This window comes from Pseudopodoces humilis, chromosome 4 (genome assembly GCF_049639895.1).
Source record: "Pseudopodoces humilis isolate 2021_Gansu_Grassland_sample_001 chromosome 4, ASM4963989v1, whole genome shotgun sequence".
In the NCBI taxonomy this organism is placed as follows: Eukaryota; Metazoa; Chordata; class Aves; order Passeriformes; family Paridae; genus Pseudopodoces; species Pseudopodoces humilis.
Window position 1 is genome coordinate 33,945,144 of NC_142203.1, and position 51,120 is coordinate 33,996,263.

At 35.1% G+C, this 51,120-nt stretch overlaps 1 protein-coding gene across 2 annotated transcripts; it reads left to right on the forward strand.

Annotated features, from left to right (window-relative positions):
- The first annotated feature begins 3,747 nt into the window (after positions 1-3,747).
- SLC27A6 (solute carrier family 27 member 6) lies at positions 3,748-40,889 on the forward strand. Of its 2 annotated transcripts, XM_088054543.1 has the most exons (11): positions 3,748-4,622; positions 12,466-12,672; positions 14,785-14,943; positions 15,898-16,022; positions 26,089-26,283; positions 32,947-33,037; positions 34,834-35,032; positions 35,625-35,722; positions 37,522-37,652; positions 39,784-39,841; positions 40,377-40,889. In XM_088054543.1, exons 1-11 carry the CDS (start codon positions 4,109-4,111, stop codon positions 40,409-40,411), a joined length of 1,812 nt encoding a protein of 603 aa, XP_087910669.1. In that variant the 5' UTR covers positions 3,748-4,108; the 3' UTR covers positions 40,412-40,889. The 2 variants fall into 2 exon arrangements, with proteins under 2 accessions (XP_087910669.1, XP_005530096.1); XM_005530039.3 differs by having other exon boundaries at positions 3,750-4,622; positions 39,784-40,889.
- The last annotated feature ends 10,231 nt before the right edge of the window (positions 40,890-51,120 follow it).

The following is a 51,120-nucleotide window of genomic DNA, read 5'->3' on the forward strand; positions in this document are numbered from 1 at the left end:
GCTGTAGTGAATGACTTGATACAAGGCACTTTAGGTAATGTAAGTAATTCAAATAAATGTCCTCACACAACCACAGAATAAACAAGCATTCCAAAATATTAACAAAAATGAATTTTCATTTCTTATGGATTTCAATCCTAAATGCTTTTGTACAATGAAAAACTTCCATAATGTTTGGTCTGTACCATGACAACAATTTAAGACTTTACCTCCTCAGGTCTCTGTAATAATTGTAGTATGACTACACCATTCATTCCCCAAATTCCCATGGGACATTAGTAGTCAAGAGTTAGTTTTGTGTGGCTGTTTCAGCATTATGATTTGCTTACTGGCCACTCACACATCCAGTTCTGGTTTGCTTATTACTTGTTTAATTTTCAATTTAATATTTGGACTTTGCTAGACATATATTTCACAGCTAGTCTGTGGAAATTAATAGACATAATTAGATGGATATTATTGTTGGAATTGAAGAGTAAGATGTGAAGATCTGGAAATTACATTTTCAAGGTGTCTTTATTTTTTATTTAATCTTCTGGATTATATTTTAAAATACAGTATATATTTTAAAATATTATTATATTTTAAAATATATTTAATTTGAAATCTAAAAAAATGAAGAATTCATTAGTGGTAGACAATCTGCAAGACAATATTCTAAATATGAGGCTATTTTTTTTCCTCTTCCATATGACAGCATTCTGACACTCTGAAAAGCCAGGATTCTATCTTTAAGTCATGGACTTCTTTTCATGTAGGAATTTCTATTTAATCTCTTTCGGTTGTAAATTTCAGAACTTCTGTTTCAGATGAAAATAAGTCACTACCTTAAAATTACTTTAATAAGAAATTAGGAAATAGCTGACACTTAGAATTTATGCTATTATTTCCCCTGAGGGGACCAAAAAACTTCAGACATAAAAAAAAATAAATCTTATTTAAAATAGCTTCCCCCCCTCACCCCAGATTGATACTTAGGTCACTAAGATAGCCCAAGCAAATTCCTATGGGCATATTACCCATGTTCAGAGTTAACAAAATGTATGTATAGCACCATATTGTGTTATCTGGATATTAAAAGGCACAATGTATCAAAATGGCAACATCAAAACTACAGGTTTTGTTACGCTACAGAAGGGTTTCTGTAATCAGTGAATATTTTCTTGCAATACTGAGATTTTAGTACAGGGAAATGCTTTATCTAACCGCATTAAAAAAAGAAAACAACCACTTCTCACATATGAGCTCCACCAGTAGAAAATAAAACTCCTTTATATTTCACTGTTGGATCATAGTATACTCTCAGTTATCAAAATGTTTTCTGTTGAAGCAACATTGAGCAGAATAAATACAGCATCCTAAATAATTCAGGGCTCAGTGATTTCTCTGTGGTACGAGTTGATGCGTCCTACATAATGTCAAAAGTAAATTAGATTCCAGCTCATGACATTTAACAAGAACCTGATGAACAGGTAATTTCTTGCTACATTTTTGTGGGTTTATTTACTTTAAAAATAATATCACTACATTTAAAATATGGGAACTCTCTACAGGTTTGTTTTAGTTAACCTTTGGAATAGTTTTAATTAAGGTTTCTTCACAATATGGATATACTACTTGCAAGTATGTGCTATGTTAGTAATTTTATTCTCATAATATGATACATTTTTTTCCTAGACTATTATTTTTTCCAACAACTTAATCAATGCATATAGCAACTCATGTTCTCTTAACTGTTCATATGTAACACTCAAGAAACAATGCATGCAGGTAATCACATCTTCACTGCTGATATTAACTAGCTAACAAGAAAAAAAATAATTTGAGCCGTTCAAATTCTATGCTGTTTGCTTTAAAAAAAAATTAACAAATGTGCATGTATTTCCATTGGATTAAGAACCAAAACTATAAAGAGCAAAAATATTGAATTATACCTAACCCACCTCCTAACTTTAGGTGCTGGACCAGCTGCCATCTAACTTAGCATAGAATAGAAACTGTAGATCTTCGTGTCTTAATCTATACTTGCTTGTGTGACCATCAAACCAAGAGGGCCTTAAGGTGTAAGGTTAGACAAGTGTCTTGACTAAATAACACAGTTTGGGGCTGTTGTAAGAGATTAATCCAATACCCCAAAGAAATTCTGGGATGGGCAGGGTTTGAATCCAATTCCAGCAGGGCTTCACCTAAGTTATGTGACTTTTCCATTTCCTATTGATAATTCTTGGCTTGTCTGAGCCATTTTTATAACAGGCTGTGAAATAACGCGTGCATTAGAGAATTGTCCTGTCTTCCTTCAGGAGGATATAAGAAGTAAATTATTGCTCATGTTTACAAGAAACTTGAGTACTGGGCAGAGAGGATCAATATAATTTCTATGTAGAATTAACAGGAAAAGGGACAATTCAGAGATCACAGAGCCACAATTTTGCTTTGAAACTCTGTATTTCAGAATACCAGAGCTGATATGATAAGGTCTTGCTCATAATTTCAGTTCTTGGGGATTAGCAGCATTGATAACATTTAAGCTACAAAATTCTTCCTCTGTGTTCTTGTGACATGTGGCAACATACTAATCATTAGTCACTTTAGTAAATGCAATGTTGCCTGGTTGAATTTTAGCTCACAGCACAGCATATTTAAAATACATCTCTCTTATCCACAGCCCATTCTGTATTTATTTTACATTTGTGCTCTCTCAATTACCTATTGCTTTTCCTCTCACTCTTACCCATATGCCCAGAGCTTTTCACTAACCTGACCTGCTGTGCCTTCTGCTTTCTTTCTGCCTTCTTCTAAGCGATGTTTGCAAACAAGAGTATCTGTCAACCTCTATCTTCCTTCAAATCAACAGATAAGTATGCGTTTTCCTTACCAGTCGTGGCCTTTCCCTTTATTCATTATTTATGCACATTTCTGTAGCAGTTAACAACAGCCAAACTCCAGTCAGCCAAACAACTACAGTGAGTTCTTGTATGTTAAGCACAGGCTAATGCAGCATTTAATCTACCTATTAGTTACTTTTAAGACATTTTAAATACTGGCCTCTTAAGTTATCTCCACCTAAGAAAACTGTATTCTCACAGAATGTCTTTGTGGAAGAAGTGATTCTCACCAGCTGAAAACCTAATTTCTTTCTTCCTGTAAATGTACACCTAGCTAGGACAGAACATACACATCCACTGCACTTTGCAAGTAAGGAAAACTACAGTATCAATAAAATGCTGTCAGCCTACTGACGGTATTACCTTTAAAGAGACATGGAATATGTTCATAATCTAGTTTTGCACTATTTAATTCGCTTGAGTTGTTTGAAATGTTTTCAGTGCATCAGAATGCAGTCAGCGTTCATATACCAGACCTGTGTCCGTACATTCGTAATTTAATCAGGCATCGATCTTAGTGGAAAAAAGGGAAAAGAACAGTATTAGAGAGAGTTGGGAATACACCCCAAGTCTTGGAGTTGAGCTCTCCTCCGCTGCTCTGCGGCCAGTCCTGAGGGCGGGGCCGAGCTCCGCGGACCAGCGGCTCCCCGGCTCGGCGGGGCGGGGCGGGCCCGGCCGGCGGGAGCCACCTGCCCCCAGCGCCTCCCACCGCCCTCCCCGGGACCGCGCCCGGAGCCCGGCCGGGGGCGAGGCTTCCTGCGCTCGGCCGCCGCCGCCTTCCCCGGGAGCCAACCCCGGGCTGCGGCCGCCGGGCGGGGGTGAGCGGGAGATCGCGCCTTATGCAACCGGCTCAGGGAGCGACGCCCGGCGCCTCGCCGGCAGCAGCAGCAGCAGCAGCCCGGCGCTGTCCGTGAGTCCCGGGGCCGAGGGGGGAGAAGGTGTCCGGCCTCAGCCGTGCGCGGGCAGCGCAGGCACTCCCGCCCCGCTCCCGCCGGGCCGTCCCGCAGGTGCGGCGGGGCTGAGGCGGGCGGGGGCTCCGGCCGTGCCGAGCCGGGACTGAGGTGGGCGCCGTCGGAACTCCCTGTCTCCCTTGCTCCCGAGCGGTGTTGGCCCGGGCGTCCCGCTGTGGAGGAGGAGGAGAGGGCGGGAAGAGCCTCAGCCCGTGCCGGCCTTCGCCCCCGCGCCCCGCCCGGCCGTGTGCTCGGCGGCCCGGCTGCGGGGAGATGCGTGGCTGGGACGACCTTTACCCGCTCCCAGTGCCGCCCTCCTGGGCACCGGGGGCTGCTGTCGGGATTCTTTCCTTGCACTTCGTCCAGAAGCTCCTCTTCCCCTACTTCTGGGCCGACCTGAGATACCTGCTCAAAGTGTTGACCTATGGGCTGAGGATGGAGATGTACCGGCTGCAAGGGAGGGTTGTCACCGTCCTGGACAAGTTTATGAAGCTGGCGGAGAAGCAGCCCCACAAGCCGTTCCTCATCTACGAAGGGACCGTTCACACCTATAGGGATGTGGACCGGAGGAGTAACAGGATAGCACAGGTGTTTCTGCAGCACGAGGCTCTGAAGAAGGGAGACACGGTGGCCTTGCTGATGGGGAACGAGCCAGACTTCATCCACGTGTGGTTCGGACTGGCCAAGTTGGGCTGTGTGGTGGCGTTCCTCAATTTCAATGTCCGCCTCAGATCTCTCCTGCACTGTGTCAGTAGCTGTGAGCCCAAGATACTGGTTGTGGGAGCAGGTAGGGTGTACCTCTCATTCCTAAATCCAAAGCTTTTATTGTCACATCTCCCACATATCTTGCACTTCAGATCATTTATTGGAAACCTGATTTACAGGTGTTCACAGAATGGAGGAAACACAGGGCTGGAGGGGGCTTCAAGACATTATAATGTTTTAACCTCTCATGAAGAATCAGTTATATCCATGCTTTGTGAACATCCATTTAAACTTTTCTTTAAAAATGTGTATTGCAGGAGAGTTTTCAACATCTAAGTACAGCCTGTTCCAAGTGTTTAACTGCTTCAGTAGGAGCTTAAAGTGTTTCTGAAAGCATTATGATTATCTATTAAGAATAATTTTCCATTACTTCTCAAATAGTCAAGTGTAATCTTATTTAAGTCATGTACTTAATTCTCTTGTACTGTCTCCCCATCCTTCTACTGATCAAACACACTGCAAAACTGGAAGGTCTAAGCTTGTACTGTATGTCCTCTGCTGTTCAACTGTTTGCAGAGGTACTACAGTTTTCCAAGAATAAAATTTCAGGAGTAGAGTACATGGGAGGTTGATTCATAATAACAAACTTACTGTTGTTGTTGGACTATAGAAGAAATTGCTGTGTTTGAATAGGGATGGTAGTGTGTGTGGTGCAACTTTCTGAACTATTACCTTTTTATTAGGTGCTTCAAAAGATTTTAAAATCTTGTTGTAGGTGTTCTGGGCATTGTATATTCAAACTGGGCTTAATTAGATAGACGTATAAACTGAAGACAGATCCAAAACATAAACTTGCTATAGCATTTATGATCAAGTGAAAGTGAACCTGCAAGGCTCAAAGACCGCAGAGAAGTTTGACACCTGACTGGAAGAAAATATATCAAAATATTACATATTAATGTTGTCCCACCTCTCTAAAAATATTGTTTCAAGTCTCCTTTGCCTGTTTTCTGTTGCACACCTTCTTGGTTTACTCCTGTTACACAAGCTTTGGGGTTTTACACCCGTGACACCTAAATGATAGAATTTTCTTCCATCTGTTCTCTGCTGCAACAAAATTGTGTTTTCAAAAATACATTTAAGATTTTTCCCTGGCACAATTTAAAATTATAGATCTTGTCATTCTGATTCTATATGGTTTGCTGGTTTAAGATGTTTGGTAATTAAAACAAGCTAGTGAAACAAAAGCCAATTTAAATATAATCCAAATACATGATAACAAGGCTTCTGAACTGACAACTTTTTATTTTGCCTTCTTACTTAATTTAAAAAAACAATCTTGTTTAGCTCCTTATGAATATGTATACTTTTGAGTGTATGAATTGAGAAAGGGAATTAAAGTTCAGGAACTTACTGCTCATTGACTGTGATGAGAGAGAAACTCTGGATCAAAGCTTGTGTCTGAGAGAAGTTTTTATTTAAATTAGAAGTGACTAATGGATGAAAAGGCATTTGCAGAGCAGGGCCAGGAACTGTGTTTCTCCACTCTTAATTTGCTACCAGCATCTGATAGTAACAGCAACTGAGTTCTTCTGGGAGTCTGCCTCTGGTCTTGGGGAAGGAGCTGTGTGCAGACAGCTGGTAAAACAGAAATACCTACAAATTAATCTCTCAGCTGGTATTTTATATTTTGGGCTTCTTACTTTATTAATGGCTTTTAGTCTTTGCTGTAAGTCTGTCAGTCCCAGGAGCCTTCTCAGTATTTTTCTTCAGGACTTAGAGGCTCTTTTTTCCTTTAATCTGTGAAAGAACTTAAAAGATGCTAGGTCCTCAGGTATTGACCACACCATACCGGAGCCTCTCCAATGGAGTCCAGATTTAGCAACTGGAAGTTTATGTACAGGCCAGTGACTGTGAGGCCTAAATCATACCACTCTTGTAAGAAACACATTGTACCAAATTATTATAAATAATAGTATCCCCCTAATGTTTATAAAAATTGTAGAGCAATATTTAACACTGGGGTTACATAATCCTTAGAGGTCTATTAAACATATTTTCATCCAGTGTTGGTGTGAGTATCAAGGGATTCTTCCTCATCAGTAGACATGAGTTGTTAATTTTCCTCTTGTGGCACCATTTTCACAAAAGTGTGAATAGTTTGAACATGTTGTTTTTTTTTTTCCAAAATATTTACACTGAAACAAATCAACTTATGGTCTAGTATCTATCATTGCCGTAGAGAGGCATCGTGTCTGGCAATTAAGACTGTTTTTTTTTAATCAGAGAGTAGTATGTAATGGCAGTATTTCTGGGTAGTGAAATTATTTTAAAAATATGTAGGTTTTTCACCCTCCACAAAGAAATGCATATTTACAAGAAATAGAATAATTTCTAAGTTACAGTAACAAGCTGTATCTTCAGTGTTTTGGATGAACTTTGGTCTTATTCATAGACTGCAGCACAGCAGAAATTACCCCCTTAACAATTTGAATGCCGGTGCTCAGCAAGACCAAATTTGCTCTTGAAATTCTTGTCTGTAATAGCACATTAGAACAGGAACCTGTGTACAGGTTCTACTGTTATCTTACTGTATATCTAGTTAATATTAAGGTTTCATTTATGCTGAAATGAACCTTCCACCTTCATGTGCTATATGAAACGATTCCCACCAATGATTATGGCTAAATCTTCCCTGCTTAGAATGGTGATGTAGCTTCCCTAATGTGTGAGATTATTGCATCTTGAAGCTTTTTAGTATCTCATTTCCAAAATGCTTTTTTTTTTATTTTATTTTTAAAATTTTTTTAAATGTGATGCCTCCATACAATTAGGCTTGGTGCATTTTATGGTTGCATTTTCTTACATACCTTGTTCCATTTTTCATAGTGCCTCTTGTAAAGTTACTCTCCTGTGCCATTTTTTACTCCTCATTTTTGTTGTGTACCTGCATATTTTTCTGGCATTGTGCTTTGGTAATCCCATGCAATTAGTTCTTTGCTTCAGCACTTGGAATAAGACTTTCTTCTGAGCTGACAATTCTCTCATGCTTGGATTGCTTTTTTGAACTTTAGTTCAGAGTGTTACAGTAGTATTTAAGTTTTGTAAGGTTTGATTTTGTCTTAATGTGTTCTATGAAGTCAGCAACTGAATGTTTTATTCTTAAGCCCCAGAAATCTTAGAAAACCTTCAAGGTTTCTCCCTCTTGTTGGTCTCTAATATGAAATTGCTATCTCTAAAAGTCTGTTGTTTTTTTTTTCTACGACACTGATACTCTTTTAATTCATTAGTGCAATCAAGTAAATTTTTTCATCTTCTCATCCAGGCTCTGGTTAAAAGGCAAATGTAGATTCTATTATTTGCCAATATTTAGCCTTTTTGTTCCTTTCCAGTAATTCCATTTGCCTTTTTGTCAGACAGTGAGTTTTTTTACTTTAATGACTCTCATTTGTCTGCTGTGTTCCCGGAGTATTTAGCTCTTGCTTTAATTTGTTACTTAATCTTCTCACACTTCCATTCCCAGAAACATTTTACATTTTCTCCCACCACTCCCATTTTGGGGAATGTTTCTTGGAAGAGAATCAAAAGCTAGAGTTTCAAATTGCGTTTTTAATAAACCAGTAGTTAACTAACATGTAAGTTAATGAGGAACTTCTAAAAGAAAGAAACTGTATTCTTTTCTCTTTCAAAGGATGTTCATTCTTACCCCATTTGTTACTAGACTGTGCTACCCTTAGTTGTTTAAAAGCTGCTTGTTAAACAGAGTAAGTAAGGCACTGCTTCAAATGAAGATATCTTTAAAGGCACTGTGTCCTTTTTGGGGAATGTTTCTACCCATCAGAGTCTTACTTGAAGAAGGGATTGCATTGCATTCAATGATTCAACGATCTGTTGAATCATTTTATCTATAACAGTGTAACAGCGATAGTACTAAACAATACATACAGTTTAGTGACCCACCAGAAATGCACAAATGGAGTTTATTTGCCAGGGCATCTTTAGTCTGTTCTTCCTGGGAAGAGTTCAGCCCAAACATCCCAGATTGCCATCATGACTTCTGATGAAAGGATTCAGCTGTTAAGGGATTGCTTTCTAAACTCCATGACATTGATTTACATCAGTCCTGATAACAAAGGCTATTACGGGAGCATACATGCTGCATGGACACGTGTGGCAGCCTGCTCTATGTGGTTCTGCTTGAGCAGGGAGATCGGACCGAGGTGACCTTCAGGGGCCCCTTCTATTCACAGCCATTGTGTGATTTTGCAGTTCTGTACAGAGGTATGTCTCCCAGCTGTATTGCATTTTTCTGGCCAGGATTCTTCACTCTTGAGGCACTAGCAGTGCTTTCTGCTGCTGAGTGTATTCTGAGCTAGACAGAAGCATGTCTAAATCCTGGAGAAAGAGAGTAAGCAAAGTATTTTTTGGTATTTGTAAATTAAAGTCACTTGATGTTACATACGAGTAGAAGTCTCATCTGTCATGTTAGTCACTGAATGAAAAAAAGAGCGGATTTGATTGAAACAACCATTTCTCATCCATTTGGAATAAAAAGTTATTTTGACCAAAACAGTCAGTACAAGGGAACCTGTGGACAACACCTGCTCTATTAGTCACCGTATCTCTTTGATCACTTGCTCTTACTCTAGTCTGTGTCTTGTCCCAAATGGTCTTTGAGAGGAAAAATAGAGCCAACTGTGATTTGCAAGGTGGTTTATATTTTATTGCCTTTACTGCCTTCAGTGGTGCTTGAGGATACCAGCGCTGATCCTGAGCCACAGCTGACTTTTCTACTATTATTACTTTGTGAGAAGTCATGCTGAGTCACTTGGGGGATCAAGTACAAGTAACAATTATTTTCTGAGGCCAGACAGTGTGGGGAAGAGTTTGGACTTGATATAACTTCCTGAGCATATCAGCCAGGGTACACATCAAAGTTATGCAAGAACCATTTCATGGAGTTTTCTTTCTGAGTAACTTTCTGTTCAGTACAATCTGATCTCATAATCTAATGTATTCCTTTCATCAGCGTGGGATTGTGTACTTGCCAACAGCCTGCATGGTCTCTCTGGTAGAAAATAACATAAAAAACCTTTGTGCAACCAGAAGCCTAGGACAGTAGTTCAAAACATATTTTCCTTGCTTTCTCTAAAGATGTAACTGAGTTATGTACTCATGTGAATATAAAGTAACAGTTTCACAAACTTTTGTTGAATAATGCATTAAAAGTAAGGGGAAAAGAAAAGTGAACAAAAATGGAAAAATGTATCCATCCTGATCAATTACAGATAATTTTTCCCAATAGGAGCTAAATAATTAGCAAATGGCAAACACTTGTATACAAGCAATGTAAACGACACCGATGGAACTTACCAGATTTTGTATGAGGAGAGATTTCTCCCAAAACAAGTAACCCAGAATCTGAACTTACTTTCATAGTGTAAAAAGTAAGTAAGTACTTGAGTGAAATTCCAGGTTTAAATAGCAGAGTTGCTATAGTTTTTTATAGCTTTTGTGTATGAAGTGCACATACAAGGTACCTCTAGAAATATAAAAATTATAGCTCATCAAGAGGGCTGTGTCTTCCTGACAGTTGGAAAAGATGATATGTAAAGACTAGACAGCCATACACAATGTGTGGCACAGAAGTTTTCTGTTTGGGGAACAAAATATTAGTTGACCATCATTAGAATTGTTATTTGGATAACTGAGAGTCATCTCCAAACACACTATCTCATGTGTGTTCCAGAAGCAGCTTTCAGTTTCTGGCACTTTGAATACAGCTGTTTTAACTTAACTTTTTTATTCAGGAAATAATTTATTGTTTCTGCTGCTCTCTGCTATCTACTGAGAAGTGTCTTTCACAATAACTTTTAATTATATACTGTTCACATATTGTTCCAAGTACTAGATTTCTGAGCACAGAAGAAAAATTGTCCGGTGTAATCATTTAATTGTTCAGTAGTAGTAAAAAGCTCCAGAGCCACTGCTTTTAAAAGTGAATGTTTAGAGAAAAAATAAAGAGTATGTTTAATATGATGATTAATCTTAAAATTTTCGGTAAATATGTTTCAGTCTACTAAAAGGGAACTGTGTCCTCATGTCATTCTTGAATCTTACATGAGTATGTCTGCAGAGTTGAAATTAATAGTTGCCATTTTTCTTCCTTTGATGCATGAAAAGGGGAAAAAAGAAAAAGAGGCAAGTCCTGTTCTTTTTGACAGACTTGCATTGTAGATGGTGCCAGTGCATTAATAAAGAATGGCAGAGAATGCTATATTCTCTTACTACTTTTGAAAGCAGAAATAGAACTCTCCAGCTACTTTCAACACCTGTTTCTTTCGCTAGGTTCTCAGTCTTACACCTACACAAGCTATCCTTAGTGTATTTGAGAGACATATATATGTAATAGGAAGACACAAATCAGTATAAGAAGGTAATATCTACATAGTTATTCCATCACACTTGGTTTATTAATATGTGTTAGAAATAATACAGTTGTATTTTTCAATTTATTGCTCAAAAATATACCATAATTACATAATATGACAGCAAGACAGAATTGATATGTTACTGAACCTTGACATTCGTGGCCTCAGGTTTCCTGCAGTTAATACTACTGTTCTTAACGTTATTTTTATTCAGATTTTTTCACTCTGTTGCTCTCTATAATGGGACTGTACTCCAGTGATTCAAACAGGATGCTATCTATCTTTCGGATTTATAAAATTGAGTGATTCCTTCCTGAAATCACTCTGCAGTACTAAGAAGTACTAAGAAGTACTGCAGACACAAAATTTTTCATGTTAGACTATGTCAGATCTATTTGCTAAATGTTCATAAAATATATAAAACTAGTACTCTGTAGTCTTTAGGTTTGTAAAACATGTTTAGTTGAAGATAGTGGGCTGTATATCTGTAACAGCAGTATGGATTTGTATGTTATTAATTAAAATAACTACATCAATCTGTCATTAGGAAAGCAGCTCTCAGAAAGATTAAAAATCTTCAGTTGTTTTGGCATAAGATTTATTCATATGTTATCCATATTTAATATTTGTGAAGTAAGTTTGGAGCTGACATCAGGATTTCAAATGCTGGCTCTGGCAATGCCTTGTGAGGTTCTGGGTGAATCATGTCAGTTTGGTTTATTCATTTATAAAAACTGAGATAATAAAATAAATGTATACCCACAGGAATATTTGCAAGATTAATTACTTAGACTGAGATGTATCAAAGCACTTGTGTGTAAATGAATTCTATTGAAAGCAGTATTGTTCCTATTCTTGATATGTTTCCTGGATTAGTGCTTAATGACTGGGCAATCTTCTGAGAGAGTGACATTGTAAAAATGTTTCAAAATATAAATACCAAATGGATTATTTCAGGATTAGCCTAATTAAACTAATTTATTCCTAACAGAATAAACCTTAGTTAAACTGCTGTTTCTTTTTAAATTAGTCACTTCTGTGCTTTTGAAAAACAATTGTTCTCAATGGGAGATTGCTGTTGAGGGCATCCGAGGAAACCTGTACTGAAATTACCAGTTATGTATATATGTGCCTTGCATGGTTTTCTTCAAGATTTATTTGAAACTGAAACTTAGCCACACTTCATTGTGTCTTAACAATGACTAAGGGTTACCTAAAATCACGTGGACATTAGCAGCTAGTAATCAAGACTCACAAGTTTGCCTTGAGAGCTATTTGATCTTTCAGTTATGTGGGATCAGTAATATTTTTAGCCTATTTTATCCTGTTTTCAGTAGATTTTCATGCTGGTTCATTCTTTTGAATCTGTATCCATGGAGGTGACCTGCATTTCTCTTTCTATTAAAAAAAGTAAAACTGTAATAAGAAAAATAATTTATTCTCTAGTTTTGAGAAGACATATTGGAAGTAACATTATTCATGTTAATTTTTAAGATTTGCTTGGGACACTGGAAGAAATTCTTCCTAAACTTCAAAAAGATGTCAGTGTTTGGATAATGGCCAAGGACTCCACATTTCCAAGTGTGCATACCTTATTAGACAAAATAGAAGCCGCATCTGATGACCCTGTTCCAGTTAATCGATGCTCTGCCAACAACCTCAAGTCAGCTGTTTTATACATATTTACTTCGGGAACAACAGGTACAGATCTGCTAAAGAATGTTTTCTTTCAGCTTTCAGCTAGCAATTTGATTTTTCTGAGACTCTAATATCTCAAGCAAAATGTCATGTTTCTCATCTAGAAGCATTATGATAGAAAAGCACCCATATTTCTTGTGTTTCTATTTGGTGGTTTATGGGTTTCTCTTTATTTTTTCCTGCCACATTGTAAAATTCTGTGAGAGGCTTTGCTTCTTATTACTTCACAGCTAAGGTGTTTATAAACATTGCTTTTTTGGTCAGTTTATAATCATAATAGATAGTATTTTGTGACCATGTAACTGCCTAGTGAAAATTATTAAGATTTTACCTAGAACTTTAAAAAAGAATCTTGAAACACACAGACATTTGTTTTCCTTTCATTAACTCATGTTTTATGCAGGTCACTGTAGAGAAAGAAAATAGGATTAAGTTACTAGCCTTTTAGTTTAGAAACAGATGTCTGAATTGTGGTCTAGCAGCTAAGAGGCTAAGACTTAAAAAAACCTGATCACTCACATGAAAGTCAGCATTATGTTTTTAAGATGAGGGAATTGGCATTCTCATTCAGTTGAACACAACAGTTTAACCACATGAAGACTGAGAATGCATGTGTGGTTTGAGGCTTTGCTCCTCCATACAAATAATACAATTTGCTTGCTTCAGGTTCTCAGGAAAAAATAAGGAAATAAGAACATCAGTCTCCAGTAAAAAAGTTAGGAAGTTATAAATATTGTCAAGAGATGAGGTTTTATTTTTAGTACTACTAATGGAAATTTGGTTAAGCTTGCTTGTTAAGAGTTGGGAGTTAAAATTAGCTAAGAATTATTACAGAATTATCCATGTGGGATGATTTTGTTCTTACAATTAGAATCAGAATACCTGTGTGAAGTCTCAAGTTTCAGTTATGTGGAATTTAAAATATTTTTGAAACTTTGTATGTAATACATTCATTTACATTGAATTTTATTATGTTCTATGTAACTAAAACCATAAAGTTTGTTTAGTCTGAAAAGTATGAAATAGTTCATTTTGAGTAACTGAGAATTTTCAAGTTTTGATACACTGATGACTGATAATCTTGGTTAAAAGAAAGGAGTATTTTGCACAGTCTGTAGTAGTCTTTCTGTAAAGGCAGAAGTGAAAACTCAAGACTGTAGAAAACTTCTTGCTATAAGTAATTTATTGGCAACCTAGGCATATTCCCTTTTCTCTTTAGTGTAGAAAAGTTGAGTAGCCTTGAGGTGTAACTAGACTCTCCACAGATTATAGTTCCAGCTAAGTGTTCAAATGAGCAATAGTTTTGCTAGAATAGGTGAGAAAACTTTATGAACAACTACATTTTTTTAAGAATTGAACATGTCTCCCTGTTCATCATCAGCCTGACTCAGACTGAAATTTGTGTGTTTGAGAACAAATATATTATGCAAGATCACATCCCTACTCAGATTAATAGGTACCAGAGTAGTAGCCCAAGAAGTCCTTGCCTGTGAACCTGCATGTTGATGAAGAGAGATGCTGTGCTGAACTTGAAGAAAATTATTTAGAAGGACTGAACTGGTGTGGTCTTTTCACTGAAATTTTATATATATATATTTTTTTTTTTTTAATTAGTCATAGACTTCGTAGAGTTCTAAAGCAAATAGAAAGATGTATAATTCTTAGTTAAGCACCTGCTGTGCGATCTACTCCATGCAGATCTCATACCTTTCTTACAGTCCTTACCTTACCATCTCTATGACTCTTGCCTTAAGAAGATCTGGTGTGATGCCTCTTTATGCTAAAAGTCCGTATCTGGAGTAAATTTTTTGTCCCTTCTTGCTATATAGAATTTACTAGCAGGAAAACTAGTGAGTTTCTCTTCATGTTTCCACTTACTTGAATGGATGTGACATCAAACTAAGTAGCAAGGAGATGAGGTTACAAACTGGCTAATCTTTGTGTACAGAAACATGTAATATTGTATTAAACAGCCAATTGTCTATTTATGGCCATCTGAAAAGATGGTTTACAATTTGGTTACAGAAGAAAGAATTGACTCTTATGATTTTAGAGACTTTATACACGTATTCTCTATGAGAAATGGTTTAATGCATTATTTTGGTGTTATTACAGGTCTTCCAAAGGCTGCAGTGATTAGTCATTTACAGATTCTTAAAGGAGCTGCTGGACTGTGGGCTTTTGGTGCTACTTCAGAAGACATAATTTATATCACTCTGCCTCTTTATCACAGTGCAGCTTCTCTTCTTGGCATTGGTGGATGCATTGAATTGGGTAGGGCTTGTTTGCTTTTGTTGTTAATAGAGAATTAATTATTATAAAAATGTATAAAACATGCTTAGGTTCACTACCCCTAGGGAAACTAATGCTTTGCTCAAATTCAATGAGTAGTCTTCTTTGGAGTAGCTGTGTGATTCTGGTGGAGGAAATGTTTTCTACTAACAGTTAAGGACATATGCATTATTTTGGCAGTGTGTATGGTGCATTAGTATGCGTACAGACTAAGCATTGTACAGTAGAAGAGAACTCAAATGTATTTGGTGAACTTTAAATATTGACAAATACACTGACTACTACAGATTGTATAAACACTCAGCTTTTTAATGTATTTTAAAATTCTATATAACTTTATCCATTTAATTTGTGTACTATTTTGACACTGGCAATAAATCCCATGTATTACTGAGACAATGTAGGTGTCCTCAAGGATTCTTTTATAAAAGATTTATTTGGAACTCCATGGCAAATATTTTCTGTTTCCTTATGGATCAAGTACAAGTCAGAGCAAAGGAAAGATCATTGTCTTATGGGTTGATTCTGTCTCAATCTGCATTGATGAATACTTTCTTGAGAAATAAGGCTTCAGTGATACCCAAATGATTTACTAATCAGCGTGTATCTTCTGGATATTTTCAGAATATCCATATATATATATATATGGATATATGTTGTAATATAAGATATTACAACACCAACAGTGTTGTAAGAAGAGAAGCTGACTTCTTGTTTTTAAGCTCTGATCTACTGCATTACTGTCTCAGCCAGGAGGCTGATTTCCTCTCCCTTCTTTGTCTACCAAGTTTGAACACTTGTCTTCAAATAAAACAGCTTAAATAACACGTAGTTGTCTGTGCAAGGCTGTCTTAGTTCCTGAGATACTGCGTTTTACAGCTAAGCTGCCACGCAGAGCAATTGCTTAATTTAATTTTCCTTACTGTTTCCATAAAGGTGCAACCTGTGTATTAAAAAAGAAGTTCTCGGCTAGTCAGTTTTGGAGTGACTGCAGAAGGTACAATGTGACTGTCATCCAGTACATTGGAGAACTTTGCCGTTACCTTTGCAATCAGCCAGTGGTAAGTGGAATCAAAGTGATGTCTGTCTGTCAGTACATTTATTGTTCTTCATGTGGGTATGCTAAAAGGGAAATTAAACTCTATTGGGCATGTCCTTCTGCCCTTCCTTTTATGTGAGGTTCTGCAAATATTTGGTGATGTGCAGGTGCTTAACAAAAATAATGGCTTGAATCATGAAGATATACTAAAAGTATTAAAAGGAATGATTTTGAGACTAAAAACTGGATCAGTATCATTTGGTGAAAAAGTACTATTTCACAGAATTTCACAAGGTAAGTTGAAAAAACCAGGATTACTGTTCACTCCCTTTTCTGAATTCTTAGAACTTTGTTTCTTGGCATCTGAGTGTGTCAGAGGTCTCATGTTTCGTATGCTATGTTTTAGCACTGTTTTGTTCTGAGGAATGTGCATATTCTGAGACCATCTAAATCATATTTTTAAACTTGGAAGGGACTTGATTTTTGTTCAAGGTGAAACATTTTTTTTTCAATGATAAAACTATCCTAGACAACAAATATTTAGGGGAACAGAAATAATTTTGTGAAAATGTACTGAAACTGTTATATCTATGAAAAGCTTCCCTTTGCCACTGTCATAATTTTGTTATTTCAAAACAATAATCAGTGGTTTATTTCCTTTTCAGTGAATTTTTTTTAAACGTACTCATCACTTAGGAAAAGGTACCAGTAACTCAAAGTTTTTAGTCTGAAAATTATTAACATCATCCTTAAGCAGTGTTCTAAAATAAGAGAATGCAAATCAGTCTTGTTTTCCAACAGAATAATAATTCGCATTAATATCTCAAGTTGCTGACCAAAGAATGGAAAAGGTCATTGGATTGCTTTTCCCTTAGAAAAATTTTCAAAAGTATGTTTAAGTAATGTATTTGTGGGTCATGGATCCTACTGCAATACCCATGTGTGCATCAGTAAAGTAGTTCTTGAATTAAAGGGAGCATGGATGATGGCCCAGTGAGGACCACTGGCACTGATGAGAAACCAGAATAGTGATACCTTTTCTGATTTTTCTTTTTTTTTTTTTTTTTTTTGTGTGTTTTGGGATGTTGGGGTTTTTTAATTTTTATTTGTTTGCAGGGGGGGTTAACTTTATAGTCAAATTTACTGGATAAGAAAAAATCAAGTTATAGAGCATAAGAAAAATCAAGGCATCAGGGAGACATAATTTTTATAAATTATGGTTTTTTTCTGTCTTTATAGGCTAACTTGATTTCCACAGAGTCATTTCTCTTCTCTCCAAAACTTCACAACTTTTGCTGTGTTTACAGTCCGAGATATTAATTGTTCCTTTTTTCTGTCCTCTTACTGTACAGGGAGAGCATGGCTTCTTTTCTCACCCCTTTCTAGCTTAAGCACAAATTATACATTAATATATTTAATTTCTGAAACAAACTCTTCTATTTTTAAATCCTTACCAAGCCACCATGAAGTTAAAGCAATTTTAAACTATGCAAATAAAGTAAATTATACCATCCTTAACTATTTATATACTGCATTCAATGGTTATACAATCATTACCTCTTCATTAACTGTATAACTATTCTATTTCTTAATTTGTGTGCTTACTTTCCAGGAGCTGGCATATCTAAACTCTTCTGTGAGGCTGCAGGAGGTTTTTTTGTTTTGTTTCTTGTGGGGTTTTTTTTTTTTGCTTGCTAAGCCTTCTCAAGAAAAATTAAAATTATAAAACAAATCAGTTTGACAGCTAGGTACTTGAAGAAAAATATTAAGTATGTGTCATGTTAAAACTCGAAGAGAAACATGTTCACACAAATAAGTGAAAGGTTTTAAAATATCTTATGCAATTTACTCTTAGTTTTCAAGTAAGTAAAATAATTTCCCAAGTTGGATCCTCTATTTAAGTTTCATTAATGTAGAAGTAGTACATATGCTAGCAATATGAGAAAGATATGGCAAGTTTTAAAGTTCTGTCAGGATATTATGTGGGCAGTGTTTGTGAGATTAGAGTGCTACAAAGCCCTTCTAATCAACCCAGATTAAATCCATAGCAATTACCTTATTTTCTTAATTTGCTTCTTTAAGACTAAACTTGAAATAAGTGTTTACATTTACATTATATTTGTTTACACTGTGGCCTCATATTTCATAAATTCTGAATTGAACTTTGGACAAGTCTCTGTGGTAGCATATAGGCTCATGACTGAGCTTTCCTTACTGGTTTTGTCTTGTTTGATCATTCTGCCTCCCACTCACATCTGCAATAGCTCTTGAAGACTCTTGCAGCAGATTTTTTTCTCATGTTACTCTGCATCCAGTTTGGTTTAGTAATCTGCTGTCTGGAAAGGATATTTGTTCAAAAAGGAAGCTGTCTTTTTTACTTAGGTACAAGTACAAAAAAATCTGTCATTATGTGACATTCATAGATTTTTCTGGGTTTCCAAGTGAGCAATCCTCATGCCTGCCCCCTTCCAAACACTTTTTCTGCAGCATTTTGATTGTAGTGAACTGGCATTGATGGCTAGTAGCCATCAGTAGTTACAAAATGGATCTCTCTCTAAGATACTAGCATGACTACTTCAGTGAAGAAGAATATTCAGAAAATCAATGGATTTGTTTTGCTGGCTGACATTGCTCAAGGTCTCTATTAACAGTGATCTGAAAAACTACAAGAGTATGGCATAGCAGAGCTCCCTGTATTGCCTCTTAGCAAAAGCCTTGGAAATATTTCTCTACTAATCTGCAGATATATTTTCCTTACAGGCATGCAACTAATTTGAATTTTAACATTTGAATTGTAGACTAAACATTCCAAAGACAGTTGCAGATTTATTTCAAATTTGATGTAATAATCTGTTTAATAATGCATTGCATCCAGAAGCTTTTGGAAAGATGGGAATTGCAGCATGTGTTTCCTGCTTTTCTTTGAAGAAGATCTGAATCCTGAAATGTGTTACAAACAGAGGGTAGAAATCAGTGTCCTCAATCATTATGTCCTGTTTTCTGCTTTTGTGAACTGTGATGCAGTATGACAGTATTTGTATGATTTATTATAACTTAGGTGAAACAGGTAGGCTCTCTGTTAAAACCAGAGTTCACTTTTACTTCTATTCAAAGTCTGTGTCAGAAATAATTGTATCATTGTTTACAATTTCCCGTTTAATATGTGTCCTGTTTTTGTGCACACTTGGTATTGAGACAGTGTTATCCTCTGGCGCAGGTAACGTTGCTTATTTCCTCAGGGTTACCTAACTGTGTAAGACCATGCTTATCAGCTTTCAGATTTTGTTTTGTTAAGCTGAGGCAAGACAGTCTCTCTACTAGATACAGTTTGGCCGAGGATTCTTTGGATGGGATTAAGCTCTCTGAAGTGACTTCAGAGAAGATGCTTAGGGATTTATTGTGTTAAAACTCTTCTGTGTTAGAACAATAGTGGTTTAGAAGGAGAAAACAAGGAATTCAGTGCTACTGGCATAAGGAAACAGAATGAATATTTATTTCCCTGCAGTTGACTTGAGTGTTGTGGAAAGAGGTGTAAGGATGGGGTTTATGTAGCTGGATAGCACTGTCTCTCACTGAGAAGCAGTTTTCCTTAAAGGGAGGGAATTTAATGGTCACATAAGTGAGGAGAAATTAGTCAGCAGGCACTTTTCTACAAAGGTTTTACTTGTAATCACATTTTATTTCCCATTAAAGTTTAGCTCAGTTTTTGTTCAGTGCTGGAAATTGTTCTTTCTGATATCCTTAAAATGTGGAGTGGAAATTTTCCAGGCCCTTCAAAGGTTTTCGGCATACATATTTTATTGAATTACCTAAACCAGAAATGTGACACAGTTGAGAACAACCAGATCTGTACCTTCCATAGGAAGGCTGCTAAGAATCTCTATATCTCTGCATTTTAAGTCATTAAAATTTAATTTACAGGAGGGAATTTAACAATTTATTTATTCTTCTAGTGACCTATCCTTAAAAAAAAAAAATCAGTAACCATTTGCACATGTCATAAGAAGATACCATTCTTAATCCAAGGTGTTGCTGATTTACTGAAGTATCAACAGTGCCTAAAATACGATTGAACACTTTTTGTACATACTATTAGAGAAAACAGAACTTTCAGACTAAGAACATATCCAGCACATCTGAAATTAAAGCTTACAAAAGGCCATGAGATTTGGAAGCTTATATTTTTCCCTCTAGACTGTATTATTTGCCCTTATAAAATCAGACTGTATGTCACAGCAAACATTTTGCTTTCAACTGCCATAGCTACAAGAACAGTATTATTTTTGAAAAATGGCTTTAAAACAGATTTTAAACCCACTTACTTTTCTTACTGCCTTCTGATACTTATATGTACTGGCATACCTCTCTTGGTACCCACATATGATCCTGTGTCTGTTTTCTCTTTCCTCACACTAATAATGGTAAAAGTTTCCAGATGTTCTTCACAGAAAACGTCTTCAGTAATGTCTTAGGAAGCATTAGTTTTTTGTATCTAAACAGCAGTAGTTACAATGGCTATTTATAATGTCAACTACTGGTTCTGGCATGGTGGATCATGACTTAAGAGGTCATGCAACTTGACCAATTTCTCTCCTTCCAGCTTTCAGTTATTCCTGGACTCATCTTTTGGGTTAAAGTTCTGGAGTTGTGCAGAAAATGTGCTTATATTAAAGCCTGAAAATCACAATCATGCTTTCACAAAGGGAAACTTCATACTGCTCACAGAATACTGTGGGTAATATGCACCACAAGAAATAATCTGTATGCACTTTAATTGTCTGGACTGACTTTTGAAAAGTTTTGTGTGATTTTTTTTGACTAGTGCTCTCCTGGGACAATCAGCAAAAATACATTTATCTATTTCATATTACTGGGTGGAACGCAGACAAAAGTGACTTTTTTTTGTTGGTAGATATATTATGAGAAAATGGGAGTACAACTAAGCAAAACATTTCCCATTAAAAAAGCTAAATAAAGCTTTTTTAGAATATAATTCTAATAGGTTATCAGGAGATTGATTATTAAAAATGGGGTGAGACTGAGCTATATTAAATATATATTAAACAACCAGTATCTGAACTAGAAAGATGTGTCCTTTTCCTAATTTTCCAGTCCTTTCTTATGGTGCATCTTTTTATTCCCTTCCTGTTTTATTTGTATTTTTAAATTTGGGAATGTGTTTTCCTCAGAAAATCTAGTTGCAATTTATAATTAGGCATTACTAAATAATGAATGTGGATGTGCATCTTGAAAAATGTATTGTATCTGTAATAGTAGGATATCTCTCATAGTCTAATAAACTTCCTGATGCCCCTTTTTCAGGGCTAATGTATCAATAGAGGAACTGGTGAATGTGTTGTAACATACACATCTTGTAAATACTTGAATGCAAATCCCGTTTCATCTGTCTTATCATATTTTATATTTAACAGATGTTTGCATTCTCAGGTCCTGAGGTTTCTTTCCGTTTCATCAAGGCCATGATACAGAGAACAATTCATGCCTCCTTTCTTTGAATTATCTTTGCTTCTCTCCATTTGGATTTTCTTATGCAGAAATAATAAAAGAAGGGCAGTGAACTTGTTTTCATGTGTTTAAGGCAGCTGCTCAGCACATTTTTATGTAGCTTCCTGCACCAGTTAGTGTACTGTTGATAACACTCTAAGAGGCATCTACTAACAGCTTAATCACATAGATAGTCCAAGTAGTTTATTGAGAACACTTAAAGAGAAAAGACTGCTGGATGAAAAATCCCCGGTATGTCGCATTTAATGTAATAAGGCAGATCTTGACTTGTCAAATAATTAATATACAAAAGAAACAAGCACGCAAGATGGAGACACAGTGTGTCAAACTGATTTATGATGTGTGCAGATGTTTGGTACAGAGTTCAAAGATCTTGGCAGAATGAATGGAAAAAAATACCAAGTGTATGGTAAGAACTGTTGCTTATTAATGCATTGATGTCACCGAAGAAGGCATTGAAAAAGTGTTTCACCTTTACTGTTAAAAATAAGTGGATGTAAACTGAACCCCCATTTTATTTCAGAATCACACTGAATTAAGAAAATAATGTCACATTGCAGGAAAATAAATAGGCATTTTTAGAAACCTTGGAAAAGTGTTACAGCATTCTGTTATTCTAAAATCTCTTGCCGGCCTATCTGTGGAGAACTATTAGTAAATTCAAAAACACAAATCATAATTGAATTATCAGAGGACATACAATTTGAACTTATTTGTGGTAGGTAACCAAGGGAAGGCACTGAGTCCTTTGTAAAGGAGATAAGCAATGTTAGGATATACAGCTTTCAGTGCCGGAGGTGTAAATTTGGTACACTGTTTTTGCAGTGGGCTAAGAATATGCATGCATACAATTGCTGCATACCAACTGTTGCAGGGCAGCTGGCTGACATGCCACAGCTTGATCAGGTGTCAGGAATGGCACAGGGATAACAGAGCTTTTCTTCTGGAAGAGAGATGTACTAGGTGACTGCCTGGAATTCCTTCTACACCTTTAATTTTATTTATTTTACCAAAGGTAAGCTAGTTGACGAAATGTCATCTGAAAATGTCAGAAATTGAAAGCCTATTTGGTTGAGTCAGTCTAAAGCAAAAGTTTCTGCCTATTTATTTCTTTTTTCACTAGTACACCCTAAGTGTTCATCACTCAACCATATATTTTTGTAATTTGGTTGAATTATCATCCCTTTTCCTTCCCTTCTCTTACTTGCAGCAATTTATCTACTGCGTAACTGTTCAGCCACAGTGCCCATGGATACCAGCATGCCTGTTGTTGAGTTGGACTTTGGCAGTGATCTGGACAATAATATTTGTGATGATGTTTGATGTTGAAAAGAGATGATAGATGTTAGAATGGCTAACTGTTTTATTTACCGTGGGTCACTTTACATTCATGGACTAATGTCATATATTAGTTATAAAAAGAATAAAAATAGATAAAACATTGCTATATTAATTTACTCACATTTAAAACTAAAGTGAGTAAACACACTGCTTGAAGTTTCCCTAATTTTAATAATTTTCTTCATAGTTATGAAACCTACTGGAAGATGAAATTGCATATAGTTTTCATTCTCACTGCATTTCATTCTGCAGTGCTCCTCAGGGAATCTTGTATCGACAGACAGGTACAACTATGGTGGGGCTGACTAAATCACAAATACAGCAGTTGCAGCAATGAAGTCTAACAGTGGATCTACCTTGGTTATGAAGAAGTGAATTACTGCTCTGCCCTTTAAGAAATCTGCTTTCAGTAATCAGTATCCAGGACCATAACATCATACACCATCTTTGTATTTTTGTGAAACACCTGAGTGCTGTGAGAGCATTCCTTCCTAAACTGAGATGGCTTTACCTTGTATTGTAGATGTTGATAATAGGTCTTAACATTGCAAGCAAAGTGTGATGATGTCAGGACTTTGATGGTGTCAGGACTACTCTGCATCTTTTCCTCTAGAGAAACAACTTTGTGCATATAAATAAATATAAACCAGCCAAAGTAATATGAGGAACTGAAATTATTACACTTTTAAATGATACGGTGTTTGTTCTTTTGGGGAAAAAACCCAGACACCATAATCCATGTAGGCCACTGTCTTCTAGTTCATCCTAGAAGATGAACTAGACTAGGGAAAAAACCAGTCTTTTCAGCACACAGCTAGCAATGCTTTTATTTTTCTTAAAAATCAAAGCAAAGTCTTTTTTTAGCTTGGTCTCTAGAGGTTTTGAATGTTCCTAGGCTGATGAAAGACTCAATTACTCTGTGTGTGTGCTTATTTATTTATATATATATGCATATATTTGTCTCTTCTGTTCATTGAACAGAGAATTTCCTTGGAAGTTTCTCTTGAGCTACTTTTTGTATCTTAGCAGAGGCAGTATATTTGAATAATTCAGTGTCATCAGCAAGCGATAACTGCAGTTCAGCTGTGGACATGTTCATTTCAGTTTAGCCTTGAAACTGCAAGGAAGATAACCTACTTTGAGAAGTTTTCTGTTGAGATGACAGGAATATTCTAAAAATGCAAACAATTTTTGGAGGGAAAAAAAAAAAGCATAAAAAGCTTTCCTGATTAAGTTCAAAGTAACAGTGAAACAAGAATATTATTGTTGTTCATTGACAATATAATGAATTTGAATATGTAAGAGAACAGATGTTATTATTCCATGTATGTAAAAACCTACACTGTTGCATTGTGATACTGTGTCTGAAGTTGAAAAAATGAACCACTGTAAAAATGACATCTGTGTGCAATTTTTAGATACTTCGTTGCAGGCTCTGTCCATGTCAGATTTGTAGTGCTATGTAATGCAGCACTTGTTAATAATGATGTAGCATGAGTTCAGTGAAGTATGTGCTTATGAGTTTAGAAATTACTTTCACATTACTTTTCACATCTAAACATAGAAGGGAAAGAAGGTTCTTGTTAAAACAGAGTTATTAGTGACCATGGGAGGCTGGTGAGTGATGCTGTTTTGAGGTAAAACTGTGGGATAATGCCTCAGATTGTAATCTGCCGACACCTATCTGCTTCAAGTGAAATAGGTGCTTTCCTTGCTGAATCATTTCAGCAAGAGAACTTTGCAGAAGGTAGGCTCTAAAGATGAACTAGTACATTTTATCTTTCTGTGAGTTACTGTTTTTGAAGAGGTGAGAAAAAGCATAGAGCTTAAAATTCCACTGTGTTTGCAGTTTTTCGTTACAGTAAGAAGAATTCACATCCTCATGAAAAATTGAGTATGTCCAAGACATAAGCCTTGGAGGAACACTGCTGTCTATGTACTTAGATGATGCTTTACTGTTTTTAATATCCAAATTATTCAAAAGATTCTTGTTTCACTCAGCTGACAAGATCTCTTCACAAAAATAATTTACTGTGATTTTATATGAGACTAAATGTGTTGAAATTGATTTTTTTTTATAAAGCCATAACTAATTCATACTGGTTTGGGGGGGTGTGGGAGGGCCATAACAGAAAGCAGAAAATAGGGACTCTGTTTTCTATAGTATATGTATGTGAATGTGTATCTATATATATACTTGTATGAAAGGAATGTGAATATGTGCAGATGTGTGTATTTGTAAATAGAGAGGCGTTCACATATGTGTATAGAAGTATAGGTAGATAGAGATGTATAGAGACTGTTGCAGTGGCAGAGTGCCATGCAGTTCCAAAGGTATGCAGTAACAAATTGTACCTATGTTTATTTAGTACTGGTTTTTTATTTGTGTATCTCACTTCTAGAACATTCTGTATTGCAACTTGAAATTACTGTAAAGGGAGTCATATTTGAAACAAGATGAAATTAAAAGAAAATAAACTTGAATCCAAACAGTATAGATGTTTTGCCTTCTGGTACTTCAGCTTAAATATGACTGTATTTTAAAGCTGGTCCATGCAATCTCAATATTTGGGAATGTATACGTAAAATTAGAACATTTTACTGAACTGGATACTTACTATTGTGTTCATTATGGTAAACATGGGACCTGACTACAGTAAAGACTCAAGGTCACTAAAGAATAGTGTATTCCAGTAACATTGAACAAAGTCTCGCAGTCTTAATATTGAAAAGAGTATGGAAGATGACTCATATGCAATATGTGGGAGTGAACATATTTTACACGTGTGTGAAATCTGATTGTTTCCTCATAATCAGTCTGAAGACAGAAGAAAGTAACTGCTCCTCTCTTCTGACTTTTATCCCATGACAGAAATAATTTCCATCCTTCTCTGTTCTTCCCAGTTTTTTAATTCCTCTGGGGAGAAATAGACTGAGGCAATAAGACTTTTAAAATATGAAAGTGTTTATACAAATAATTGTAGTCATTTTTCAGGAAATAATTTGTTCAACAAGGTAATAGGTTTTAGATTGCAGCTTACTGCTTTGCAGATATCTACCAGCTATGCCAGCTTTCTTTAACTTCTTGAGTGTTATTTTTTCTTCTTTTTATTTTTTTATTGGATGTATTCCAAAGAAAGTATGTTTTTCCCGCAATATATGCAATGATCAAATACAGTTATCAGTATACTATATTTTAATTTTTTTTCTTTTTTTAACAGAAGGAAGGAGAAAAAAATCACAAAGTCCGACTAGCAGTTGGAAATGGAGTAAGAAATGATGTATGGAGGGAATTTTTAGACAGATTTGGTGCTATTAAGATCTGTGAGTTCTATGGTGCTACTGAAGGAAACATTTGTTTCATGAACCACACAGGAAAAATTGGATCTGTTGGACGCACCAATTTCTTCTATAAGGTGACTATTTATTTACATTCTACTAAGTAGTAGTGCTGAAAAATTGTGTTTCTTAGTTTGAGTACAGTCCTAAGTCCAAGGCAGATTTTCTAACTTGTTTATTAGTTGACCCTCTGTAAAATCTTGGCATCCAACCCAGTTGTACTCTTAGCAGTAACAGTGTGATTTTTCATAGCGTTCACAAGAGTCAAAAAGGCTCTGGCTTTCTTCTGACAGTCTTCAGTAATCTTACAGTTGCCAAGTATAGCTTCAGGTCTCTACTAATTTAGAGGACAGAAGAAAAAGTTTGATTATTTTAATAGCTAAGAACTCCTCATCACTGAAATAAGGCTACAAATAATGATTTACTCTTCTACAAATTATAGTTAGAGATGTGTTTATATAGTATGTTCATATTGCATATTGCTATGTAAATACTTAGCATAAATGCGAATTAATAATAATATAATTATATATATTACATATAATAGAATTGCAATATACCATACAGTAGCATATAGACAGATACAAATTTAATAGATATCTTATAGTTAAGTGAAAATAAACATAATTAACTCAAACTACATCTAGCCTGTATCAGTATTCAGAAATGTCAAAGATAACAGAATATAATCACTGTTGAGTTATTGTGAAAGAGAATATGTGGCAAAATTATTTATTAAAAAATGCTATACCCCTTTATCTACAGTCTGTAGGTATTTGTTGTGTTCCAGGCTACTGAACCTAGAAAAAACCCCGTTCTGTATTTCATCAACTTTGAAAATGGCATATATCTCGGGGAGGAAGATTACGTGTTATTTATATCACACATTATGACTTTCCTCTATCCTTCTGAGTAAATGAAGAATATATTTGCTTGAAAATATATTTAAAATATATTTATATTTATATAAAATATATTTATATTCACATATAAATGAAGAATATATATGCTTGAAATTCACAGATAGACTTTTTATTTTTGATCCTGTAAGGACAATCTTTTAAATTATTAGGAAGTCCCATAGAAAGTAACTCGTGTCTCAAGCTTTAGCTAACAATATGAAAGATGTCTAGCCTTTTTGCAAGGAGACTACGTATTTATCATGATGTTGTTGCTTATGCCAGTTTTTACTCTTCTTGAAATAAATAATACCTCATGCCTATAATTTTAAATTGAGTGATACCTATCTGTATACAAGTCCTGTTGACATAAATGGCATTTGTGCTCCTTAGGAGAGCTGACAGCAAAATGTCCCAACAAAGCTTTTTAGGGAGTGACGTAAAACCATTGTTTGGAAATACAGCAGAGGTATCTTCTGATGCCTTGTGAATGGGTTTCTAGGCAGCATATGTTCCAGCATCCTCAACTTCAATACTCCATCACTACAGTGCAATTGCTACACAGGCTGATTTACACACTGGGGCCAGAGGAATTCTTCACTTCTTGCACAGGAACTCATATTGCAGTGAGGGTTCTGGAACCACTCAAAAAACACCACAAGAGCTAGTGTGTTGCTCAGGAACCAGTGAGAGCTCAGGAATTTAAGCACACGACTCCACTGATTCTCTGTCCTACATGTTTGGCACTCTGTAGCTGGCAGTGACCATCCTATGATGTTGGATATCTCCAGAAAGATCTGGAACTGCTACAGGAAATCAGAGATCTGGAATTTAGGAGTAGTAGGTGAACCTTACAGCTGATGTTAATTTCTGTTTCAGACTTTTCTAAGCTAGATGCCTTATAATCTTAAAAGATTTTGCATGTGTTCCAAATTTGAGTAAACTTGTTTTCAGTATTGCAGAACTGGCAGAATTTTGTCATAAGTCATTAACCTTTTGGAAATACCATGTAAAGGCTACAGCAGATAAAGATCAAACTTGAAACTATCTGCATATTTATTTAATCACCTGTGTTTTTAATCAAGTAGTTTGGGGATTTTGAATGTGACACTAAATACATATTTTAATGCCATGGATAAGTTCATTTTCACTTATTTCAGGCATTTTTTCCAGCCATTTTTTTAAAATGCATTTTGCAGCTTGCAGATTACTAAACAATGCCTTCTGAAGTGTAGCTGTTGTTTGCTTTACTTCAGTCTGGATGACATCCACTAGACAACTAGTCATATGTAAAGGAGAGCAGCATTATTTCTGATTTACTGACTTGTGGAAAGACCTGAGGTTGGATAGAAAATCTGTCTCCTGCATTAAAGCAGACAATGGCACAGACAAGGCCCATCCACTCAATTCCTAACATTTGTTGTTTCTTCAAAGACATGCTACAACAGCTTTTGAAACATTCTCTTGACACGCAGGACAGCATTAGGTACCCTTTAACACACTTTCTAGGGATTTTCTAAACACCTATTTCTTAAAATGGAAATAGAAAGAAAGATAACTGAGAAATTGGGAAAAAGAGGTTTGTGTGTTCATATATGTGATACACTAAAGGAGAAGGAACAAACTTGCTCTCTTCCTACAGCATAATTGCTCAGCTGGCAACAAAGTAAATGCAATACAAAGCCCTATAGATACAGGTATTGAGAGTATAGAGGGAATAATAGCAGGAAGTTTCAAAGTATAACATTTTTAGTGGGGTGCAGAGGAGAAGGAAAAAAAGAGGAGTGTGGTAGGTAGTGACAATGGCACAGTTTGTAAAGGTGAAATACAGACAAGATTACAGCTTTAAGAGGCAAACCGAGCTCTCAGAATGAGCAAAGTAACTTCTGCCAACTGCTAAGGGCTGGGGATAAATATTAAGGTTTTACAGAACACATTTATTTTCATTAAAAAAATTGGAAGAGATAAGGTAATAGGAAGAAAGATGAATGTTACAGCAGTTACTGTATTTAAGATGTTAACTAAAAGCAGTGATCTTGTTTGCACTTGTTTCTTTTCATAATGTGTTCTTTATGTAAGTGGGATTAATTCATGTGCATGAAAGCATCCCTCTAGAATATGAATAAATCTTTCAATAAAGATGTTTACATAGGGTCAGTGAACAGAAAAGTAGAAGCCTTTGGATAGCTTTTTAGCTAGTAAAACTTAAAATGTTTTACAAAAAATAGTGTCTTGATTAACACAGTAATATAGTAAATTACTGTTTAATCTTTACATCTTTACATCTGATGTACATATGTACCTAGCTAATGTTAATAATCAATTATGTTATATATGACATACATTATATGTGTATTTATATAAACGTGATATGGGAAAAATCTTAAAGACCCTCATTTGTTTCTGTCAAATATATATATATCTTTCTTATACTGAAATAAATTCTGATGGCAGATAACAAGGGAGCTTGGGCTTATTGAGATCCAAGGAAGCGTATAAGAAGGGCTAAAAATAACCCATGGCATGTTCACCTGAAAACCATTAGGTAAAAAAAAAAAAATAAAAAAAAATTCCAAACTTTATTTGTAAATGTAATTTTTCCTTATTTTAAGCAAGGATATGCAAACTATCACAGGAATCCAAATCTCTTATGCAAACTGTATATATAAAAATCAGCTTTGAGCTGAGAAACATTTAGATCTTACAACAAATTTTAAATCATTTCAGCATATAAAATAGCTTTCACACAGCCATTCAGAATTGGTATTATGCACTTCCTCATGCAGTCATAGAACTTGTGGCAGAAGACAAATTTTTTAGTTTAAAAATAAAGGTAGTTTCAAATAAATGTTACGATCCTGGAAAACTGGGTTCAAAGGAAGAATACTGATGTATAGATCCAAGCAATAGAAGCTCCTAGGCCAATGAAAATTAATGTTTCTTCTCCTTTGACTCATTTTGAGCTAAAATAATCTAAAGTACTACAAGTGTTTTCTAAGGTATTGTATCCTTACATGTCATGATTCAGTTAATATCAAACATAGCTTAGAAGATTTGTTTCTTGGTTTTGTTTACTTTGGAAAGCAAAGTATGTGTCTGCATAGATAAGCATAAATAAGGCATTTCAAGTGTATTATTAAAAATGTCTCTAAGATGTGATGACACTAGGCTCCAAATATTTTTTTTCTTACATTTCAGTTTTTAAAGGTGCTTGAAACATGTAATGCTTTGTTTTAGAAACCAAGAGAATTCAAAAATATTTAATCTCTCAAACCGGTAATAAAAAGCTTGTGATCTCTATTTTCTCATAATGGTTCTTTGGAAATTGAAGTTTTTTTTCAAATTAAAATTGAAATTTTAATTAAATTGAAAATTTGTAAATTGAAATTTTAGTAATGTCACAACTTCTTTCAAAACAATATTTAAATGCACGTATTTCTAATCAATTAAAAAAAAAAGAAAGGTGAGGGAAGCTGTTACTACATAACATCTAGGCAGCATAGTAGTAGACAATATTGCACATTAGCACACTTTCAGCTCAGTGTATGATGCTTTTTGTTTGCTACATTTATGTGATGCTTCAGAGAGTAGGATGTAGATTAAAATGATGAATGTTGCATGCAGTACTCTGAAAATAATATGGTAATGATTCAACAGCTCAGGTCTTTGTCCCATTAGAATTTAAATAATGAGGTGAACCAAATGTTAGTCTGTGCCCAGACTAAATACTTTGCTATGGAGCCTTCATTTCCTCGTATTTAATATGAAAAGCAAGCTGCTTAGAATCACAGAATGATATAGCTTGGAAAAGACTTTTGTGCAGACAGAGCTGTTTGCACAGTCTCTGTATAGTTTCACTATGCATATTTAATACAAGATGTGGTACTTTCCTTTTATTTTGTATTAAAAGAAAATAAATAATAATAAAATTTGTGATAATAAGTAATAATAAATAAAAATAAATAATGAAATAAAAATATTTTCATTCTTAAAAAAATTAAATTTCATTTTTATTATTAACCTCTTTAATACTCTGAAGTTGTAGACAAAAAGGTGTATAGAAGATAGTATAGTTATATATAATAGTAGTCTCAACAGTTTTTAGATGGTCTCAGATACTGAATACAGTTTCTGAGTGTTTATAACAACTTAAAATAATTCTTCATTCTTTCAGAGCTCAAAAACTGTCCTGTCAAAATACTACTCTGTATGATGCATTATTTTAAGCTATTCTAATCAGACACAAAAACAGAGTAACATTTAATTTTATACCATTTCATTCTTATTTTTTATATTACTCATTGCATTTGGTCGTATGAAACCTATTAAAGTAAATATCAATGTAAAAAGAAAATGGAAAAGAATAGCAGTTAAATCTAGACAGCCAAAAAAAAACCAAAAAAACACCTACTACCATTCTGTTCCTCAAGAATAAACAATTATTTTCTAATTGAGGAAAACATTTTGGCTCTCAGATTCTTGAATTTGGTAAATGGTTTAATGTGAGGTTAATAAAAATTATTACCTTTCACTTAATTAAAGTAGTGTCCTATTCTTGAATCATTATTTTGCAGGCTGTGACCTTTTTCCTCTGATCAACTCTTAAAAATAACTTTCTGTTTCAGACTTAGGGTAGAAGAAAAATGCATTGATAGGACTCAATGAACCACATTTTTCCATATGAAACTGAAATTGTGGGATTCATGTTGCTTTTTTTTCAGATTAAAGAAAAAAAAATTTCATATATTTACAACAACATTTCAAATTAGGCTAAAGATGCAACTCTTCAACCAAGTTAGTGGCAGAAAAGGAAAGAGGTTTATATTTTAACATCCTACCCTTTACTTCAGTCACATTCATAGAATCCTCCTTAAGTTATATTGCATTTCTTTATCGTGAAGAGTGCAGTTATATATATATGTTTAATAAATTTTTTCCCCTATTGCCAAGAATTCTCAGGAAAAGATAATTACCTCAGTTTCACTAGTTATTAAAAAGTGCTGATATGTTTCTTTTTGAGAAGGCAGCATGGAATCCCAAGCTGGCCAAATTGTCTCTTTAGAATAATAAAGAGACAATTTGGACTACTGCAAACACAGTTGTCCAAATAGTGTCAGGCAATGTCTCTTAAAGGTGCAGTTTGGATTCATATCACAGCAGAAAAATGAAACAAAATAATTGGCAAATGCTATATATTCAAGAAAAAAAAAATCAAAAAAAGAAAATAAGAAAGAAAGAAAGAAAACAAAAAAAGAAGGAAAAAAAAAGTATTGCAGTTGCTAGTTTTGATAGGAGATCTTGTCCTCTCCTTCAGTTTGCTTGGAGCCATGGCAAGATGTACCCTGCTGCTGGTGCTCACTTCCCACCACCATACAGCCTGAGAAAGCAAGAGGGAAGAACTGAGGCTAGTTAAGCAAAAGTAAAGCCCAACAGGAAGCAGATACTCCTTTGTGAGGCCTTTCTCTTGCCAGCTGTTTTCAGTGCCAGAAGACCCCAAGAACATGTCCTATCGGCTACCACCATTAAACGTCACTTAAATACTAGAGATAATGCTTCTATTATGCTGACTCACACTGCTCATTCACTGATGATGTGGATCCCATAACTTACTTGTAAGAAAATCAACAACAGAACAGTTCTATGTCTTCATTTAAAAAACTGCTTTGATGTTGCTTACCTCCAGGAAATGGCATAAATTTTCATATAGAACGTTTTCAGTTTTAAAAGAAACTGCATTCTCCTTTCAGATGAGCAAGACAATACAGGTTTCCTTATGTATGTTTGCTGCCACCAGATGTCACTGTGTAGATGAGTAACTGATGACTTCTTCCCTTTTTTTAGCTTTTTTTCCCTTTTGATTTAATCAAGTATGATTTCCAAAAAGATGAACCAATTAGAAATAAGCATGGTTGGTGTGAAAAAGTTAAGAAAGGTAAGTATGTATTTTAATAGGATATTACAGCTTATTGATTTTAATAAAAATACTTCACAGAGTTGTTTTAAGGAGCCTTGATATTGTGTTACTGCAGTTTACCACATTAACTATTACTCTTTGCTCTGAAAAAAAGCAATATGATTTTTGATCTCAGATAAAACAGCAATAAACATAGCAGTGCTGATATTGGAAGCACTCAGGAGATCCTTGGATATATTCACAGAAGAGTAGTGTTCAAAAGTGATGCTATAGTATTATCTTTGAATTTATACATAGTGACATCTGTGTTTTTTAAAGGAGGTTAACATAAGGAAATGGTTGCCTAAGAGATCTACAGGAAGGACTGGTGGATTAGAGCAAATGCTTTTTGATGAGAGATTAAGTGTTTCTGACTAAATGATGTGATTCAGCTTAATAATTAAAAAAAACAAAACTAAACAAACAAAAACCAACCAAACAACGTAAAACCTAAATTGCTTGATTATAGCTGTCCTAAAAATATTTATCAAAAATCATGATTAGACAATTTTTCAAAGTGGTATGAGATACTGGAGCATACATTGAACTGTGGGAAGGTAACAGTTGAAACTGAAGCAAGAAAAACTCATAGTAAAGGTCAGGCAAACAGCTTTAATGGGGAGCTGAAACAGATTTTTTAAAGGAGTTATGAGATTCTCTAACAGTTGGTAATCAAACATGGGTACTTTGAAGATCATATGTCCCCAAAAGCTGAAATTTTATAGGAATTTATCTCTAGGGATGCCAGACTGACCAGTGAAGGGAACACGTCCTTTAATTAGACACTTGGTCTAATTTTTTTCCAACTACACCACTCAGTCTAATGAAAAGTATTATCTTTGTCTATAATCTCTGTCTTACCCATGTCTTATTTCATCAGAGCATTATGGCTGCACTGATAGAACCAGTGAACTAAATACTGCTGCTTTAAACACTACCACTTTATGGAAAAAAAAGGCACAGCTCTTTATTAAGGAGGCAGTCTTAAATTAAAAATTGTGCCTGCTTTTGGAAGCATTTTAATATATTTTATTATTTATAATTCTTGTCTCTGTTACAAAGTAATGGAACTCTTAACCTATATTGTTCAGAACTTGCTCCCAGAAAGGTTATTTAATACAATTATTCCATGTTCTGCAAACAAACACCCTGGTATGCTACATGCATTAGAGTATAATCCTTTCCCCTACTCTCCCTAATTTTGAGGAAAAAAATTTATTGAACTTTTATATTTTACACCAAAACCTAAACTGATGATGCTATCTCACTTTAATGAATATTCTTAAGAAGTCACAGGATTTTCTGAGTTGCAAGGGACTCACAAGGATCAAGTCAAACTCTTTAAGTGAATGATCCCCACAGGGATTAAACCCACAAGCTTGGTGTTATTAACACCAGGCACCAACCAATTGAGGTAATTTCGGTTCTCAGAACTTCTGAAAAGAGAGTAAATAGGGACATAGTGCCTGGGCTATGAGCATCTACTTTTGATTAGCGCTAGTTTTTCATTAGGAAGCTGATAAAGCTGACACTCATCATGGAAATTCAGTAACATGTGGGGAGTCTGTTCAGTATTAACTTGAATTGTGCACTTTCAGAGGATAATAAACTACTAGTGGGTTTACAATTGATAGATGACCATTCTGGTGAAAAAACTGATGAGTCACAAGCAAGAAATACAAGTGACTGTGAGTTTGCATGGACAATATTGAAACTAATATTAATGTCAGGTACAGAAATTTTTAGGTTTATATTCTTTCAACTTCTCTGTATAGGTGAAGCTGGTCTTCTGATTTCCAAAGTCAATGCAAAGAACCCCTTTTTTGGTTATGCCGGCAATAAAAGACACACGGAAAAGAAATTACTCTGTGAGGTATTTAAGAAGGGAGATCTTTATTTTAATACTGGAGATCTAATGGTTCAAGACCATGACAATTTTCTGTATTTTTGGGACAGGATTGGAGATACCTTCAGGTACAGTTATGGTTTCTTTTCATATTTCTTCATTAAAGATATATAGACTAGAATAATGTGGTTATATTTGTTTTCAGCTGGAACTGTTCAACTTACTGTTATTGTGATGTAGTTTATAATGATACTGAAGTGGGTGATACAGGCTTAATTTTGTCACAAGTGTTCCATCAGTAACAATCATGAGTTAAATGTATATGATTTAAATGTCCATTTTCAGAATAGTTCATAGGTCTTCCAGCATTTTGAATGGGCTTTTCAATAAGCATATAACTATTGATGGATTTGCTATGAGCAAGGAAGTCAGATACTAATGTGAAGAAAAATGTCTCAAGTAGCAGGGATTGGTCACATTTGATACATTTATATACATGTAAAAAACTTGCAAACAATTGTATTGACCTTCAATGGCCCTTAAATGTTATAGTAGCCAGTAAGATTTGAATAGAAACATTTTCTTCTGGTGATCAAATTCCAATGTGACAAGTGTGAAAAAATGTGACATAGTGTTAGTCTAAAATGAATAGAGTTTCTACTAAATATTTTTTAAAAGGGCAGATGTCATGGGATTAAATTAGTTTTTCACACATTTTAGATGGAAGGGGGAGAATGTTGCCACTACAGAAGTTTCCGATGTCATTGTAATGTTGGACTTCATACAAGAAGCAAATGTGTATGGTGTGTCTGTGCCAGGTAAAAGCTTGAGTTATACATTTTGTTTCTCCCAGGTTGATTGCTAACTCTCACAACTCTTTCTATTTCTTGTTTTAAACATTAATCATGTTTGATTGAGTCATCTGTTTAATATCCAGCTCAAATGTAGATGCAGATAATGAAAATACTATCTGATTGTGAATGAGCTAGTGAATCATACATTTTTTTATCTGTATGCAATAAGGAGTATTTTTGAAAATGTACCGTACCTGCATTTGTGATAGCTACATAACCTAAATTAAAATATGAATATCTAGTAAATTCACATCTGTGTAAAATCCAGACACGTGTCAAAATGAAATGTCAACAAGGTAATTATAAAGTAGCTCTAAAGGAAAAGATGTGAAGACATTTTTCTGTCTTATTTTACTTTGCCTCACAAAATAACTGTAAACAGTTAATTTGCAAAACCAAGAAGAAACTGAAAAAGAAAACAAAGAGAAAAATTAATTTTTAAGGAAGAAAATACATTAATTTATTTTTAATAGAGTTTTTTGTTATTTTTCATGAGATCATATGGGCTTGATTCTTATTCATGCTTAATCTTTTTAAAAAGTACATGCTTGGTCTCACTGGGATAAAAATAAGTTCCTATATCAGAGACTGTTTGGTGCACTTCTTTGCATTGGTGGCTAAAACAGCGTTGATATGGAGAAATTAACAGGATGAGAGGTTTGTGGTTGTGGTGCTTGTCTCCCAAAAAAAACACTGCTCCAAGTGAGGCCTTGTCTTGGAGGAAGTAGCTGGACATCTGCCTGATGATGGGAAATATTGAATGATGTCTTGGTTTTGCTTTGCTTGTACATGTATCTTTTGTTTCCCTAATGAAACTGCCATTACCTTAACACTTGAGCCTTGTTTTCCTTTCTTTCCCATCCCATGGCAGAAGGGATTGAGCACAAAGCTGGCTGGATATTTGGTTGTTGGCAAGGATAAACCCACCACAGAATAATAAAGGAGTATAAAATGAGAAAGAGTGTCACTTATCTGTATTTTAAAGACATAAAACATGAAACAAAACAGAAGACTGTCTGAAAATGAGGTTCAGAAGTACGAGGGATGCTAATTTCTTATACAACATTTACCTGTTTATATACTCAGTTTTTCTGACTGTCTTGATAATTGCACTTAAGGATAAACAAATGAAATCCCTTAGATTTTGTAGCATTAGCAAAAAATTAAACCAAAACAAAGATAAGGTTGGCAGAACATCTCTGCTGTTACTACTAGCTGATGGTTAAAGTGTTTAGTTACTTTTGAGAGCTGACGTTCATTGCTTTTACCTTTCACCCATTTTGTTCTTTCACAAAGACCCAAAGTGCTCTCCTTTTCCAGACAAAACAGTAAGAACTTTTAACTGCCTCTCTCTTTTAATTCATATCCACAGTTTTGAGAAGATATTGGCATGAGAAAGAGAATATAACAGAAATGAAGACATAATTGGTTACTCCAGGAAAGAGGCTCTTCACTCTTGTTTTTGAGAGTGGAATGTTGTTGATGTTTATCCACATTTATTGATTATATTGAGCATAGGATTCCATTTAGTCTTACTCGCCACACTCATTTACAGCATTATTACTTAATTGATTATTTGAGTGATCTCCAAGTACATGTAATACCACATAAAATATGAATGAGATCTTGCAGCTTTAGTGAAACTCAGAATAAGATACATGACTGTTCGTTTGTTAATATGCTATGGTATTTTTGTATGGTATTTTTTGTAATGTCAACTTCATTTATGTTACAAAATTCTCATCTCACTTCCTTTCATGCAGATCATGAAGGAAAAGCAGGAATGGCTTCTCTTATTTTAAAGCAAAATGCATCATTAGACTTGGAGCAAATGTATAAGCAAGTAGTGACCTATCTACCAAGTTATGCTTGTCCCCTTTTCTTAAGAGTCCAGGTAAGTTGCATTATTGTACTGTGTATACAAATATCTACATAATTTAAACACAGAGATAGCTAAGTGAATAACAAAAAGTGCTTGTTCATGTATCACTAGATCAGTTTTAGACCTGGTCCTATTTGCTGTCTTCATTAATGGAGTCCTGGAAAAGGGATTACACAAAAAGTCAGTGAATTTGCAGATTATGTTTAAATGAGAGAAACTGTACAAATGAGCAAGGACAGAGATCATACAAAAGGATTTGGGGAGATTAGAAGCATAAGCATGGTGAAAGAAGAAGATTCAGATTTAAAAATATGAACAATTGCATCTGGAGAAAAGAATCTAAAATCCATTTTATTCAGTGAAAATGAGAGAGGAAATAGAGCTAAAGCAGGAGACAGTGGATGTGCACAATAAAGTGAATGTTATTTTCTGTGTAACAATGACAAATATGAAAGCATTTGAAAAGATACTAAGTAAATTGAAAAGATGAATAAAAAAATGTGTGTTATTGTTGTAACCACACTAATCACCAGAGTCATCCTTATTTGTGCACTACTTTGCTATAGTAACTGTCCAGTTTGGGGGTAAAATAGACCCTCCCACAGAAAGCTAGGAAAAAATGTGAGAGTACCAAAAGCACACAATATTGATAATCATGATAAATTAAGTCTGACGACCACTTTCATTTCTGGTGTTTTGCAAACATCACGATAAAGAGAAACAGAAAAATGTCTACGAAGGAGCCCCCTAAGTTCAAGGAGCTGATCAAAAAAATAGTCATTGTTTAAAAAGAGAAGTTAAGTTATGGAGGGTGGTATCTTAGACCACCCATCTTTGGGTGAATTTATACTATTATAGTAGTTCCCCTCTTTATACTAAACCATCTTATATACTGGTTCAGTATGTGGAGGGGAATACTGGTTCAGAATAAAGAGGGGAAACAATAAGTCTGTGAAAGACTTTGAAAATGAAATATGTATTTATCAATCTATCTCATAAGTCCAGGAAGATATCTTGCAGCAGCATTCTGATGTGAGGAATCAAGAGTAGACTTGAGAAGGCTACAGGAGTCAGTTTATGAAATTATGAGAACCTAGTCTAGATACACTCCTGTACAGCTGTAAAAAAACCCCTTTATACTGGACAAAATGAATCTGAACCTTGGATATTGCATTGATATTGACTATCTGGAGTTTAAATTTAAATTAATATTTAAATGCCTCCATTGCAGATGCATTGCTGTTGATACAGTTGTTAATTAACCAAGAAGGAACAGAGTGGTGGAACTTCAAGGGAAAAGAATTAAAAACATATTAAATTTAATTTAATACAAATTAAAACATAAACTTGATCTGGCATATAATCATACTTCAGAAGATGTCAGAACATTTCTTAGACCAATCAGAGCAGGTAGATAAAATCTGTAGGAATGCGTGGAGCAGATAAAAAAGATGACATTTTTGTTGAATGTAATACTTAATTTTTCGTGTTCAGAGATTGTTTGCATATATAAAAAAAATATAAAGACAGAAGAGAAGATAATGAAGAGAGGTCCTAAAGTTGGGCTGAGTATAGTTAGAATAGAGAAGACAGTCTTATTACAGATGCCTCACACCACTTTTCCAGGGAGTACAATAGCACTGGAGCAGTCTGAAACAAAATGTACAGTCAAGATCCATCTTCCTTTGGACTGAATATGGCTGAATATGAGTATGGCCAATTGAGTACATGATTCTTTCAACCCCTTTTGTAAGGGGTTATGGAAATAGTCATAGATATAGTAAATTTCCTGAGTTTTATTAAGTTCTTGGTAATCACAGGTTTTACTCTCAGAAGCTTCATGGTGTGTAGTTTTCCTTTTGTAATGTGCACAGTGCAGATTGTGATTATCTTGGGCATGTTGGGGCTGCATACACTGCATGTGACACTAAAGAGACACTGCATAGGGATGCAGAAAGGAATGGGCTCTAGCTTTTATCAGCCATGTCTCTGGTGTGGGTCTGTAGCAGCACACAAGCTCCAGTCCTTCAGCAGAATGAGAATAAACTGATTTACATCAAGTAAGACTTTGAAAAACAAATGTGAATGTGAGCAAAAGAAAAGTGGCTTCTTTTTGAATAATGTATCTTTCTCTCTACTGCAGGAAAAAATGGAAATGACAGGAACATTCAAACAACAAAAATTTCGACTTGTGGATGAAGGTTTTAATCCATCTACAATTACTGATCCTCTTTATTTTTTAGATAATTCTAAGAAGGCATATGTCTTGTTAACCAAAGAATTACATGAGATGATCTTATCTGGGAAAATTAAACTTTAATAATTGACCCTATAAGAGGCTATTAAGGGACAGTCTATACAAGCTATTGTATGAAAAAGCAAAGCAATTAATTACCAGTATTTTTACATAGTTATCCAGAATAGTGTTTTTTCTATTTGATATTTACATTCAGATATGTCTTTACTCACTTGGTTATTATTTTTCACTAATAATTTTTACCTCTTGAGACAAATTTCTAAGCAAATAGCTTTTAAAACATAACTGAAATCTATTTTATATTAACTTTGGAATATAAATGCTGAATCTGATACTTTTTCTTAGTACTAAATGATACGTAGTATGACACATGGTAAAAAAAGAATCAACATATATTGATATTGATAAAGATATTGTGTCACATGTTACATCTAGATGCAGAATATGTGCCTGTAACATATTTTTTTTTTTTTCTGTAGTTTTCATAATTCTGAATATGTATTGTAAGAAGTAAAGGCTTGACACTGGTTGGAAGGAAAAAAAACTTTTCTGTAGCGGACTTTTCTGATGGAATATAAGATAAAAGAAACTGAAGCAGAAGAATGTCCTCCAAACCCAAATAATAACATCACTGCTGAGATTTTTTTCTGTCATAATCTGTGCTCTTTCATGTGTAAAACTGGCTGCTTGAAGTGTCAAATTCTGAAGACAAAGCAAACTTGTGAAATGTTTAATAGCAGATCAACAATAGGCAGAGAAAATCTGCATGCTTAATGGGGAAAACCATTTATATAGCATAAAAAACAATTATTGCAGCACTTTATGTCATACATATTGAGTAATAAATAGCTTCCATACTCTTAGTAACAACTGCTAGAGATAATTATTTTATGAGTATAGAATATAGCTGATTTTTTAAAACACTAGATTTTGTGTTCTAATAATTGCTTTTTCTAAGTTTTAAAATAAAGTATAAGATTATTTAAACCGCATAGCATTCTTTCTCTGTTTAAGTCTGATTGCACAAAGTCTGTTTTCTAGCCACTTTTGATAGTTTATTTGCACAGTGCCCTCTTCTAATGCAGTGTGATGCCCACTTTGATCAGCCAGGAGCAGTATCAGAGAATACGGAAAGGGTGACTCTCTCCAACACTGGGCATCCTAAGTCTCTCTTCCATCATAACAGTGGTATGAAACTAGCTTCTCATGAAAGAATAGGATGTAACACACTTGAAAAATAATTTTCTTTTGTCTTTCTACCTTTTTCATCTACCAAGACATTAGAACCTATGTCAACTTTTGAATCTTTGATTACTGCTTTAACTGATTTTCTTTAAAAACCCAAACCAAGGATGCAGTGAAAAATATGTAAGGATCATAACTTACTCATATTTTTGAACACAACATTCCTTATGGGGCTGTCAGTATAAATAAGGAAGTTAGCAATTTTGCAGTTTACAAACCAATGACAGCTAACAAATACTTCCAGCAACATCATGCATTTTGGTAGCTATTAATGTAAAGTACATAATGGGGAGAGAAGAGAACTCTTGGATAAGGATGGAAGGGGGTCAGTATGATCTAGCATTTTCTGAGTGGTCCCACTTACTCTGTTTCTTTAGGCAGTGCCCAAATGTGTGTCTGTAGCTGAAATCTGGGGCGGGGGATGTTTGCCACTTACTGAGACAGATGGAAGTGTCATTATCTAGTCAAGGACTTAAAATGTAAGAATGAGGTATTTATTATAAAGTTAAACCCAAAGTTGCATGTTAGGCTGAAATTGAGCGAAGGATTGGTTGTTGAAATCAAAACTACTTTAACTCTTACATAGATATATGCTGAATATACTTCAGGACCCCTTTTATTATAAGAGTAAAAATTACCTGCTTTCTATGGAAAATAATTATTTTCTGATTTTTTTTTTCTTTTAACATATGGCACCCTGACATCCACAGTAGTGTGTTTAATCTTGTAGTAGAATACTAAAGAATATAGTAAGATCAATTGCCTAGCTTTGATAACCTATTTAGCACTTCTAAAATTTATTTACCTTTATAATACTTGATCCTATATACAACTAGTGAAAAGGTTCTACCATTTAAATGCAACAAATGCAAGAAATAAGAGGGGAAAAAAGACATAAAAAAAGAAGAAAACACTTTTCCATTAAAAAAAAAGAGAAACAAAACCTGAAAGCTTGTTCATGAATGTCAACATTTGGTCACTTCTTTTGTAAAGTATCTAAGATTAAGCAGATTCTTTCTGTGAACAGAAACAGCGATTGGGTTAGAGAAAGCACCAGAGGAAGAACAATGTCTGTGTGCCACCTTTCATGCTCTGTCCACTACAGGATCAGCCAGCTGGTGTTTCCAAATTCTTAGGTACATTTTCAGCAGCAGTGAGACTTCTAACACAGCTGCCTTGGGAGCCTACAAGTGTTTGTTTCCCAGCTGTGAGCACTGGTGAAATACAGAGTTCCAGCTTCTCCCATGTTTTCTATAGTGTAACCAAGATAGCCTGGGCAATCTGCTGATTTTCAAAGGAGAGTAAAATAATTCTGTTCCATGCACTACCCCAAGAAATAGGATGTCCATGACATCAAGAAAATAATATATAGGCTCTGTATTTCCTAAGGGGAAAACAGTCTATTACTCTCAATCCAGTAGTTTTCCTTTTAGCCAGTAGGTTGTATGCCAGCAGATGCATTGAAGCATGTTCCAGCAGAATGTCACATTCCTCATGGATACCTAAGTTGTTGAACCAGCACTGCAGTGAGGCTGAATAATGATAGCGCTCATGTCAGACACCACAAAGCATCTTCCTTTAAGAATGAGAAAATATTAAGACTAACCTGTTCATTTCCTACCTTTACACAGACCAACATCTGGACAAGCTGAGGTATGAGAGTTTGAATGCTGCTGAAAAATGATGTCCCAGTATTTGTCTGGGAAATTTAATTTCATGTAGTAGGTGGTAAAGAAGCAGATGAGGAGTGGCTGGGGTGTGGATGGAGAGTTGCACTACTAACCTCATTTATTAAAAATAGAAAGGAGAGAAAGATCAAGATAAATGAAGGTAATTATTTTTGAGATTTAATGTATATATTTTTTACTCTGCATTTAAGGAAGGTCGTTGATGAAAGATCTGTTTATTAATTAAAAAAAAAAAAAAAGAGGTTGGAGTTAATGTTTAGAAAAGGTAAAATTCTGGAAGGGTAAACACATATCCACTCTCTTGTCCTGGTGAATCTGCTACAGTTAGTACAGTTATAGTCTGTATTAATTTCCATAAATCTTCCTCAGGATCCCCAGAAAAAAATAAAAAAACACAAGCAGATAATGGCCTGAATTTTATTCTCCTCACCCAAGGCAGATAAACAGAGCTTTTAAAGAGAACTCTCATACCTATAAGAGCAACTATATTGAATGTATTTCAATTGACATACAGATTACCTGCCAATGATGTACAGAAAACACCTTCTACTGTTGATTTTGCACCTTTTTTTTAATTTAATTTTATTTTTTTTAGGAAAAAATCGAAGGTAAAGACAGGAGGAGCAATCTTTCCTGCATTTTTAAAATCTAAAAATACTGGATGGCTATGGGAGAAAAGACAAAAAGTCACCTTTTAAAAAAATAAAAAGTTAATTTTCAGTAGCATGTCCCCAGCTAAAAATGCAACTAGTAATTTGATGTGCATTATCACAGCAGAAATGATGACACATACCAGTATGTATGAAACTTATTTAGTCAACACTAATTTCAAGCAAATAATGTCTTTCTTTTTAATATCTGCTATCACAAAAAATCAATGCAAAGATCCAGTAGACAGCCAAAGAAAAGTTGCATGTGAATAGCAGCAATTTGCAGCAGAAATAATTTTAGTGTGATGTGTATTATTAGCAGTACTGTCAATAACTGACAGCATAATGTGGCAATTAATTTGGCTGTAAAGGTAACATCAGAAGATCATCTGATCGTATCCTGATACTCAGGAATTAATACCTTACACATTATACCTTTAATTAGACAAATAGATTATATGATTTATGCCATGATAATTTTAAATAAACTGGGTCATTAGCAGACTGAAATACAATTCCTATGTCACTATCAAGTTCACAAGACTGAGAATCTTTTACCAAAGTAAACTTCAATGAGTTTCTCCAAAGACTGCAGTAAGCACAGCCCAAATCAGATGGTGAGGAATTGCTTTTGCAATGCAACAAAGCAGTCCTTGTTGCTGCCTCGCAGTAGGAGGTACACTGACCTATTCCCATTTGGTCTGGCACCATGAGGTTTGCGTACTTCCTGCTATTCCATAGTCCTGCATGACAAGTGGGAGGTTTTGCATTATATCAGCTGGACCACACACACATATGTATAAATAAAAAGGGCACTTAGACTGGCAGAAAAACACTTGTTAATGTGTCTCCTTTTCTTCATGTAACTGATACTGCTATGCTAACAAAAATAATGTTTCTTACAAGTATGTATGGACAGTGTTACCCATATAGGATGGTCCAGATTTGGTAATCTGCCTCTTGTGGTGGCTCTGGGTTTAGAACTCAACTAAATATCTCTGTTCATATAAAATCAACCAACCACCCAACCAACCAAATAAAACCCCAAACCCCAGAATCCACATTATAGCAAATAGAGTAAAGTGTATTCAATTAAAAATGTAACTTGCAAGAAGGGAGTCAATGCCTTGATGGGAATTCAAATTATGAATAATGAATAAATATGAAAAGAGTCCTACTCATTCAGTGCAAATTGCTAAGTACAGATAAATAGAATTGTCAGTCTCTTACAATTCTTATGCTATGGAAGGGCATATATTTGGTTTTAAAATACTTCATAAATATGTATAATTGATCCAAAACCACATAACTTATTTCAGTATACAGTTATTTGCCTGATGGAGTTCATTACTAATCTGTCTTTCCAGGCTTTCAAGCATTGTTGTTAACTATATGTGGCCAAAATACGTAGCAACAGGTGCCCCTATGGGATGGTAGATGGGCAAGAAACTAACTGATGGCTTGGGGAGTAAGGACAACAAGAGTATTATCTGTGATTCAAGAAAAAACATGTTGCAGTGATTACAACAATTTCCATTAATTTTTCTATTTATTATTTATTATTACTTTATTGTTGATTCTTTTCTCTTTGCTAATAACAAGATATGCATGCATTCCTAATTTTTTAAAATTGATAACAGTGAATAAGCCACTGATGCTGAAACTAGTCAGGTTACATTAAAATTTTGTTGAATCAGCAATGCATATTGATCTTAGTAATTCTCAGCAGTTTTATAATGTGTATGTGAAATGTTACTCAGGAGGATTTAAAACACCATTGGACTTGTTGTGTTCTTGGTGTCTTTTGAAAGCATAGAAATTAAATGTGCAGGCTTTACCAGGCAGCAACCTTTGAAAATCTGGGAAATTACTTAATTTTTTTTCTCCAAATACAGGATATAATCACAGTAATTTTAAGGTCTAGCTATGAGATCATTAAATACTTGCCTAGCTGTCCGATCATTTTCAAAATTTTTTCCTAAAGTAATTTCTACTAAGCAGCTTACAGTACTTTTCTAAATACATGTGTCTTCTACTAAATGCTAATAATTTTCTCCACTGGGTGGGCTGCACTTTAATAGTAATACACTTGATCAGTAGTACTCCTTTTATTTATATATATATATATATATATATGTATATATATTTTAAACAAACATGTTTTTTTCACAGCTTTTTCAGTTTAGGCAGAAACACCTGTGCTACAGCATCCTAGGTCACAAGAAACTATGAAAACAGATTAATTTGTTCCAGACTGTACTCCCCATGTATAAGGATTCAATTTTCTGTTATGGAGAAGCACAAAGATGGATCTCTGGGGAGGCATGCCTGAGCAATAGCTCACTCTGACAGCTTCTTGTCCTGAAGGTATGTGGGAATAGAATTCTACCTCAGATCTTGCTCTAGTTACATTTCAATGATAAGACTCCTCAATACATCAAGAAAATTCATAGACAGAAAAATGGACATGAACATCAAAATTGTCTTCTGATATTCAACTTTTTTTATCAAGGGAAACTGCCAGCTATCAGCATTAGTGGGTGCATAAAGAGCTAATGATGTCATTCATTCAAATGTTAAATTAAAAGGTATTTATGTATTTGTCAGCTTCTAAAATCAGCATGTAGTTTGCCTTTCACTTCATTATCATTACAATGGAATTCAATACTTCTAGAGTATTCTATTGTGGTATTCATGCATGTGGCTGAAAAAGACATCTCTTAACTATCTCCATCAGCTGCATTTCATGGTGCAAACTTTGAAAAAATTTCCTGAGTTTTTAAAAATAAGGGTTTTATAGAAATCCCAAATTGGCAGTAAACACTATATATCCCAGATAAGACATTGCAATTTAGGGAGCTGGACTGGATTAAACCAATCAGATAGAGTGAGGTAAAGGGAGAAAATATTACATTTCAAACACCTTAAAATCTTCTGGTAGACACTTGTAATTTTCCCAGGCTATATAAATTTTCATAACAAAGTGGGATTAAGTCCTGAGAATTTTTTTTTTTTAAAAAGCAAGAAACAAAACACTAGCTATTAAAATGTGGACTGTACTCCAGATTTGTGAGTAGATCCTTATTTCTGTAATAATCTAAATGTAATTCTTGCATACAAGGAGACTAAGAAACTATAATTTTTGATTTCTGGATTAAAATTCCAAAGGTATGGAACATTTTGAAGTCCTAACACTCAGAGTTCTTCCACTTGTAACCTTGTAACCTTCTACCTTTACCATATTTTTTATTGTTTTAAGCATATATATATGTATAGATATATAGATATAGATATATAGGTATATGTAATCAGTATGGAGAAGAACAGCCTCTAGGAAGTTATTATAGAAGCCTTCCAGTACCTGAACAAGGCTACAAGAAAGCATGGAGAGGGACTTTTTACAAGGGCATGGAGTGATAGGATGGGGAAGAATGGCTTTAAACTGAAGGAGTATAGATTTAAACTTTTATTTATTTATAAATTTATTAGGAAGAAATTCTTTACTCTGAGGGTGGTGAGGCACTGGAACAGGTTTCCCAGAGAAACTGTGGCTGACCCATGCCTGGAAGTGTTTACAGCCAGGTTGGATGAAGCTCTGAGCAACCTGGTCTAGTGGGAGGTGTCCATGCCCATGGCAGGGGCTTGAACTAGATGGTCTTTAAGGTTCCTTCCCATGCAAACTATTCTGTGATTCTGTGATACTAAACAAGAGAGATCTACATTCCTCCTTCATTTGCAGCTATCATGCTTTGGGAGCAGAGTTGCCTATTTCACAGCTGAGTAGCTGAACGAAATGGAGTTGCTGCAGGCATTGTTTCAGTGCCTACCTCAAGAGCTCAAATGCAGAGTGAAATTCACAGAACACCATGACAGAGTCTTGAAAAATGTGAGGGAAGAGCTATATATCTGCAAATAAGATCCACAGAAGTTAGCTCAAAGAGCAATAAATGCCTAAATTGACTAGTAGTCAACAGTGAGAAGAAGATTATGTCTTAAATCCATCTCCTGTCAGCACGTAAGCATCTAATTCTCATTTGCTGGGAGCACAGAGATAATTGAGCTCTCTCCTAAAATTACACAAAACTATTTTTTTTTTTGCAAATGCAAAAGAAATCTACAGATTTACATGAAAAATGTAGCCATATACATTCAGCTCAGTTTCTAACCAAGCATTTAATTAGAATCATACATTAAAGAGAGATTATTTATTGATAACACGTGAAACCCCTGCAATCAGTTATATATCTCTGTAGTAACAAAGCTATATTCTGTCACAAGATAAGGGAACCTCTTTTGGAGTATAAAAAAAAATATAACTCAATTTCCATTTTGCTAGTCACGAAAATCCAATTTTTGTGAAGAAAATCTTACATCTACTCAAATGCCCATCTGCTCAAATGTAATCTGCCATTAACAAAGAGGTTTTGTTGGGAAATTTGCAGATCAAAACAATATGAAGTATGATTCACCATTGTTTCAGTCTGGTTTTGGCAGATCTCTGCTGTAATGAGTAGTCCCTATGCCTTTTTTCAAGTATATTCTAAACTAGCTTGAGGTAGTAAGTTTTCTCCAAAGGTACAGACTATTTTTAAAGTCCCTCCTCTTTTGCTATATTAAAACTACATTTCTTTAGAGAAATGTGGCATACAGAAAGCAAATGTTTGTGAAATATTTTTGAGATCACTCACTTTGTTCATCTAGCTCATAATATTAAACACTACCTAACTAAAATGTTGATCCTATAGTCTGTATTTTTCTTGATATTCAGTCCAAGTTCCTCCTTGACAACTTTCAACCTACTTAAGATAATCTCTGCCTTGTTTTGGTACATAACAAAATAGTGTCAGAAAAGGACTTTCTAAAAAAAGCAGTTTCCAGGACTGATTGAGAACTGTCAGGGAATTACCAATAGTTTTTACTTACACAGATAGTGGATGACAATTACCCTTGTGTTAGCCACACTGTACATTTTTTGTAGGCAATTTCCACACTTACATTCAGAATCTGTATATTCAGGCATATTCAGAACTTAAGTGGAAATCATTCTTTCTGAAACCCATAAATCACAGTATCTTGCTTTTTGTCACTATCCTGTCTCTGTTTAAAAAATAAATATTCCAAGTATAGGAGCCAGCAGTACATTAAAACTGCACAGTGAAATCAACTGAAGCAATACACTAGACAGCACTGTTGCATTTAATAAAAGGTCTGTTGCATTCAGTCATATATTAAAACAAAAACATATGACTCATTTTGATGACAATCTGCTGTAGAAATATTTCTAAATATATGTTTCTTAATCTGCAAGAGAATTAGGTATTTGCTATGACATTAAGATTGGAGTCATTAAAAAGCAGTTATTTGAAAACACTATGATGATTCCAAAATGGTGGGTTTTGGAAACCTTACTACAAGTTTTTTGAACAAATAGGAATGTGTTATAACTGCTAATTCACATATCTGGCAAGTGGTGCTCATTACTGAGGTTGTCACTGCAAATTCTCACATTACACCAAGCAACACAGGCAGCTCAAAGCCATAACCTTGCATTTGCCATTAGAGTTCTGTTTTTTCTTTTTTTTCTTTTTTGAATGCCAAACCACCCACACAGCTGTTCACTTTTGACATAAAACACCAACAATTATTAAGAAAAAGGATTGAAAGGATTTCAGCTATTGAAACTCTAACTAACACTAAGGATGCCATTCAGTGGAACCCACTGAAACACACACAGGAAATACTATTATCCCAGCATATTCCATCGCATCATTCTTTGATAATAAGACCCGGTCCATAGTAATGATTTTGTACTCTTAACTTTCAACAAATACGAATTTACAGCCCATCATTGAACAAATAGTCACAGAAACTCTATTCCCAGTGGTAAAAATCTCAGCAAAAACAAAGAGCTGTAAGAAAAACAAAAAGCACTTTTTTTTTCTTTCCTTGCTTCAGCTTTTATTTGGGTGCCGCAGCAATAAAGCCTGACTCCAGAAACAGTGTTGCAACTACTAAAGGACTCATACACATTTATGTATGTGTTTTCAAAATGGGTCAGCTGTCAGGCAGCTTTGCTTGTATGAATGTGATCTATTTATTGTACAGGTGGCAGTAGACCTGGAGTGATGATGAGGCTATTCATCCTGATCTCTCAGAGATACCTACATTAGATGTTAGCTAAAAATATCTGTGCTCTGGACCTCTCCTTTCTCCTATGTGTTGTTATTCCATTTTTTAAAAAGTTACTTTTAAGGAAACAGGAGGAGAAAGATAATTTTTTGTTAATGCAAAATCACTCATGGATTAAGGAGTCCTGGAATTAAATCTATGAATCTCCTGAGAAATGAAAACCACATTCTGCTAATGCAGAAGTTTGTTAGGCAGATACTGCCAATGACAGTAATCAAGTTAGAAAGCTTTTCAAAGAGCTCTTGAGTTAGTAAATTACATCCTCAAAATAAAATATTTAGAACTGGGAAACTGGGGACTGGAGTGACTGATTCGAAAATAGGTAAAATGGAGAAAAATGCTGACAGTAAAAGAACAGACAGAAAATATTTCTGTTCTCCTTAAAAATCTCTTCCCCTGTCTTACAATTTGCTGATATACCTCCTATCAGTGGAATTTAGGTCCTGCACTTTCCAATGTAGGTCAAAGCCTGCCAAAGAGAAAAGCATGTCAAAAGAAAACGCAAAGGCACAACATAATAGAAGCACCTTGTTGATTTCAGTAGCTATTCACTCCAAGAAAGGAGCAGAGGACAAGGATTCTGTTGTATATAAATTCACATTACAGAGTTTAGCTGTAATTGTGCTGGTTTTAGCTGGGGTATAATTTAATGTCCTCACAGTGTCAAGTATAGGGCTGTGTTTTTGATTTGTGCTGAGCACAGGGTTGAAAATATAGAAATGTTTTTATTATTGTTGAGCAGATATGGAGTCAAAGCCTTTTTTGCTTTTTGCACTGCCACAATGGCAAGGAATTTGGGGGTGCATGGGAAATTAGGAGGAGACACAGCCACAACTGACCCAAAGGGGTATTTCATATTATATCCCACGTATATACACCATACCACATCATGCTCAGTATATAAAGTGGGGAAAGTAAATGTTTGGAGTGATGGTATTTGCTTTCCCAAGTAACTCACATGTAATGGGGCTGTGCTCTCTCAAAAACAGCTGAACACCTGTCTGTACAGGGGAAGCACTGAATTTTTTTCTTGGTTTGCTTTTCTTGTTTTATTAATTTTGATTTCCCAAATTAACTGGCTTTACCTCAACCCAGTGACTTTATCTCAAACCATAAGTTTTCTAGCTTTTATACTTACAATTCTTCTCCCAGTCCTGCTGGTGTGGGAGTGAGCAAGCAGCTATATGGGGCCATATTGCTGGCTGGGGTGAAAGCACAACAGTAATCTATTTGTATTTTAACAGGCTGATTTGTTCACCCTCTGATGGGTATCTGCCAAATTTAGCTTCATCCTTCATGCTACACAATTACAGACCTCACATCAAAACCTTGTGTGCACCAACAGGCTCTCCAAGCTGCTTCTCCAGGGTCTGGCACCCAGAAGAGAGAAAAGAGGCAAGTTGATTAAGGTCCTTCCTGCCTTTGATAGGGAGCTGCTTCTATCCTCGATG

What these genes read in the sequence shown, in the direction of transcription:
- SLC27A6 (XM_005530039.3), top strand. Translation starts at nt 4,109, where the DNA reads ATGCGTGGCTGGGACGACCTTTACCCGCTCCCAGTGCCGCCCTCCTGG. An exon ending in TGGTGGATGCATTGAATTGG is followed by an intron (nt 14,944 to 15,897) that starts GTAGGGCTTGTT and finishes GTTTCCATAAAG; the next exon opens with GTGCAACCTGTGTATTAAAA. An exon ending in AGGATTGGAGATACCTTCAG is followed by an intron (nt 35,033 to 35,624) that starts GTACAGTTATGG and finishes CACACATTTTAG; the next exon opens with ATGGAAGGGGGAGAATGTTG.